Source organism: Xiphias gladius, chromosome 10, assembly GCF_016859285.1.
Source record: "Xiphias gladius isolate SHS-SW01 ecotype Sanya breed wild chromosome 10, ASM1685928v1, whole genome shotgun sequence".
NCBI lineage: Eukaryota > Metazoa > Chordata > Actinopteri > Istiophoriformes > Xiphiidae > Xiphias > Xiphias gladius.
The window spans coordinates 2214585-2286673 of NC_053409.1; the positions used below are offsets into that span (position 1 = coordinate 2214585).

A 72089-nucleotide genomic window follows, 5' to 3' on the forward strand; every position below is an offset into this window, starting at 1 on the left:
TGTTCCAACAGTTCGTAATGTTATCAAGAAGTTTCACAGTCATAAAACTGTTAAGGCGCTTCCAGGACATGGTTCTAAGCAGAAACTCAGTGAGAAAAGTCTGTGAAGGTTGGTGCAGATTTTTGAAAAAAACACCAAGCAAGACATCTAAAGAGCTTCAGGCTGAACTGGAGTGATCTGGTGCAGAGGTTTCAGCCCGTACCAGACGCCGCAAACTAAACCAAGTAGGGCTCCATGGGCGAAGGCCAAGGAGGACACCACTATGAAAGAAGGGCACAAAAATGCAAGACTAATGTTTGTAAAAAACTTCCATAAAAAAGCCACAGTCTTTCTGAGAACCAAAATAGAGCTCTTTGGGAATATAGTGCATCAGTTTGTTTATAGTCAATGTAGTAAATGTTTATAGTCATAAGGAAAAGAACAGCCTACCTACAGTAAAACGTGGTGGAGGTTCTATCATGCTGTAGGGCTGATTTGCTGTCTGTGGTACTGGAGTGACTGAATGTATCAAAGGAATGATGAAATCAGGAGATTACCAAGGCATCTTAGAGCAAAATGAGTACCCCATGTCAGAAAACTAGGTTCGAGACGAAGGTCTTAGATCTTACAGCAGGAAAACAAACCAAAACACACATCCAGCAGCACAAAAGAATGATTGGAAAGGAAAAGATGGAAAGTTTTAAACAGGCCAGCAGTGAATCCTGGCCTAAAATCCTTTTGAAAACCTTAGGAGAAAGCTGAAATCTGCCATCGCAAAAAGGACTCCTGCAAACTTAAAAGAGCTTGAAGGCAGAGCAATGGAAGAGTTGCAGAAACTCCCAGCAGACAGGTGTAAGAAGCTTTTAGATGGCTACAAGAATCATTTAGAGGTTGTCATTGTTGCCAAAGGTTCTACAACCAAATATTAGTAAATGGTGTTTAGTTTTGTTTTTTTTCTATTTTCTTTAGGGTCAGTAACTTTGGACATTTTATTAAATATTTTAATCATACAAAATTGGCTAATTTGCCTTTTTTTCCTGAAGATATTCTAAATTCTGTACTTAAAATCCACGGGTGCCAATAATTTCAACCAGGACTGTACATTACAATATTTGTAGATGTGATGCAGGATGTAATAACTATCCAAGGGGAACAAGATTAGCTATGGCATTGCAGATGGTACTGGTCAGCTACGTATGCCAATGATGGAATGAGGGAAAAAAACTGCTCCTGTGTTTGGTAGTTTGGGTATGAAGGGTTCTGTAGCGCCTGCCAGAGGGGAGGAATCAGGAATTGAAAAAGGCCGTGTCCAGATTGTGAGGAATCTAATGATTTTCCCTGCCCGTTTCTTGTTTCATGAAGGGAACAGGTCCTCGAGGGTGGGCAGTGCAGCTTCACTGATATGTTCTGCTGTCCTTACAGTTAACTGCAGTCTGTTCCTATCCTGTTTAGTAGCTGCTCCCAACCAGATCATGATGGATGTGCACAGGAGAGATTCAATGACTGCGGTGTAGAACAAGCTCAACAGCTCCTGTGGCAGACCATACTTTCTCAGTTGCTGCAGAAAGTACATCCTCTGCTGGAGTTGATGTTGGTCTCCCACTTCAGGTCTTGGGAAATCGTAATTCCAAGAAACGTAAAGGTCTCCACGGTTGACACAGGGCTGTTGGATATTGTGAGTTTCAGCATCTGAGTCATCTCCACAGTCTTCAGCGTGTTCAGCTCCAAATTGTTCTGACTGCAACAGAGCACCAGCTGTTCAACCTCCCAACGATACGCAGACTTGTCGCTGTCTTGGATGAGACCGATGACCGTAGTGTCATCTGCAAATTTCAGGAGTTTAACAGATGGGTCCTTGGAGGTGCAGTTGTTGGTTTAGAGGGAAAGAGCATTAGGGAGAGGACACATTCCTGGGTTGCACCACTGCTGACTTTCAGTATACCAGAGGTGACCTCCCCCAGTGGTGATCCACTGACAAATGGTGGGGGATCTGGGAGAATGTCATTGACAGGATTTCTGGAATGATAGTGTTGAATGCTGAGCTGAAGTCTACAAACAGGATCCTTGCATATATCCCTGGGTAGTCAAGGTGTTGCAGAATGTAGTGCAGTCCCATGTGGACTGTGTCACCCACTGACCTGTGTGCCTGGTAGGTAAACTGCAGGGTGTCTGGCAGATGTTCCTGTGATGTTCTTCAGGTGGGCCAACACCAGGCGGTTAAAGGAAGTAATGACCACAGATGTCAGAGTGAAAAGACCTGTAGTCAGTCCTGTGATGGAGTGTTTCTTGGGGATTGGGATTATAGTGGAGCAAATAAAGCAAGAGGGGACTTCACTACATGAAGATTAGAGCCATTTGGTCAGCACAGGCTTTGAGACCAGAGGGAGAGCCAATGTCTGGTTTTCTGTCTCTGGAAGAGGTGTGATGGGGGCTGTTGTGGTTGGGCTGGAGTGGGTGAGGGGTGTGAATTTTTCATTCTCAAATCCGCAGTAGAAGACATTCAGGTCGTCAGCAAGATCTTTGTTTGCCTCAGCAGGGGGGGATGTTCTCCTGTAGTTTCTGATATTTTGCAGGCCTCTGTCTCAGTCTGGCTGCAAACCATGGCTTGTTTGTTGGTGTTTTGTATTTTGTCACTTGTCAAATAAACAAATGCATGAATGACTATGACAGATAAGGATTAGTTTTACACACTGTATATTTCGAAGCTGGTTAATATTCTTTTAGTGTAAGTATACGCCATTCATACACCGCTCTACCATCACTGTGACTCGGGTGATAGAGCGGGTCATCCACTAACCTGAAGGTTGGTGGTTCTTGTTAGATCTAGCTGTTTTTATTAATCATGTGAATATAACGTTCTTGCTCAATCAGATAGATGCACATTCCCTTTGAAAAACCTGTATAGCGCTAAGTCAGACACCTTTTTCTACGAAGTTGACTACAGCTAACTGCTTGCATACTGTGGTTTTCTGAATAGAAAAAGGTCCATGTACATGTTCAATTTGATTCTCTCCGACACCTTCAGTCCACATGTCAAAGTGACCTTGGGCAAGATACTACCCAAATTGCCCTGATGGCTGTGCCATCAGTATGTGTGAGTGTGTGTGTGTGAATGCGATGTATGAATGTGTGTGCGAATGGATGAGTGTGGATGGTAGTGTAAAGCATTTTGAGTGGTTGATAAGACTAGAAAAGCTCTATATAAGTGCAGATTATTTACATTTTACTATTCAGCCAAAACATTAAAACCAGTTACCAGTGTATGTAGTCTTAACTAAAACAGCTTTAGTGTGAGTATACTACTATAACATTAAGGTACGGTATTTTTACTTGTAATTACTCAACATAAACCATTTAATATCAGCAATTTGCAGTTTAATACAAAACTCTTGCTTTTATCTTCCTCCAAACTCAAACATATCTAGTTCCAAAATCTTATTAAAATGTGTCATTTAAATTTTTTAGCTTATACAGTTGTAGACTTGGGTCATAATTTTCTATATTTTGAGTCAAACTATTTTATCACTGCATTTGGGTAAAGAGAGTTAAATAGATGGAGGCAGTTGCAATTCTACCTTCCCCACATATGGCCACTATTGAGTTATTAGAGTTAGGGTGTTATGGTAGTGGGGGGTTTCACCTTGTCTAAACTGTAATCGGAATGCTGTAATCCTGTCGCATGTACTCTGCAGTATCCACTAGATAATTTACCTACTACATCCTGACTGTCTGGCAGAGGGCTGAAAACTGAGCTGTATGTAATGCAAATGCCCCCAGCAGTCCAGCAGCATCAAGAAGTTAATTTTCCCCATTTTGTGTTACTTAAGTACAGTTTTAGGTCCATGTGCTTTACTTGACTTTTTTTACCATTTTATGCTACATTCTCTTCTCTCCTTAGACTACTTTCTCCGGTGTCATCAGATTTGCCGTTATACATTTTTGAAAATGCTCAGCATTAATGCTGGCATTGAGGTGATTTTCTTTCAAAGCAAAATCTATTAATGCTTCCAAAGCATGTTTGCAGTAGTCCATTATATCTGTCCTGGGACATGCTTCCTTCAGGAAGCATCAGCAGCTGGCAGTGACCCTCCATCTTTCTCACTTATAGCACCTGTTAGTACTGAAAAAGTTTTCCCATCTTGTGCGTTAAGTGTGCCTTTCAACACTGTAGCCATGACTATGATCTTTCCTTAACTTGAACCAAGTGTTCCACAAAAATTGTTAATAAAACATTTTGCAGTTATAAATCAATATCAACACTTTTCATTGGCAGTTAACAGTTGGAGATTTTGTAATTGTTAGTTTTAAAAAAAATTGAATCATTTTCTACAAAACATATTACCTGATACAAATTAGTTGTGAATTACCATAATGTTTGGGAGACAGGGTTGGATATTTTGATGTGCATGTATATCAAACTCTTGCCTCTTTTCTGTCAGCAAGAAAACAAATAAGTCCTAAAATTCCTTAAAATGTTGAAGTATTCCCATATTAAGCTTTGTGGTTTTTGCACCTCTATGTAAAGGATGACTTTAATCATATGATCTTTTACTGATCTGCCCACAGGTCAGATTTTTACTTCTTTCTAGTTAGGGAAAGATCATGGTTTTGGTTAAAAACAACTAGTTTATAAAAGTGGGGTACCTTTGACGTCAGGGTATGTGATTATGGGTAGGGCAGGACTGTGTTCATGGTTGAAAGAAAGAATATCCACTCTTGGTAGGAAACAGAAAATGCACCGCGGTTTCCATTAAGAAAGGTACACTCTTTCTTGGGGTCTTGAAGTTTGACAAATATGTTAAATTCTAAGAGAATTTGGGTCCTGTCATTTTTAGTGACATTTACACAACATATCCAAATTGTTGAACCAGAAATAGAACAAGTTATTTTCACTGGGTAGTGTCAGTAATAGCTCTATAGACTCTCCGTACAGACATAATAGTCCGCATAACCCACAGTCATTGCAGTGGTCACTGAGTACCAGTCACAGAAGATAACCTCCTGACTTAGCAGCAGGAATGGGCTCAGAGTGAAGATCATATCTTTTAATTAAACTTTCCCTTAGTTGCCGGGGGGGAGGGGGTAACCTAAGGTCTTCATTTTGCAACCATCCCTTGTATTTTATATCTTTAGGAATTTTACGGTTTGCCAGACCTGTAGAATTTACATTACTTTGGCAGATTTAGAGCTGCTGGAGTGTTTCATGGTGTCTCATAACATTACCAAGCATTTGCTGAGAAGCCCCAGAGCAAATGAAACTACTTTTACATGACACTTTTTGTCTGTTTATCACCTTTGACAAGTTGTCAGATCAGATAAGTGAAATCCCAGCTACAGGTTTCATGTCTCAATCATCTCTGAAATGTTATTTTCATTGTGTCTGGTAAGGGCTATGTAAGTGTATTGCTTTTGTTTATGGGGTTCATTTTTGCAGCATACGAGAGTGTACTACCTGTGTTTCTGCTATTTCTTACCAGCTTCAGCAGCGTGGCTGTTATTGTTTTCACCTTGTGAGTCTGTGTGTGTGTGTGTGTGTGTGTGTGTGTGTGTGTGTGTGTGTGTGTGTGTGTGTGTGTGTGTGCCTGTGTGTGTGTGTGTCTGTCATCATTGCAAAATGTGGTCCTGGAGACATCTTCTGTAGAGGTAACTACCACAGAGGTGGTTTTGATTACTTTGGCAGGTATTTATACGTCTGTCTATCTGTCTACACACAGATTTTGTCTCCATGATAGTGTCACAACTGTGCAAGATACAGTCACAAAACTTTAAAGGTGTGTAGTTGAGATCAAAATGAAGGCCATGTTTGAAGATAGGTGTAGTCTGAACCATAATTACTGAGTACTCATGTAATAATGTAGTAATGACTACTGAGTACTCATGGGTCGGGACATCACAACGTTGCTGGGCATTTCGGCTGTTGTGATCCCATCGCAAGATGTTCTCTAGTCTATGTTTGTTTTGAGGATTCACAAGTTAATTCCCACAGCATGCATGATATTCAAAATTTAAAGTGCTGCTAATCTCTCAAACCCCCTTTTGTCTTTTGAAGTTCTTCGTTGTAATTCTGTCTGACAGCCAAGAAGACATGTTTTAACAATAATAAAGTGTAAGTACTGCAGAGTGTATCCTCTGGACTGCTCTGCTCTTCATCCTCCACTTGCAGCAACTCCATTAATCATATGAAATTAGACCAGCACATTATTTCCCTTTTTATTCATTTTATCATACAGGAGTACAGCAGTGTTCACCTTCATAAAACAGGCTGGCTAAATTTAATACCTGCATTTCTAGTAAATGTTCATTTTATTATTTGTACTTCCTCTGTGCTCATGTTTCTTTTTTTCTTTTGACTGTTTTTATATCTTTTTGTGAAGCACTTATTATTATTATTAAATGTGTCAGTAAAGACACGTCAATGCTTGGATTTCATGTGTTTCAGAGTAGAAACAATTATTCATAATGCGTCCTACTAGAGCACGAGTTTTCTTGAAAAATATAAAAACTCTTTGCTGGACAGCAAATTTAGCACATCATGCTGAAAGGTTGCTTTTAACAAAAACATAAAAATCAACCTCAACCAAAGTCAGCCAAATGTCAACCTCATGGCGGTACTAGATGAAAAGTGAAGATCACCAAAGCCACTTAAATACCTCGTCAGATCATGGATGTCTTCTTTCTGTGCCAATCCACTGTGTAGAAGTCAAGATATTTAACAGGATAAAGCATGTGAAAAGTTTGAACTGCTGGTAGCACAAGATAAAAGTCGCAAAAGTCAATAGCATTCATCCTCACCCAGTTCAGTCTGGATCACTTATGGCAAGGAAGTGACCATTTATAGTAAATGGTTAAAAACTTAGATTTGGAGAAAAGGTTCAGCTCTTTGAGGGAGCTCTCAATGACGATTCTACTGGGAGGGCAAAACAAAATGATTGTCCCTGCTTAATAAGTATTAGCAGGGAGCGCATAACCCCCCCCCAAAAAAAAAAAAATCTGTGACCCACCATCCTGAAATCCTGAATAAGAAATAAAAAAAAAAGCATGGTGCAATTTTCCCTTAAATGCTAGCAAAGCCCTTCTTATCTGAGAAGCAACTCAGACCACATCCTGGCTGCCCTCAGATAAACCTGTGGCAGGATGGTAACAGTATCCTGATCAAGGGATATATTCTCAACTAAATGTACCTAACCTATGTGAATTCCCCTGTATGCTAGCAAATTCCTTATTAGAGAGGTAGCTCAGACAGAATACCTCAGGTTAACTTTTAGCTACATGCAAACAGTATTCCAATTCAAGGGAAATATTCTCGACTTTAATGAACAGCCATAAGCAAGTTTGAGTAAACTATTCTTCTAATGATCAACTAAATAGCATGCACAAGCTAAAAGGAAACCCCCAAAACAACTTCAATCCATGAGGGGAAAATATGCCGAAGATTGATTCAGCCCATACAATTATCAGTTCAGGTATTGGCAACAAGGCAAATGTGCCAGAAAACAACACAAAAAAATTAGCTCATCTGCTATATGAACGTTACAAATGACTACACAGAGATTCAACGGCATAATAGCAGACAGAGCAGCCAGAAGCACGATGCCACCTGCAAGCATACTGAAGCCATGAATGATTAATGATTAATTCATGCTTATCACAAATTTAATCTGAATAGCAACAGCAGCAGCAAGGCTGAACCGATAAGTATCCAACAACAATGCAGCCATAGGTAGCTTACTGGCATTGCTTAGGAAACACAACCTGCACTGAGAAAAAAAACATGTCATGTCAATAGCAATAAATGAAACAGCAGATACTTAGCTTTTTATAATGGCAAGTTGAAATCTGGTGAATAGGCCCCTGACAGGGTGGATGCAGTCTGACAGCAAACACAGGAAAACTCAACTTCTATCCAGCTGGCATCATGATCCAAAGTCTGGTTGACAACCAGCTAAAAAACCGCAAATGGCAATGGTATATGCGTGACTGTCAGAAGTAACAGTGCGGAAGTGTCAGGTTATAATGTCCGTAAATGTACACCTGAAGGAATATGATTGGATGTCACTAGCCACACAGCTGTGAATGAGCCAATCATTCTAAAGCATGCTGCAAATGGCTTGAGCTAATTAGCCAATTCAAATATGAATTCAGTGCCTGAACTAATGCTATGCTTCATTAGTTAGATATTCTACTCTTGGCCGAAGTGGTGGACCGGATGACTGACTGATCAGTGTTTCCTTTAATTGTATCTTAAAATGAAAGCACATTGCCGCCACACTGCATTATATGACACGCGTCAAGTAACGCCCCTAGCAACAATAGGAAGCATCGCTCTGCAATGAGCCAACAGTTCCAGTACCACACACAGAGTGGAACGACAAAATGCCATGGGTGAGTTGCCTGTTGTAGTTGTCTATTTTTGATTAATAATTTGAAAAATTAAAAATCTGAGATTATGTTTTGAAAGCAGCAGATTAATTTGCATAGCTCTTTATATTTCTCAAACTCACAAGTAGTGTGTCTTCAGTGTACCCATTTTAAACACACGAGAGACAGTAACAAAGTGAGGAGAGGGAAGTTCAGCTGCTATGGGAGCCAGGCAGTAAAAAACAGCTGCTCTGCCATATTTTCAGTCTCAGGTTTTTCAAACTGTAGTCATTGGTATTCCTGACTTGCTCACTGTTTGTGTATTGTGGGAGGCCTGAAATTAGACTGCCCTGTCTTCCAAAGTGTGCTTACTGCAAAGGTCCCAAGAGTCCATTCCACACACAGCATACTGTAATTCACTGGAAGTCAGGGATGTTGTTGGAAAATTTAGTTTTGGATTGACAACTCTGAAAATGTCATTAAAAAAGTCTTTTGTTATTCAAAAGAAATGTGGGAGAGTTAGCAGCTGCTTACCGGCTCACCATCTGGGCAATCCTTAGTAAGAACTGATGTTAACTTTTTTCTGACCAACTTTCATTCTAAGAAACCTATTTGAATGTAAGCAGGCAAGAAGCAGTGAGTTAAAGCGAAGTCGAAAAAGAGGCAACAGAGACAGAGGAAGAGAAGACAGACAATATCACTAAAGACGACACAAGGAGTGTTGTTTATCATTTATTTAAAATCCCAAGTAGTCTTTACCTTAGCTAACCTTGACTGCTCTTCCTGGAGTGCATTGTACGTCTTATTCACTCATTAACACACTCATGGCACAGTTAGGAGCTCAGTGTCTTGCTCAAGGACACTTTGAGACACTCTCTGGAGGAGCCAAGGATCGAACAAGGAGTTTTTCGGTTACCAGGCAACTGCTCTACCTGCTGAGCCAGGCAGCCCAGACTTGTTAATCATTCTACTTGTCCATATTGCCCATGAGGTGATCACTTCCTAATGGGTCTACACTGTAAGAAATGGGGAATAAAATTCACAGCCCTTTGAAATATGTTTTCTAAAGTTCATCTGAAAGTAGTCTGAGGCTTTAGCAGTCTGAGATACTGTACAGAATTTAAGTAGGTATCTTCATAAGTTACTGTATTTTTTGTCAGAAATTCCTTCTTTTTGTTTCCCTGGAGAGTGTTTCCTTGCTGAACAGTTGCCACTGGATACATCCTCGCCTAACTCTATCCAGTCGATCCAGAACAACCTTGGCAGTGGCTATAATCCTGGGGGTGCTTTTTGAGTCTACCCTCAGCTTTGTTAAGTCAGGAAAACTGTACGGTCCTTCTTTCGCCACTTAAGAAACATAGCCAATGTTAGGTCTTTTATCCTCTACTGACCAGAGAAAGTCATCCACACTTTTATCATTACCTGAAATAACCAATCAATGATGGTTTTACTACGTAGACAGGATGATTGTTCGCAGTTTCTTTTTCACAGTGGCAAAGACGAGAGCTGTGTTAGAGAATCAGAAATGCTATTATCCAAAAACATAACAATTCCAAAAGCTATAATGCAATCAGCAAAGATCTTGAAATCCCTGTTTCAACACTTCATAATGTTATCAAGAAGTTTCACAGTCATAAAACTGTTAAGGCGCTTCCAGGACATGGTTCTAAGCAGAAACTCAGTGAGAAAAGTCTGTGAAGGTTGGTGCAGATTTTTGAAAAAAACACCAAGCAAGACATCTAAAGAGCTTCAGGCTGACCTGGGGTGATCTGGTACAGAGGTTTCAGCTCATACCATACGCTGCACACTAAATCAAGAAGGGCTCCACTATGAAAGAAGGGCACAAAAAGGCAAGACTAATGTTTGCAAAAACTTCTATAAAAAAGCCACAGTCTTTCTGGGATAATGTTCTAACCAAAAAAGAGCTCTTTGGGAATGCAGTGCTTCAGTTCGTTTATAGTCCAAGAAAGCCCATAAGGAAAAAAAACACCCTACCTACAGTAAAAAATGGCAGAGGTGTACAGTCACAGTGTACACTGACCATAATTCCCTGGTTTTTTGGCCCAAAATGTACAACCACAACCAACGGCTGATACATTGGGCTTTGTCTGTACAGGGTAACAGTATTGAAATTAAACACAAAAAGGGTGTTGACAATGTGGTGGCTGATGCACTGTCCCATGGGTGAAATACCTGGAATTGTTCATGGTGATTGAATAGTGAGAATTAGATTTTTATTTTGGTTATGCATACTTACCATGTAACCCTATTATTCTTAACTGTAAATGGTAATGATATTGTATTGTTTGTTTCAAAACTATGTAAACCTTGGTATTGAACAAACTGGGGTTTGTTTTTTATGGGAGAGGGTGTTACTGCCCTCATGCCATGGATTGTTTGTTTTTGTGTTGCTCTCCTCTCTCCTGTGCCTCAGGTACCGCCCCTCCTCCTGAGGAGCAGGTTAATCACCCGTAGCTGACTACACTCACTCAGCCACACGTGTACAAACGGGGAGAGAGGGAGACCAGTCCTCCCAAGCTCATTTTCACATGTGTTAAACCCTTTATTCCCTGGACATTATTAGGGAATAACAGATATGATATATGATGATATATATGATGGCAAATTATTGCAAGTTTAAAGAGGGAATAAGTGATTCTGGAGAAATAATTTTTATAAACTAATACACCCATCCCTTCAGTGCTCCTTCAGAAGCTCTACCCCCCAAAGTCATGGACACACATTGCCAAAGCAATGACACTTAACAACTGGACTAGCTCCAGAGCATCTTATATGGCTTGGAAGTGGATACTTAGAAAACATACCGAACAATATACAATGTAATCATACAAACAACATGCACACAAACACAGCATCCTAAACACAACAGAGTAAAAACTTGCGAGAGTTAGTTGTCTAGATTGCTTATAGAAATCTACAGTGACAGAGGAGAGGACCGTAGGTTTGTAGCTAAGCTAACAAGGAAGGTAACGTTACCTGGCATAGCATTTTGATGTTGCATCAATCCAAATGATCCCACTGTGCTAGCAAACTTGCGTTTTTAGGTCTTTTTGGCTATAAAACCCAGGAATAAACAGTTTTTTAAGACCACCTAAACCATGTTCTAAAGAAAACTGTGCGCATTACTAGGGTAAGTATAGTAGGTCAAGGCCTGCAAATAAGGCTTGCAAAAATAATACCCTGTTAAGACCGAGTGTGCATATGGAAACAAAGAGGGGGTGAAATTATTTTCATGTAATTCAGTGTAATTCTCAAGTTCATCAGTGAAGTGTCTGAAACTACACTGCGGACTGGAATCTCTGCTGACAGTGACAAGCAGGGTGACAGCTGTCTCATGAATGGGTCCAATGCAGGTCGAACATACCTTGCTGAAAGTGATATAAGATTGAAGTTGTAATAAACTAGAATCATCCTTTAAATACAACATTAACCATTAAATATTCAATAATAAAGAGAAACTCACTGCAGAAAAGCTGCGAGTGACTGCCTGGTGGATTTTTTTGTCTGTGTAAAAGCCACAGCAGCAGTACACCCGGTTGGCATACAGACTATGCTTCCATCACTCACGGCAAAGATTGATCTTTGTCAGAGCCAAAGAAATTCTCATTGTTTCTGGGAAAGACAGTCCATTTATTTGAAGCCCTGCACATACTTGAGATCACAGAGGGTAGATTTAAAAGGCAACCTATAAACCCACAGAAGACTGAACTGTGTGTGTGTGTGTGTGTGTGTGTGTGTGTGTGTGTGTGTGTGTGTGTGTGTTAGTGTTTGTGGAAACTAGTATGAAACTTTCAATACAAAGTGAGACGGAACTGTGAATAACAGTTGTATTTAGAGCTTACATAAAACATGTATGTACATCTATGTAAATCTGCACAGCAGTACTGAAACTCACACGACAGAACATACTACTGTTCTATTTTCCAGCTTCCACTATCCAGAAACCAGCATTTATTTTGGCTCACTCCCTGGCTTACTATATCTCACCTTCTATTTTTTTTTCTTGCCAGGTGATAACATGTCTTCCTCTGTGGTCCTGTGATTGTTACAGTGGACCTGAAGAAACCTCAAAGTAGAAAAATACCCAGATCCCTACAGTCCACTGTCCGTGTGTTAGAAATAAAACAGATGAGAAATTAAGGGGAATAACACAAAAAAGACCTTTCAGGAAGATCTTAAAGATGTGAAATTTTGACTTGTGGAAGATTGTGATAATGACCAAGAATGAGCTTTTAATCTCAAGTTCTTAAGGGAAATTCCTGTATTTTTCAACTTGGGTCTTATTCACATAATTGTGACCATTCTGACTATGACTCCAGCAAACCAGTGTATATTGGGGCAAGTAGTGTCAACCTTCTTAAACTTTCCAGATAAACTATAATTTTACATAAATCATGTAAAGTTTAAATACAGGAATTTCCCTTTAAAATGCCCAGAGGAATTTTGTGGCATACAAATTAGCAGCAGGTCATTACTTAGAGTCGGTGTCCTACAGAATAATTTCAGTGGTGAGAGAAATCATTACATTTTTAAAAAGGTAAAGTTACAACAAAAATATATTAAAGATTTAAATGCCTTTTGAGGGACTTGAGATTTCAAAAGCCGAAAGCGAAGTTTTTATAATGTTAATATGTGCTCTGGGCCTAAAAAACCTACTGAGCCGAATTTGACCAAAGATCAGGATACACCACAGACTGACACATCTGAGTGTTAATGGACTGATGTTCTCATAGTCATTTACAAAAAATTTAAAATTGTGTGGCTTTTCATTGATTAAACCACATACTAGTGATGGTTTTCCTTAAGAAATGCATTCAAATGTTGTTTTACTTTTAAAATGACTAATTCTCACTTGCAGTATAAAATTTTAAATAAAAGCTGATAAGCTTCAGCAGTTTATTGTTGAGTAGTTGTGAGAGTTGAGTATTGTTGTTTGAACTAACTCTCTCATTACAGTCTCATTAAAACAATTCCAGTTTGGTTAGCAACACTGTGTCAGCATGTCAGCAGCTGGGCTTCAATTTTCATGTTACTACTACAGTGCTCACAATAAGCTAGAGGCAACTCTACTACACAGCCCTGTCAGCAACACTGTGTCTGAGTGTGTGTGTGTGTGTGTGGTCTGCAGGTTGCCAATGATATCCATAGCCTGGAATGACCCTGTGACCTTTCAGTCCTTTCTGGATGTTTTCAATCTTGATTTCACTCGTTCACTTTTTACGAGTGCCTGCCAATACTGTTTACTACTTACTTGTGAATATTTATTTGGTAAAAGGAACAGTGTAAAATTAAAAGAATGTTTGTAGTTTCTCTGAATCACATTTGATAGACCGGCCTTTTTTTGCTTTCCTTCACAGAAATATGGGTTATTTATTCCACAGAAATGAATGGATTATAATGTTAATTATTGAGTGATATTTATTTTTCTGCCAATTGGTGTAATTAATTAATGTAGTGTCACGGTCATAAGGAGAGTTCTTATTTAAATCTCACTGGAAGACAATGATTCAGATTTTCATGACCTAATATTATTCCAAAAACAATATCTGAGGAAAGTACATTGTATTTTTTGTATATATATAAACAGGTCCTATAAATTTGGTTTGATCCTGATTAGTGTCTTCTTTGCAGAGAAAAGGAATCAGGATTTTAGCAAAGGGTTTGTCTCTGTACTGGAACATGCTGAACACCCTCAGTCTGACAGTCACAAGCTCAAATCAAAGCAGTAATTCCAACTTCCTACTGGAGCAGAAACACAGTTACTGTCACTGAATTTTACTGATTTACTGAAGCAAAGACACCAAAAAAAAAGAAAAAAACAGGGACGTGGCAATTTTTAAATGAGTTATTCCTGTCTTCCAGGGGCTCATTGGTTTCAGTTAATTTTAGTGCGCTATCAAAATTAACCTATAGAGACCTCAAACTTGCTCAACATAGCTAATACATCATAATGAAACATATCAGCATGGGTTTTTGTAAAAGTTACTTAATTTTGGAGTTTTAATAGTCTTTAAATCACAGAGTGAATCCTTCCTGGTGGTGCAAGAAGTAACTCTGCAAAGTAGTGACACTTTCAAAAGAAAATGTCAGGCAGCCAATATGATAATTAGTAGCTCAGATGAGAGGATGATTATACTTTCTACAGAAAGTGTATTGTACCACATCAGTTGGAGCCAGAGCATACTGAGAAGGAAATGGTGCTGGAGCGAGCAGATAGCCAGAGGAGACACTGCAGCTACATTATCGGATTAACCAGACTCTGGAAGGAACAGATGGCAGCTAGTGGTGTAGTTGTAACACAAGCCAAACTATGCAATCCACAATGAATGCATTTGCTGCTTTGAATGGGACATTTTGGAGGAGTTGGAGTGAAGCAGTGATGCTGCGAATGAATCGACAGTCCCAAAAAATCTACGGGAATGGGCCCTGATGGTACCCTGTCAGACACAATTAAGTTAGTTACTTTCTTTTCACCATAATAAACCTTTAAATAATGATAGGTAGGGAGGCTTTACGTTAATGTAACCCGACTGTGGCCTATCACATCACCTCCAAGCAGAACGTCATGGGGGGGATCAGAGGAGAGTACTTCCTCCTGTGCTGTCAGAGCAAAATATCCCTCTGTTTCTGACACCTACTCTGGGTTCAAGGATATGGGAGATGCCCAAGCCTTTGTATAATTCACAGAGTTTACTCTTTATTACTATGTTATTTATTATTATTAATTATAATTAATCTAATAATATTATTTATTGTTTATTATTATTTTTATTATTATTAGTCTTCATTGCAAATTAACTCGATATTTATATCAGAAAAGATTATAGAGCTACATGTACTTGTTATTAATGATCTATAGAATTCCCTCTCTGTTATAAAGATTCAGCATAACACTACATTACATTGTGAATGTTCTGCTTTTGGAATAAAAATACACTTTACACTATAAAATGCCATAATTATGTTAAACTGAAACCAAAGATGCAACTTTTTGACTATATTGAAGACGTAGCCTACAATGTTGGGTACACACACACAGAAAAGTGTTTCCTATCAGATGTTACTGACACAAAATCTGATGACTTGAAGTCCACACCATTCAGCCAATTTTTAAGTGCCATTTTTTTTAATAAAGTTGACACACATACAAGCACTCACCAGTGGGCGCTAAGGCAAAAGTTAAATGTGGGCCCATATTCATTCCTGGTTCCTCCCACACTGTTAATAGTGTATTTATTAGTTAGTAATTAGACATTTCTTTGTGGATTCGTCATTAAACATGGTTTTATTTAGCAAAGCACAACTTTTAGGTACTGCAATATTGCAGTTTGGTGGAATGCCATATCCTTTCAGGTTTTCGCATTGCTTTAGTATGTGGATGTGGGAGTTAAACCATGGCCTCCTCTGTTCTATTATCTTCTTTTTTATAGGGGCAATAGAGTTGAGTGTCATTCTCATTGAGCTTGCCACACTATCAACAAGTTAGCATAGGAGTTCTCTGTTATATTGAAACACGGCAGTGAATTAAGTGCTGATGGAATCAATTCATTAAATTTAGCTACAGTACTGTCACTATCCTTTGGCTCAGTAGGTAGAGCAGGTTGCCCACTAACTGGAAGGACAGTGCTTTAATTCCTGGCTCCCGCAGTCCACACGTCCAAGTGTGGACAAGATACTGAACCCCAAAATCCCCCCAATGTATCATCAGTGTGTGAGTGTGTGTACATGTATAGAAAGCGCTGTATTTATAGAAAAGCGCTGTATGAATGTGTATGTGAATGGTTGAATGTGGCATATAGTGTAAAGCGCTATTAGTGGTCGATAAAACTATAAAAGGGCTATATATGTGCAGTCCCTTTACCATCCATTTCCATCTAGTATAGACATTTTTGCCTAATAGTGTGTGGTCCAGTAACAGGAATTCAAAAGTAATTAAAAAGTGGTCCGATAAAAGAGGATTCTGCAGAAGGATTATTAAATGTTCAATTCCGATGCCATAAGCCAGAAAAAGGTCGAGGGTTTGGTTCAAACAGTGAGTGGGTTTATTTACACTCTGAGAGAAGCCAATTGAGTCTAATAATGAGATAAACGCAGTTCTAAGGTTCATTATCAGCATCCATATGAATATTTACATCAGATGCTAGGAATACTTTATCTGTACTAAGGACTAAACTTGATTAACAAAAATGGCTCTAATAATAATAGGCTTTAATGTTTTCCCTGGTTGGGTGTGCAACACTAAGAACCAGGCTTCTGAATGAGTTATAATTGAGTTTAGATCTAGGGTTGGTAAATAGGCTTGTGTTGAAAATGGCTGCAACTCCACCTCCTCAGCTGGTACCCAAAGGAATATGCATGTTAATATGACTGAGGGGGTGGGATTCCTTCACATATTCTTGATGACACAGCGTGGTTTTAGTAAGACAAAATAAATCAATATGATGATTTGATGTTAGACGGTGTATGAATACAGATGAGATTTAGATGAGAGCGATCTAATGTTTAAGAGTCCACATTTAATTCTTCTATTTTGTGGTACTTTTGCAGTGGTGGTTTTTGTGTCAAATTTTTTATTAGGTTTTAGTGTACATCTCCTTTTCTGTTTATTTTTGAGTTAATTAATTTAGGTGGTCGTGGGGCAGACACAGTCTCTATGGGGGTTTGGGTGGGTGACTGCCTTACTGGAAGCACAGAGAAGCGTGTAAGACTGCTACTCTGCCTCCTGTTCTCAACTGTGGGTTGTCATGGTTTTGGTCTACTAATAAACTCAATCAGATTTCTAGATTTGAGAGCTGCTCCATCCAAAGTGGGGTGTATGCTGTCTCTCCTAATCGGACCAGGTCTTCCCCAGAATGTTCACCATTATTTATACTGTACTATATACAACATAAGAGCGGAACTAGTCCAAAACACTATCAGAAAGGATGACCTAGTTCCCAAGGTGCTCAATATGAAAATTGTGGTCAGCTGTATCAAAGGCAGCACTCATATCTAATAGAACTAAATCTGAGAACTTGTTGGCATCAGTGTTGATCATGAGATGACTGACAACTTAAATGAGGGCTGTCTCAGTGCTGTGATTTGCCCTGAACCCAGACTGAAACTTTTCTAAAATATTATTTTTGTTCAGGTAATTGGTAATTTGGCTAAAAACAACTTTCCAGTATCTTCCGTAAAAATGGGAGATTTGATGTAGGCCTGTAGTTACTAGACAAAAGTATCAAGGTTTGGTTTTTTGAACAAGGATTTTACAGCTGCAATTCTGAAGGATTCTGGAAAAAATCCAGTTTTGAGAAACATTTTTCTGACAGAGTGAAGTATACAGTTAAAACAATTCTTAAAAAATGTAGTGGGGACTGGGTCAAGACAGCAGGGAGAAGACCTACTTTCATTCGCAAGCGTATATAATTCCTGATCACAAACAGTGGTGAATGTTGACAATATTTCAGTATTTTTATTAAGCCGATTGGATTGGAGTTGTTATCAGCATTTATAACAATAGGCGCTCTTGAGGAGATGATTCTGTTGTTGAAAAAAATACTGCAAATGACCTCACATCTATTGGAAGGTATTTGGTCAAGGACATCATTGACTGGGGCAGGATTGAGCAACAGGTTTATAGTTGTGACCAGTGTTCTAGAATCATTCTTATTCTCTGCAATCACATTAAAGAAATAAGCTCTTCTTGTGGAGTATGGCAGAGTTAATAGATATTAATTTTTCCTTGTAAATATTACGATCGACTTCCTCCATTTTCTGTCTGCTCGTCTACAAGATCTCTTTATCTCATGAACAGAATCTGTCATCCATGGTGACATTTTATTTTTTTCCCTGAACTGGGCACCTGTATTAAAAGATTAGTCAGGCTTCTTTTGAAAAAATCGACCATTTCATTTCATGAGCTGTTCACGTCAGATAGATTGGATAAAGTAACAAGCTCAGAGAATTTAAGCTGGGTTTCAGTGTCTAGTGACGTTTTGCAAACAGTATTTTTTTTTTTTATGTGTGTGTGGTTCCAGTAAAAATGAATCAAAGAATACACAGAACTGATCAGAGAATGTGAAGTCGAACATAGAAACATTCGCAATGCAAAATCGTTTTGACATCACTAGATCAAGTGTATTCCCAAGATGGTGAGGGTACTCAATAACATGCTGGAGGAAGTAGAGGTTCTCAAGTAAGTTTTTGAATTCAAGTGTCAACGAGGTGCTGTGTTTGAGATCATTAACATATATATTAAAATTGCCAGTAATGACAATCCTGTTGTGGCTCATTATGATGGAGGATAAAAATTCTGAGAAATCAGGTAAGATACATGGTTTAGCTGAATACATTTATACTGCTTTTATACACAACAGCAAGCCCCCAAAGCCACTGGGTCTGGGCACGCTAAAACTTTAATCTTCTGAAGGACATAGTTCAGCAACATTTGGCTTCAACTGTCTCACTTAAAAACATAAAATCAAGGTCTCTGGAAAAATAGATAGAATCATTTAGGATCAAAGTTTTATTGTTGAGTGATCTCACATTAAAAGGCACAGCTTAAATAATGGAGGTGTTTGACTGGGATGGTTGATTTTATGGTAAACAGCTATACAGCAACAGCTATTGATTTGTATTTTGTACGTGATATCCTATGGTAACAATGATTTGCATTGCAGTCTGGGCAGGCCTGGTTCCCTTAGTCAAAATACCCTTTACATTAGATATTGGAGGGATAGACAGCTCATAGTCTACATATGAATTTGCACTGGATACATTACTAAAAGGATACTGTGATGGAGGTAGTTGTGAGTTTGTCAGTACCAAGCCTGCTGTTTCTCAGTAAGATGAAGACTGATGTGATGAGCCTTTGGACAAGAGCAGGGTCAGCTTGATGTTGAAGGAAAGTACATAGGAGCCAGTATAATTCAGGTGGAGACTATCACGCTTAAAAAGCTTGGGTCGGTTCAGAAATGAAGTAAAATTATCCACAAAGGGAGTGTTCCTGCTGCTACAGAATCTTTCCATCAATTTCACTGGTGCAGAAAATGGGATTGGGATGTTTTAAAAAGATGTCACGGTTTATTACAGCGAAGATGACATGTCCCTTGCAGACTGGCTGTTGGGTAGAGCCAGTAATTTGCAACAGCATGACTAATCCTATGTAATTAGAATGCATCACAACCACAAGTATGTAATTTGACTGTTTCAAATGTGAATGTTTAGGAGCAGCTTTTGTACAGCATCTAAAATTACATTTAAAAGAAGTGTGTAGTGATGTCAAGAAAACGGCCAACAGAAGAGTTAATCTCAAATTTTAGGAGTTGCAGGAGTTACGTAGAGACTGTAAAGGACAAATATTATGATGGTTTTTTTGTTTTGTTTTGTTTTTTGCTGTTAAAGACCCAGGCCACCCAGGAGAGACCAGCTACTGAACTAAATAAGAAGTGCAGGTAAAGCTTTTTTTTTTTGCCTTAATATAGGAAGTTCAAGTGATTGACAGTTTGTAGGACTCTCTGGTTTTCTTTTCAGATGATGAGACAATAAAACTATTGGCTGGAATTTACCACTGGCAACAACCCAGGGGCAGGAGAGAGAAGACCCACCTAGCTCACTAGTTGCTCCCAGCAGCAGGATCAGCACTGTGGACAACACCATGGGACACAGTCCTGGTGGCCTCATTATTTGGTTTTACTGTATCCCCTTTGAGATCCATTTCAAATTACATTTGATTAAGATGTCAGACTTTGCAATGCAGTGTGCACAGTGTGATCCAAATTTTGTTTATTGCACAGTAATGTAATGTCACAATAACAAATTCCTTTGATTTAATGCTCCCTTTTTTATTTAATGTATCATGGAATGTCCTGTAAAGCTCAACAGTTCGAGTGATGATGAGACTGATTCAGAGCAAAGAAAAAACACAATGATTGATGAATAAAAGCAAAATGTTTGTATGGGGTTGACATTACTTACACAGTCAAACCTGAATAGCACTTTACACTTACAATGTGGTGTGACAGCCATCGTTGCTGACACACAACATAATTGCTGGGTCAGTAGATTTTTATTACAATACATGTTCTTAATTATGTTTCATAAGATGGATTCAACTTAAAGGGAATGCTTCACAGGAATGCTCATTCAATCTCCTGGCACTTTTATTCAGTTTGTAATCAGGAGGCCTTTGTCTGCTGAACTGAAAGGATCAGTCCAATTATAAGTGTTCCTGGTATGGCCACTTAAATGTCTATTCACACATGTTGGAATATAATTTTGTGTTGATATGGTTGGATATTATGTGGTTTACTCTAATCTATCTAAAGTCATCTTCTTATTACCAGTTTGTATGAAGTGCTGCTACTAATGGGGTCACGGGGTGCAAAGAGTGCCATTGGGGGCCCCTTCAGCCTAGGCCTAGGTACAGGTTTAAAATTTTCACACCTATGCAGCTGTAAAAAGGGCAGCTACATGAATGTAATTGTTCATTGATTTAATGCACCCCCTTAGCAGACTTAGCAGACTAAGTGAATCAAAACCGTGTTTTTGAATCATGTAGAATGTCTTCTGGTTTTTTACATCAGAAATGACTCTTCCAAAGAGAGTCAACTGCTCTGTGTGCTGCAAAGTGTACCAAAGTGTACCATGTACCATGTCCAATCAGCAAATTTGTAGCAGTGGACGCTCCTCCTCAACCTAGCCACCGAGAGGGTAAATGCAAGGGATCTGGCCTATGTAGTCTTGGGACGTACATATAAAAGTTCGTCAAACCCACCATGACTCCAGACTCCATAACGGCTGTGTTGCCTCTCCCAGGCCTAGCTAACCAGGGTGATCAGTGCAGTAAGAGCAGTCCTGTCCCATATCACCAAAAAGGTCGTGCTTCATCAATTAAAGATGAAGACAATCAAAATGTCCACAGTGTTGTCCAAGGAAACCATCAAGAGGTGCCGGGAGCCAGCCAAGGCCAAGATCCCACAATTTCTGGGTGTGTGTATAATGGACAGTTGAGGTTCTCTGTCGCTGTCTCTGTTTGTGTGTTTCTCTCTCTCTCTTTCTCTCTGTATGTATGTCTGTGTGTGTGTGTGTGTGTGTGTGTGTGTGTGTGTGTGTGTGTGTGTGTGTGTGTGTGTGTGTGTGTGTGTGTGTGTGTGTGTGTGTGTCTCTCCAAGGTGCTGAAACAATTTTTGTATTCTTTCTTTTGCCATGTCCTCATCTCAGATGAAATGAAGAATGATAACACCCAGCAGCTGCATTACCATTTTTATGGTATTTTGTGGCGTTTGTTGCCAGCATTTATGGACACCCTCCAGAATGCTGAAAAATATGAAGGTGACTGAAGTCCAAGCAGCCAAGACTGGCAGCCAGTCCTGTGATGGTTTTGTTGTCTCTGTAAGTGTGAGAATTTTTACTGATGTGTGGTTATAACATCTGATTTTGGGCATACTCTAATATTTTTACATTTTGCATACTTTTGAATGGGGTGGTCTGGATCCCCATTTGGAAAGCCCACCGTGTCAAAAATGTTCCTGTTTGTCACTTTGACATCTGGAAACCCTGACAGCCCCCTTCAAAAGTGTGCCAAATGTCAGAATATAATGAACTGACCCTTAAATTCTGACAGTTGGAAACACTTTTGAATGGGAGAGTCAGGGTTCCCAAATAGACAATTGCAAATGGCAGAATGTTCCCATTTGTCAGAATGAGAGTTGGTGATGTGTGGATATAATTTGAGTTTTACTGGAAATGTCTGATCCGTAAAGGGCTGTGTGTACCGCAGGTGAGAAAAAAACAAAACCAATAAAGGCTTTAGGGCAGCACAGACTTCTTTTGAGCCTGAAAAATACCAGTGGCTGGAGACCTGGCTTGACCTGATGATGTTCTTCATGGCAGGAAAAGGTCGAGCAAAAAAACATGGTCTACTGCATGCAGGCGGCTTGTGAGGAGATGGGCTTGCCAGGAAAGCCCAACTTGATCGATATTCGTACAGCTGTGTCAGCACATGAGTTCTCTTTAGTCACTCGATCTTTTTGTGTCCGCTCTCTTCTACTGTCTCCAAGCAAAGAACGTCCACTCTGGTGATGTCAGAAAGAAATTTTTCACTTTAATTTGCTACAACATGTAGGGGCAGGTGTGTGTGGATCCAAGTGCAAGAGAGAGAGAGTCAGGCAGAAGTGCAATGTCCAAAATCCAAATCTTTAATCCGAGAGACATAGCAGAGGTCAAAATACCAGGAGTCAGTTAAACCAGGCAACAACGCAGATCAGGAACAGGCAGAATTGAGGGTCACAAAAATACCGGAAAAACAGATCACAGATCACAGGGAATCAATCAGGACTAAATGCGAGAGAGCTTGAACACAAGGGTAACAAAGACAATCTGGCAAGGCATGAGAAATGAGGCGGGGTTTAAATACACAGGAAACAAGACACAGGTGAAAGACATTAACGTGGAGACAGTAATCAAAACAGGCGGGAAAAACCAGGAAGTAAAACAAACAGTAACACAACAGAACCAAGACTTCAAAATAAAACAGGAAATGAATACAGATCCTGACACAACAGGGCTATAGTGGACCGTTTTTATTACATGAATCTCAAAATCCTGGAGATGTGGTGGCATTTCAAGGAGGCTATGTCAGATTCCACCATCCGTGCCTCCACCTCAACCTCTGGAGCTGCCTCATCCTCCAGCAAGACTCCCAAGACTCCCTCCAGGAAGAGGAGCCACCACACTGAAACTTCAGATTCTAGCACTGACTAATAGAGGGACGTGAAATACCAGGAGTCTGGGGATTCCAGCCTGGAGGAGGAGCTTCGGGAGATGCGGGAGGATCAAGAAGAAAATGAGGAGGAAGAATGCCCCCCAAAGTTGACTGAAAGTGTAAGTAAAGACCTTCCATTCTCTTTTAACCCCAGGGAAAGAAAATAAATCTTATTTCGTCCTGTTTAATGTTGAGGCCTGTAAAGAATTCCAATCAGGACACCTGGTGTGTTTTTTGTGTTGCCTCACCAGATGCCCGGAAAGACCAGCACCTATGAACGGTATAAAAAAGTCATGATCAGCCTCAGCCTGCCGGGGGACAAATTTAAAGATGCCCTTAAGGCAACTGGGAAGGCCAAGTAAGCAGCCTCCACGGCTCAGAGGAGGAATGAAGAGAAGAAGCAAAAAGAGGGTGAACAATAGCCCTCTTCATATGGACACACACAGATTTTTTAGAAATAGTTGAATTATTATAATTTTAGTGTTTTATATTTGTATTTTTAAATATTTTTGTAAATAGTTTAAAATGTATTTAATAGTTAAATATGTTTAAAGTGTTTAATATTTTTGTATTTTTTTGAATTTCTGCCATGATTTCTCTCTCTTTATGTGTATATGTGTGTGTGTGTGTGTGTGTGTGTGTATATATATATATATATATATATATATATTCACACACATACCATTCATAATACTATAAATATTTCTTTTTATAGTAGTTTTAATGATTAATATTTACAAAATGCTGTTTGCTGTGTGGTTCTCTGACTAAATCAATTTTTATTGTTTTATTCAGTTGTCTCCTGTTTATTCGCTTATACTGACCCTCATAATTTACAGAAACAACATTGAATGTATACATATGACTATATCAACTTATTCTTATGAAACTGAAATACATTCCATAATAGGGGAGCCCCTTGAATGCTTTCAAAAGGTATTGAAAATGTCAGATTGGAGTCCTTCCCTAATATTTTGACATTTAGCAAACTGTCGAATGGGTAACCAGGATTTCCATTTGGACAGCCAACCATGTCAAAAATGTTGCTGTATGTCACTGTGATATTTAAGAATGTTGAACACTCCACTCAAAAGTGTTCCAAATGTCAAAATATGAGGAAAGGCATACCAATTGCCATAATGTAAGGGTTTACATTATGGCAATTGGTATGCCTTTAGATGGAGTGCTACCATTTGAACAGCCCCCATGTCAAAAATGTTCTTATTTGTCACTGTGACATTTGGTAACCCCGGATGCCCCATTCAAAGTTATTTCAACTGTCTAAATATAAGGGTGAGTTCCTTAAACTCTGACATTTGGCACACCTTTGGGGTAGTCAGTGTTTTAGAGAAATGGCAGAAATTAGAAATGGTGGAAATGTTCTCATTTGTCAGAATGAAACTTTTTGGTCCAGGTACTCCGAGCTGTCATTTCGTGGTCCTGTTACTCTGGAGGACCATGAAGTCCCATGCTAACATTTGGGAACATTTTTGCGATTTGCAGTTGTCCATTTGGAAATACTGATCACCCCATTCAAAGTATATAAGGCATTAACCCTTAAATTTTGACATTTGGCATACCCTTGAAAGGGGTGTTCAGGGTTCCCAAATGTCAAAGACCAAATAATGACTTGATGTTGATTCATCAATGTTAAACGGACATATGTTTTATAATACAGGCTGAACTTTATCCATGACAGTATATGTGTATTCAGGATCAGTCCAAGTGTGACTGAGCCTGCCTGGCCTCTAAGTGAGCGATGCCATCATTACCGGTGTCCTCGCTCCTACCCTCTTTCACTTCAGGTTGAGCAGAGGCTGAGCCTATCACAGCCGTGTTAAAAATTTCTGACACAGGGTTTGACAAATGGGAATATTCTTTGACACAGTGTCTGACAAAAGGGAATGTTTTTGATGTTCCAGATGAGCCTCGGAGGTGTGTTGTGTCAACTGTCAAAAATGTTACTGTTTGTCATATCCCATTTATCAAAAATGTTCCCAAATTGGAGGAAAAAAGCAACCGCTGGTGGCTGTTCCAGGGTACTATAACAAATGGGAACGCCGTCTCAGAACTTTGAAAAATCTTAGCTCAGGACCTGTGGGTCAGATCGGGACACCATTGGTCACCTGGGGTCCCATGAGATATTAATGTGGATCACATGCTTCCTAGATTTTTAGGCCCCCTCCTGTGGATGAGAAGGAAAGGCTGATTTCTGGCCGAAAACCCGCTAACGTGTGAATGGGCAAGGTTGCTAATTGTTGGGGAGCTCCTAAGAGGGATAATTACTGGGAGGACTTATTGGGTAACTGAGAACAGGTGAAGAATAAAACTTGTGGGAAATTGGAGAATGGCAGGAAGTAAAACAAACTGGAATGTGTTAAGGCAAGTAAATACAAAATAAAACAGCAAGTGAAGTTGACTAAAATTCATATTAGCGTCCATGCAAGTCGTCACAGTACCCCCTCCTCTAAAGAAGGCATTGGAAAACGGACTTTCCCCGCACTAGGCTTGACTCTGGTCACAAGAAAGATGGAGTGAATCCTCATGGTCCAAAAAAGGTTGAGGTGGACAACTGCAGGACCTACCACTTTGGAGATGGGAAAGGGACTTATGAATCTGGGAAACAATTTGTGTGACTCCACACCGAGGGCCAGGTCCTTGCTGGAGAGCCAGACCTTTTGTCCGTTCTGATAGTGGGGCATGTGTCAGGTACTGCTTGAAGGCCAAAGCAGGGCAGTACGAGCCTTCCTCCATATGAGGTGACACCTCCGGATGAGGGCCTGAGGGGAGGGAACTGAGACCTCCCCTTACAAGTCAGGGAAAAGCGGGGGATGGTAGCTGTAGACACATTGTAAGGGTGATAAAACTGTTGCATCAACAGGTAGTGAGTTATGTGCATACTCAATCCACAAAAGCTGCTTACTCCATGTGGTTGGGCTCTGAGAAGCCAGGCAGAATAGTCCAGTTTTCACCTCCTGGTTATATTTCTCAGTCTGTCCATGGGATTGGGGATGGTAATCAGATAACAGGCTGACCGTGGCCCCAGTGAACAAGCAGAACTCTTTCCAGAAACAGGACGTGAACTGTGGACCATGGTCTTAAACTATGTCCTGGGGAAGACCATGGAGCTGAAACATGTTAAGCAAAAGAACCTCCACCATCTCTTTGGCGGATGGCAACTTGGACAGGGAAATGAAATGAGCCATCTTGGAAAGACGATCAATGACCAAGAGAATTACCGGGTTCCCTTCAGAGACAGGGAGGCCGGTAACAAGGTCCAGAGAGGTGAGACCAGAGTTGCAGGGGAATGGGCAGAAGATGGAGCATTCCAGCAGGAAGGTGACAAGAGGGTTTGCTCTGGAACCAGACAGGACAAGCAGTAATGTATTCTGTCACCTCCTAACTGGCTGACAGAAGTGTTGATGGATGAAACTCAGAGTCTGACAACACCTGGATGACAGGTGGGCCTCTAGAATGTGCCCACTGGATGATTGGGGAATGGACTGGCTCAGGCACCTGCACCCGTTCGAGTGCGTGCCTCACCCTGCTCTTGAACCCCCACATGACCATTTCAACGATGCAGGTGGGAGGCAGGATGTTAGATGGATTTCTGGGAGGTGCATCGGGGTAAAGCCACCGGGAAAGAGCATTTTTTAAAGCCCGGGCAATGAGAGGGAGAAGTTGAATCGATTAAGGAAAAGTTGATTCTTTTTGCAGAGTGAACGTTATCTAGGTTCTTGTGATCAGTCCAGACCAAAAACAACTGTTCCAACCTCTCTAGCCAGCATCTCCATTCCTCCAAGAAAGTTTGAGGGCCAATAATTCACAATTTCCTATGTCATAGTTCCTCTCTGTCAGAGAAAGTTTTCCGGAAAACAAAGCAAAGGGGTGAAACTTACATAGAGCACTGGGACAGCACTGCCCCACCCCAATATCCAAAGCGTCTACCTCAATAATGAACTGCTGTTTGGTGGTCCAGCAGAGTGAGGATAGGAGCAGAAAACACAAACAAAAAAAAAAAAAAGTTGTTTAAGGGTCTGAAAGGCATGTTCTGCAGCTGGGGTCCACTGGAAAGTGATTCTTGAAGACACGAGAGCATGGAGAGGAGCAGCAATGAAGCTGTAGTTGCAGTTAGCAAATACCAAGAAATGCTGCAACTGTTTGCAACAACTGGGCTGCAGCCACTCAGACTTTACTGACCTTAGAGGGATACATCTTAATACTCCACCCTGCCACAATGAAGCCGAGGCACGGCACTTTATGTACATGGAATTCACACTAATTAACTTTAACAAACAACTGATTCTCCAAGAGCGTCTGGAGAACCCAGCAGACATGTTGGATGTGTCCCTGCTCAGATATTGGGGGAGTAAAAAAAAAAAAAAAATTTTTTTAAATTTAAAAAAAAGACAGACAACATACACAAACACAAACTGGTTGAGTGCATCATTGACGAGGGCTTGAAAAACTGATGTGGTGCTGGTGAGACCAAAAGGCATTACAAGATTCTCACAGTGACCACTGGGTGTGTTGAAAGAGTTTTCCCCTCATCCCTCTTCCTAATCCTAACCAGATGGCACTCATTTCTGAGGTCAAGAGGGTTGCTGCTTGTAAAAGTTCAAATGCAGATGTGATCAAAGTGAGGGGATACCTTTTTTTTTTTTTTTTTTTTAAATGGTGACCTCACTGAGTCCTTGGTAGTTAATGCAGGGATGAACTGGCTTGTCCTTCATTTCCACAAAGAAGACACCTGCTTCAGCTGAGGAGGAGGATGGCCAGATAATCCCTGCAGAAAGAGAGCTCTGGATGTAATTCTCCATGGTCTCTCTCTCTGGAGCCAAGAGGGAGTATAGACGCCCTTTGGGTTGTAAAGATCCACAGGCTTAGTGTGATAAGTGACACGTTACTGCAGTGTGCCATCTAGAGTTTTGGCCACCAGGGGTGAGAAATAGTCAAGCAGCAGTTGTTTGTCAGGTTGTAGTCCATAAAACTGGCGTCAGCCCCAGAATCTATGAAAACTGAAGGTTCTAAGGATTGGGTTGAGGTGAACAACTGCCTGGGTCAAGGGTCAGGAGGCTGGAGGATCAGAAAGGGCTTGGCTCACCAGTAACCTCCCACTTACTGATTAGTCCTGTCTTTTAGTGGACAGAGGACCTTTAGGTGAGTTGGCCACAGTAGATGCACCTCTCATCTCTGACAGGATGTTGGCGCTCCTCTGGTGAGAGGCAAGTGTGTCCCAGCTGCATTGGCTCCTCCAGACCAGTAGGGACATTATTAGCTGATGAGGACTCCCAGGCTCTTCCAGACTCTGGTCAGTGCTGCCATCTGTAGACTAGAGGATGAATCAATCTCTGTGAGCACTCTCTCCTTCTCTCCAACAGCCGATGATCTATTTTAACAGCTGGGGCAATCAGGGAATCATGGTTGGTGGGGAGATTTAGAGGGGCAAGTCGGTCTACAGTGTCCTCTGTTAAACAATGAAGAAAAGCATAAGCAAAAAAGTGATTATTCCGCTGGCTATTGTCTGCCAGGGTGCAGAATTCTATGGCATAGTCTGTATCTAGCTCTGCCTTGATGGAGGTTCAGGAGACCTTTAGCCATATCTCTGCCTGGTGTACCGTGGTCAAACACCCGCTGGAGAGAGGCAGAAAAGTCTGTGTCTGACAAATAGCAGACTGTCTAGCCTATTCAGCTGTGGCCTACTCTCATGCTCTTCCAGTCAGGTGAGTAATAACAGAAGCCACTTTAGCTCTCTCAGTAGTATAGGAAGATGGATTGAGTTCAAACAAAAGAGAGCAGTTTACCAGGAATTAGTAGCAGGTGGCTGAGTGTCTGTTGTACTTTTCAATTTGGATCCCTCTAGGCTCATGAACAGGTGCATGGGGCTCAGGTAACACCTCCTCCAGTGAAGGCTGAGCCAGAGTAGTGAAAGTTTCTGGAATGGGAGTGGCAGCAATGATATCATGTATCTGCTGTTTCTGGTTGAAGAGGGAGCCCACCCTGGTCTCCAGAGAAGATTTGAAACTCCCTGGATGGGCCTGCAGTTGCTGCATGGTGGCTGAGGTCATACACTGTCAAAAAACTGGGACACAATAATGGCTTGGAAGCTACTATGCATGGAGAACTAAGACAATCTGGCAAACAGGTAGTGAATATCTAGGAGTATAAGTACTGGGAGGATTGATTGGATAACTGAGAACAGGTGATGAATATAACTGGTGGGAAACTGAACTATGGCAGGAAGTGAAGCAAACTGAAATGCATGAAAGAAAGTAAACATTACCATTGCTGTTTTAGAAACAACATTTAGTTATATTTAAAATGAATTCTAATCCTGTTATGAGTTTATTCTTTTCTAAAATAATTTACTTTCTAAAAAGGAGTTCTTTATTAATGAAAAAGAACTGGAGTATTGATAATAGTATTGATAATATAATATATAAGAGCAGGCTTTTTTTTTTTTAAAGGTTTTGAAATTTTGTTAGACGTAACTATTAACCACCATTTTCACACAGGATATATTGATAAAATCACATTGCTTAAAAGATGATCTGTCTTGAGGATGCAGATGTGTATCGATATGCTCTAACACACCTACAGTGTTAACAATTATATAATTTTTACTTGAATGTAGAAATTCGTGAGGAAATGTTTTTACAGTGCAGGGAAATGTAGTACATAAATGTCGTTTAGACATAATTTTTTTATTTTATGTTTACTGCTATCTGTTAAAACTCTGTTTTTTTCACCCAAAGGTACTCAACTTGAATGAAACAAAAAAAACAGCAAAACCTTATTTTCACAAGCTGATATCAAAGGATGTTTGGCATGTGCAATTTACTAATGACTTAAAATTTATGTTTGTTAATTTTCTGCCTATTGAGTAATTATTTTATTTATTTTAATTCTTTTAATACATTCAACTTTGGTATTGAGAGTTTTAATTTTAAATTCCCAAATTACAAGGCAATCTTAATTATTGTTAATGAATTATGGTTCACAAAATTACATTTACTATGCATAGCCTACATCCTTTGAGAAAAAAAAAAATGAAGCATTAATATTACATTGTCCATTGTTAAGGCAGCTGATTAAATCACAGGTGTTAAGAACTCCATATATATTTTTTTTACAGTTTTCCTGTACATGACCATGATGCAGCAAGACTGAACCAGTGGGAGGTGAACAAGAGGCGGAAGGACTGGAAACCTGCACAATGCCTTCAACAAGAACTCAAAGGTAAAAAATCATCATCATTGCTGTTAACACCATGTAAGTAGACATGTCAAAGTCGTTTTAGTAACAAAATCAATATCCTTTCTTCTTCATAGAAGACTGAGAACCGGCTTTAATGACGTCCAGAGTAGGATACTGCAAAAAAAAAAAAAAAATTATATTAAATTTTTTCTTTCATTCTTTCTGTCTTTCTTTCTCTCTTTAATAAAATTGTTGCTTTAAGAGCACAACAATCCCAACCATTTTCTCATTTCCAAGTCATCGGGTGAGATCCTCTGTGAAAGGATTAAGATGTAAGATTGTGGTAACTAATGGCACAGAAGTAAGTGGCACCTAACTTTTATCTTGCAAAGTGTCAGGGGACAAAGGAAGAGGATTCACAAGCTGACAAATGCCACCTTAGTGTGACATCTGCTGCCGATTACAGCAACGCCATCTTGACTGAAAATGCCAATGGGAACATCTCACGTAGCAATGACATCTGTGAGGCTGACACTGCTGTAACAGTGGATATCAATAATGAGGATCATAGTTATGCAGCATCAACAGCTACATATGCAAACCTGAGCTGCATTCTAGAGGATCAGGAGTCTTTGATGTCTCTAAAATGGCAAAATTAGGCCACAGAGGAGATCCTAAAAAAACTACAAGAAAAAGCTGAAAAGGCAATGCCAAAACTCCAGGCATTTAAAGAAAGAAGTCTGAAACTTAAAGGATGTTGCCAAAGAATTCAACAAGAAGCTGTTTATATCAAGTCAATGTGCCTCTTTGCTTGAGTCGATTGATGAAGTGCCAAAACACATCTTGCCTAAGATACAGCAGGGGAAAATGTAATCTAAGTACTCTGTTTGCCACCACACTGCTCTTTTACACCCAAAAGGGGAGGAACAGTTTGATCTTCCTGGATTTGTTTACACCTGCGAATCCTGTGCCTCTTGCAGGGGGCTGGTCTCACGATTCTCTATAGTGAAAAGTTGAAACTTTCTACTGTAACTCTGCCTGTGCATGTTTCATTTGAGTCCATTGCCTTACAAATCAAAAGGCCAACTCCTACTATATTAGTCACTGTTTGTCGACCACCCAAGCCCGATGGCGTTTTCTTAAATCAATTTTCTGTTTCCTTGAAGTCCTTGTGTTGTTTGTCCCCTAATATACTCTTGCTGGGCAATTTTAATATACACATGGATAATAGCAACACTACTCTTACAAGGGACTTTATATCATGATTATCTTTGATAGTTTTGGAGCAATAGCTATATATTGATTTTCCTACACACTCTAAAGTTCACATTCATGACTGCTCTGGTGTTAATCCTCTCAATTATACTGTATTTGACTTGGCCATTTCTGATCATAAGATAGTATCTTTCAGTGTCCATTTAACTTTATCCAAAACAAATCTGCTTTGTCCCATCTCATTCCTAAATATTCAGAATATTGATTTATCTGCTCTTTCTAGTAGAATTGATCATCCCTCCAGCAAAGACAACTTATCCATCCCAGACAAACTGGTATCTCTTTACAGTGATGGACTTCATGGTCTTTTAAAGGCTCTTGCTCCTTTACAAACTCTACCCCTTGGTTTACACCTGAAATACGCCACCTTAAAGCTAAAGGCCATCACCTGGAATGCTTTTTCATGCAAAAACTGACTTTGTTCTTCATAAAAATCTATGTGACAACCATATACTTCATTATAAGGATGCTTGAGTAAGTTGGACTGGTGTATAGGTGGGACCTTGGCGCCACTGCGGCTCCATTCCCCAGTTGCTACTTTGCAGACTATGGGCTCCAGCTGCAGTCACCAGTGCAAGATGGCAACACCCATTTCCAAGATATTTTGGCTTCAGTTTTGTACAGTGGGAGGAAGTGGAGATGCATCATCCTTCTTTTTATACAGTCATTGATCATGTCCCAGTAAACGGCACTGAGACAATTCTTCGCCATTCTAATGTTTGATGTAAACAGTGACTGAAGCTCCTGACCTGTATTTGCATGATTTTGTGTATTGCACTGCTGCCACATGATTGGCTGATTGGATAATTTCGTGAATAAGCAGGTGATCCTAAGAAAGTGCTCAGTGAGTGTATACTGTACTGCTTGCAATATGAAGGGAGGGAGAGATGGCCGCATCTTTGTTCCTGCATTACTCAGAGTTTTACAGCCACTGTTACATTTTTTTCAGAAAAAAATAATTTATGTTCTGATGACAAATGTAAGCAGTGGCTGGATTATGATCATATCATGTAATTTTTTAATCTGTGATGCGATACATTTATTAATGGCAACAAATTTGCCAGGTTGTGGGGGATGGTTGGTGTACAAAGCCCAGGAATGTCACACCCGAGACTGGGGTTCGCATCTATAGTACCCCTGTGATTAGCCATAGACAGTAAGAGCACTTTGGTTAGGGTTAGGTAAAGATCCTGAACATGTTGTATGTCAAGTCACTGTGAACTTTTTCTGTATTAAACCAGACCACAAGCTTTCCCTAAACATAACCAAAGTGCTGCACATAACCATAAAAACGTTTAATAAAGTTTAATAATGCTGTAGTCACAAAATTGGATGTTTTGGCAGATAACAAATAGATTATAAGTGGACATTTGACCAATTTTACCATTTTACTGTTTTTCACTGTATTGTCCGTAATATTACTTTGCTTTGGCATTTCTCACATTGGTGGGTGGCCGTGCCCGACTGTGATTGACTGCTTTGTAGTTTTAAATATTCTAAATATAGCCTATACTATACTCAGCAACCCTTAATCTATTTTTTAAAAAAGGGAAATATTTGACATTGTTTATTCATGCTAAAAAACACAACGGAGCAAAAGAGACATCCATTCACACCTGTAGGCTCTTTTGTCTTGGAAATGTTACCTGCTGCAGAAATGGTCAGGGGTTGCGATTGGAGAAATTATTTAACATTATCCAGAGTTTAAACCTTCTTTTTCACAGTGTGGATCCAGCTTTCCTCTGGTGTGAGCTGATGCGCCATGACAACCACTCAACTTCTCTGTGAGGTTTCCTGTGATCACACAGTGCAGCTGTTGTCTTTAAGCTTTGTTTATTCATTGCTTGTTTTCTCAGACGACTTGATGATTAGAAAATAGAGATTTGACAGATGTCTCAGTAAGTAATGTGGATTTAAGGTCTTGTCAGAAATGACCTGAAAACGTTGTTTTTATACATATAGTAAGCAGACTTTCTTTAGTTTTAACCAGTTTATGTGGACAAAGAGGCAGTAGTGTCCAAACCCTCAAAGGCAGCGGGAGGCTGGCAGAAGCACTTGTGGATGAAATTACTGAAATTGCAACACAGCAAAACACATTAAGCATTTTATTATTTAGTATATTATATTTTTTCTATATTCATAAGAAGTGAATCCAATTTTTTGTAAAACATTTCAACTATCTGTAACATACACCAATCAGCCACAGCGTTAAAACCAGTAACTGGTTTTAATGTTGTGGCTGATCGGTGTATAACCTACACTAGATGTGAGGTTAAAAAATAAAAATAAAAATCTCCATAAAAATGTAAACGTCTGCCTGGACAGAATTTCTAAGGCATCTCAGATTCACCTCCACAGTTTGTTAAAGCCTGATTGACTCTGTGCAGCTGTAAATCATTTTTTTATAATCCCGATGTTGTCAGACAAAATCTGCATAAAAGGTTCATGATAACAGCTGTGTTATCGACATTTACAGTGATTGAGTACAGACAGACTAATCACAGATATCTTATAGATGTGTGTTAAAGGACTTGATATTGGCTGCCTTTTTGCACTCGTTTTATTTATTAGACTTATTTATTGGAATTGTTTTTCAAACATGCAGAGGAGGATCAAAACATCAGAGTTACATTTTATTATTATATCTATAGTTTTGTTGCTCAAATAGCACAGTGACTTTTGAAAGGTCTGTTTTTGTGTAACAGGGCAGGGGCGGAGGGTTATTATCAGATCAGCCTCTAAAACCAAACATTACAACGAAGAATAAAAAACCCATCATTTTGTCACAGTGAAAACTTTAGGGCATGTTTCTAGTTTCATTACAAATTTGAGAATACTTATCTTTAATGCACTACAGAACTGAACTGAAAGCTCTCACAAGATCAGTCAGGTAATTCTTGTATCATTGCAGCATTAGAAATGCTAGAGGTTATTTATCAGTTTTTGAGGCTTTTGGGGAAGCTCAGGTATGTTTTGGGTGAGTTAAGCCCTCTTGCTCCTCCTGGTTCAGATCACTCTAATTCTGTAAATGATTGGCTAATTTAATAGCCTAAATGACATTATACATTTTAGTGTTCTTACACTTTCTGTTAAGATGCAATGGTGGGAGCTACTGTAGCCAATTAAAAAATAATGTACTCCGTGGAGAGATAATGTTTAACCATAAAGACTCACATATATTCTGTTTCTAAAAAGTGACACACCTTTCTCACAAGAGAAAGCTTAAATGAAATATAAATCCAAAATAAGGAAAATTTTAAAAGATTCCCTGGCTGATTTTCTAAATAAGTCTGCAGAGACAGCCTGGTACACTAACAAGTGTAAGCCTGTTAAACCTCTGCTTTACCCCTCTTATGTCCTGACTGGTCATCTATACTATATTTTAATACACCCAGAAATCTGTCTGATTCTGTTGTCAGACTACTGAACAAGGAAGAAATAGCTTAGTGATGTAAATAACGTTCAAATGTCAAAATGTAATTCCCAAACTGTTGCATTGCGGTGGTACACAGCTGTTAAACCACTATGCTGTGTTTTAATGCAGCCTAACTGATGATATAGTTGTGCTCATTTATGTTTTTTCTTTTTTGGGTTTTAGACTATATGGCAGTTAAAAAATACGTGGAAATGGATTCTGTCTCAGCATACTTTTGTTAACCAGAAATTCTTGCAAACTGGTTGCTGATGGAATCTATGGGCTTTTTAATGATCGCAACATTATCTGACAAAGTCAACATACACCGATCAGCCACGACATTAGTACAGAGTTACCGGTTTTAATGTTGTAGCTTAATGGTGTATATATACTGTATATATACACTATATATACAGTGTATACATACACACACACACACACATATATATATATATATATATATATATATATATATATATATATATTAGCTCTTTGTATAAGGGGGGCATGCTAGTTTGAGAACCAATGCATTAGACACAGCGGCAATGTCTCTGGTAGAGTTAGCTCTTTGTCCAGCAGGACAATATTTCGTAATAAAAATCAATTAACCTTGCAGCCCTAAAAATAGGTACAGACATTTAATGAGAGAGCTTAAAAATATAAAAAAAACTAAAGTGGTTGAGCTGTTGCTTTCAGAAAACTTGAAAAGGACATGCTTGTCTTACAAAGATAGATCACATTATATTGCTGAAGAGCCTGTAAAATCAATACTCCAGTTAATCACTATGAGGCCCTCTTTTACCATTATCCACAGTCTAATGATGATGCAAACAGCATAACAGACAATATAGCATTTCTCGGATTCTCAGATCCTATGAGACAAATAAAAAACACCAACATTGCAAATTTTGTACTTGACAAAATAACATGGTGGACCCCTTTGGTGGCTGGGGCAGTAATTTTACTTTAACTATTCCGGCCTGTCCCTAAGAAAACTTAGCAGTAGCTACAGAGCTGCCACACTTCAAGGCATTGTTTTTCCGAGCACTCAGCAGCTCTCTGTATCAGCTTTTCACTCCTCTGGGTGCTGCAGGAAGTTTGCCCCCTCAGTTTTTTTAATGAACTTCAGCGGTGCTGTTTGCACAGTTGTATACAGATACTTTGGAAGTGTGGAGGAAGTTAAGGGCAGACTGATGGGACAGCACCAAGGAAGGAGATGGAAGTGGTTGCAGAGGAGGTCAGAAAAACCAGCAAGCGGGAAAAGTTTATTTTTCTTAAGGAGAAGTGGTCATTGTTGTTTCAAAAATACCACCAATTCTTAAATAAAGGTTGGAATTCTAATAATAGTGGGGGTCAGACATGAGCAAATAAAGGTTGATTGCTAAAAATGTCCTTTAATGGGCATATGAATTATGAGTTTTGACTATCCAGGAGACTGTCCTCCTGTAAAAAAGAGCCCATAGGTCATCCATGCAAGCAGGTTATTACAACCTATAAATTCCGCTGTTCTTTTGCCATGTGAAATGGATAGTCAGAGTAGTTTCTTTTATCCATGACTGTTCCAAAACCTAACCGGTGTGTTTGTTATCATCATCTCATGGTGCTGCATACATGGTTATTTCTGCTAACTGCTGTGATAGCAGCTGGAACAAAGGATTGCTTAAATCTTGTGGTTTGAATCTTACATTGCAATATTGGGCAGTACTTTGTTTAGGATTTACAGGGTAATTTTGGCATAGGAATAAGTTACTTATAATATGCTGACCAAATGTATGCATAGTGGAAAAAAACAAGACTATAGGCAACAAGCTAGTAATAATTTGGCATTTTAGCAGAAAAGAGAAATAAACTATACCATAAATAATTCTGTAAATACTGGGTACCTCCAAGGTACAAAAGTGAAGTTTCGGAAAAATTATGTTAACAACCTTTTTTTTTTATTGTGTAATTAAAAAGGAAAAGGGGAGAACAGCCACAAATTATATCACAGCCCACATACCTTACTCTTACTGTTAATATAAAATGCATTGTGTTTCAGTTTCACTCTTAAACAAACATTATTGTGATGTGTAAGAGAAAATAGAATATAAAAAAGTGGAGCTCAATTACACCCATACTACAGGAATTTATTATTGTGTCTTCTGCTTCACTGTATGATTTGGAATAAGGACAAGGCAAGAAATGGGACTATATTTTTGAAAGTTTGCTTCTTGCAGGCAAGCTCATCCAGCACTACAGCACCTCATAACAGGTATGATGGAGTAGAAAACAAACAAACCTTTCTGCGGATGAAAAGCTATAACATAATAAAGTCATGTAATAAAATAACAAATATATAGGTGGATCAAACATGGCTAATCTTTCATTTTTAATGAGCAACCAAGTAGTTATCATTTTAACTCTTTTAATTACACAGTAAGAAATAGGAATGTGGGCTGTAATATAATGATTATGATGGCTTAATTACAAAATAGGAAAAAGGTTGTTAACTCCATATTCTGCTATCTTCTGTGTTGTTTCCTAGTACTGTACCCTGTAGTTACCTAGTTTTTACAAAAATAATTTATTTCCCCTGGACTATAAAATGCCCAGTTCTTACTCTCTTGTTTCCCATAGTCTTGTTTTCTTCCACTTCCATATTGTTTCATATTTAAAAGGGCTCAGAGATTTACTAACATAACAGGTCTCTGTAATTTTGATTACAGAGATAAATGTTACTCAAATAGGAGGAAACTGTACATTTGTTGGGGACAATTTTCAACGGCAGATTAATACATTTGGTGTAATGATATTAATTTGGAGTATTTCTTACAGCAGAATAGTGTGTGTTTGGGATTGATTCAAGATAAACTACAAGTGTGTATGTTCATGGTAATTGATGAACATGTCACCCAGTGTAACAATGTGGCTCATTGATTGATTTTTAATAGTTTTTAGACAATAATGGCGCTCTAAAGTAACTTAGAGGAATGTGTTATGTCAGGATTTGGATATACATACAACTCAACCGTGTGTATTAGTAAAAAAGTCAGATGGACTATCAGTTTTCTCATTAACAGAACTCAGACAGTAGTTGTAAACGGTTTATTATCTGAATAAAATTGTGCTTCCAATGACTCACTGTTAAAATGTTTCATTTCTCACAATTATACATTTGACTGTTGTAATTAATATAAAAATCATCATATTGTAAAATCTTCTGACAACAATTTTATTATGTCTCTGTCAACAAAATCAATCACATGGAACTATAATGCAAGAAATTGTGGACTGATGCGACAGATCTTTTTCAGATTTAAAATATCGAAATCTAAAGAAATAGCCTCACCAATAAACATAAACTGTTGTAGTAAGGACACCCCTCCCCTCTTTCTGTTTAATTCCACTAAGAGGTAACACAGTGGATTTTGAATAAAACAGACACTCTCAGGACACTCTCAGGACTTCCCAAAGGCTCTTCTCACCTCTATAAAAGTTTCAGAATTAACATTGGGTAGACATGGAACCACCCTTCTCCGACCCGAGGAGACTGATGTTACATCATGACAGTAAAATTAACAGCAGGACTGGAAACTGCTGTGTGACCTTCTGGGGTCACGCTGCCAGGAAAGTACCAGATAAAGGAATCACGCTCATCGAACAGAGAAAAAAAACGTAATTCAACAAACTGGAAATAATCAGAATCAAAAACATAATTGTCCCTCTGTCCCCCTATTTCTCTGTCTATCATAAACACCTGAACACACATACACACTCAAACACCACATTCTCCCCCTTTCTGTCTCTTAAACCCTGTTCAGATAAAAGACGGCCAGGCTCCTGTAATAAATTGCAGCTGCATTCTTTAAGTGACATAACATTTGATACGTCCTTGATTAATTACATGTTTGAATTAGAATGAATATAGCTGTCCAAATATTAAGTAATCCTGTTAATATTACTCAGTAAGTGTTTTTATGAAAATTACATCAAGTCCCATACCAAGTGGTATGATATGGCCAAGTTATGAAATGCAACATTTAATATATCGTTTGGCTTGTGGTCATATTGCCACCCGGTGACCACGCAAAGGTATATCTCTGTGAGCCCTTTGTAAATCTTAAGGTACAGTAGGTCATTGTAATTTTTGGTGATTTGGAATATATAGTTCTTAGACTACACCGTAGGACTGTGTTATATTATATTTTTATTCAAATTAGTTGTTGTTTGTTGTTGTCTGTTTATCTATCAATAGATAGTAACTTGACAGTTAATCAGTCCTGTATACAATTCTGAATGATTTCTTGATGTGCTGCACTGTGATTATTGTCAAACCATATGCTTCTTAATATTCTATGTAATATCCTCTATAAAACAACAATAGCATAGCATAGTATACAACCTCAATTATGTTAATCTCCCTGAGTAAATACAATCATTATAATACATGTTTGATAAAAAAGAGCTGATGGCTTTTTGTTCCCTCTCTTACTCTCTTACTTCTTACTTCTTCTCGGCACTCTTGGCACTTTTTATTTTTTTGCAGTTCTGCCTCTTCTTTTTTAACTTTTGCTTCTTCTTTTTTTTTCTTTTTCTGATTGGCTTGCCTTAAATTGCCCCTGAGAGACAAATATGCATTTTAAATTAAATTAAGTTGAACTGAATTGAACAATATTTATTAGTAGTGTTAGGGAATTTTCTATTGGGTTATGCAGATCAAGACGGTCTCAGGAAAAACAGTAAATCTTTTTGAAAGGCACAGTCTTCTCTCCTTGAGACATTGGGCAGCTGTCTCAGGTTATTTAGGGAAAACCGAGCCATTCTGATAAAAGTGAAGCAACGTTGCTGTAGCAGCCAAGTCTAAAGGAGATGACTGTTTTTGCCTCTCTAGACGCAAGACATTGATTTCTACAATCCATGGGCATAGCCAGATAACAGTGGCTCCAGACCAGGATGCACTGACGTTATACTGAAGGCTGCATGCAATGTGATCTGAACTAACATGGGTAAAAACATTTCCCAGTTTACTGAATACCGAACAAATAGACTAACTCCACATACTATAGAGGCATTGAGTTTGACCATTTCTGGGCGTAAAGTATTTACGACATAATCTGTAGAGGGTAAAAGACTGAGCACAGGGGACCAGGCTTCAGAATGGAGACGGCATCATGCACATAAACTTGTATCATTTCTCCATTCTCCTTCGCCAAGCTTCAATAAATATTCTCAGCATAAGACATCCTGGGCTCCTGAACACTTTCTTCACTGACAAGTTGACCAATAATCAAAAAAACCTCCACAACAAGTAGGATACAGTAACTGTTGGTTTGAGTCTGCACATGGGATTTGTTGACATTATAAATATATATCACCAGAATGAGTCATTTTTGTGCCTAAACCTAACCAAACTTTCACCATAGTTGCGGCAGATTAGGAGAATGGACTGGAAATGGACTGCAAATGGACTGCACTTATATAGCACTTTTGTAGTCTTATTGACCACTCAAAGCTCTTTACACTACATGCCACATTCACCCATTCACACACACATTCTATATAGCACTTTTCTATACAAACAGCGCCTTTTATACACACACAAATTCACACACTGATGAAACATCAGAGGCAATTTGGGGTTCAGTATCTTGCCCAAGGACACTTCGACATGCAGACTGGAGGAGCTGGTGATTGAACCACTGAACTTCCAGTTAGTGGACAACTTGTTCTACTTACCTCTACCTCCTGAGCCACAGCTGCCCAAAAGATCATATGAATCAGTTTTGGAAGGCAATGATAAACTAGCCTTTCTGCTGATAGGAGTGGCAGATTCAACAATGCTCATATGGGTTGTTTTTAAAGACAATGTGAAATGACACACAGTATTTTGTCATTTAGAAGACTTTTTGGCACAAGGTGGTGTTAGTTTTGCATCTTGAACTGGATTCAGCAAAAAATAGCACAAATTAGTTTAGATTATTCATTCATGTTTATTTTCTGCTATATTGATTGATAAAAAATAGGTATATTTTGACACTTTGGCTATGTGAAAGTATATCAATCAACATTAAAACATTAAAACCAGCTACCAGTTCTAATGGCAGTTACCAAATGTAGCTGAATTGTGTATATATACAGCATATATCTACATACAGCAATACTGTACTGTCTGTACTGTTTTTTTTTTTATTCCGGTGATGCTGTTTTTCCACATAATCTGTTAAAATGACAGTATAACTTGTTTCCACTGCATTTGTTTTTATAACTCATCTGTTCATCTTTCAAAAGTTTCCTGAGAGCAAAAAATTAACACTAATATAAAAGAATAAATGTGGACGAAAAGAGACAAGAACTGCGGTGACACATTTTCCAAGGCTGTGCTGTTTACCTCAGGGGGCCTACACTGGGCCTTAGTGATAGACAGTCAGTATCTCTCATCCTTATTCTGTTTTTTGGCAGGGGCAGGACTGCTGAGTTATGGCTACTGTGTCCACAGGGGCCAATGGGCAAGGCAGCAGTAATGAACAGCACAGCTTCTCGTCTCTCCACTCCAAATTACCCTGCCGAGGCTGGGAGAGGGGATGGGCAGGAGGAGGAAGACACCCCCAAGCAAAGTTATGCTAGTTGAACCACTCAATCACCTCAAATTAACATCTTAAAACTCAGTGCTGGCCTCCGGAGAGCTTTGCAAAAATTCTGCTAGTCTACAAAAAAAAACATGCTAGTGGAGAGCTGACAAACTACTGCCTCTTCTGATTTATTCCTTTATTTTTCTTGGAGTCCTACTTGACATCTTTTGCTCTGATTCCCATGCCAATCATTCTTACTCACTCTCATCAACATTGCTAGATAGGGCATTTTCCGCCTTGGTCTAGTTCAGACATGCTATAGACCTGTTAAATTGCCACCAGATTGTAGGCTTTAACAACAACAGTTGGTGTGGAGTGGTTTAGTGTTGTGTTTATGTGCCACTAACCATGGCAAAACATAATGTTTACACTGTTCATCTCACTACTATTTTAGTAACGCAAAGATTTTACATGAATTTACTCAGTGATGTAGGTGACTGGCAACCAGGCATTCCCATCCTGCCCAGTCCTGACATTACTTTTCCTGTCCTATAACCACTTGCTGCACCTGCAGTGATCAGATGATTGGCACTTTTTGTTGGTGAAACATGAAACATTGGCTGCATCAAATATTATATTTTCTTAAAGTTTGTGCAATTTGCAATTTATTAAACAACATTGCTTACTTGACAGATGGATGATAATGCAATGATGTGGTGAAATCTTTTTCTGGCCATATTTGTAATGTACTGCAACAGTTTCAGTGTGACTCAAAATAGAACTTCAGTTCAGATCAAACTGAGAAATACAGTATTTTTTCAGCCCTCTGAGAGTAAAGCATGTACAAGAAAAGACATTTGAAAATGATTACCCCAATGTTGAAAAATGCTCATTGAAGATTCTCATAAATCTCTCACCAGTTCTCACTTTACAAGATACAGTAAATGCCTTTTAATAGTCTTATCCTGCGTTGTAGCAGGAAAAGGTCAGGAGTAAAATTCTGCCTGACAACAGGGGTTTTTGTGGGGTAATTTAAAGACATGTCAAAAAAGACCTTTTGCCTGGTGAGAGGAGAAACGTTCCATATTTATGACACCTCTGTTCGAAGGTTATTGAAGGAATAAGTGAGAGAGTGCTCTCTGAGTTGTAAAAGAAAAGATTTGCTTATACCTTAGTTGCTCAGGAGAAGCTCAAGATCACTAAACCAGAGAGGATCCTGAATCACAAACTGGAGGGAGTTCAATATTCAAGACAAGACATAGATATGAATCCATATGGCATTATGCCCTCTTGATAAGAGCAAAAACTTACTGTATACTGTTTAGTAATTTCTGCTGTCAATGAATTTGAGTTTGACTCTGAAGACATTGGAGCGTTGGAGCTCTGATATGTTACTGAGCTCTCCTGTCTTAAATGAGAAACTGTGTTTAAGGTTTCAGAAGCTGAAGAGTTGGTAGACTTGGGGGAACCCTCACTCATCTCCAGCAGAGGTCTCTGAGGTAGTTAAGAAGCTCCTCAGTGGCAAGGCACCAGGAGTATGGCTGTTGTATGGCTGTATTGGCTGACGCAACTTTTCAACGTGCATGGAGGTCATGAACAGTGCCTGTAGACTGGCAGACTGGGGTGGTGGTTCCCATTTTTAAAAAGGGGGACCTGAGGTTGTGCTCATATTATTGGGATATCATACCGCTCAGCCTTCTGGGTAAAGCTCATGCCAGGGTGCTGGAAAGGAGGCTCCGACCGATCGCCAAACCTCAGATTCAGGAGGAGCAATGCAGATTCCGTCCTGGCCGTTTAACAGTGGACCAACTCTTTACCCTTGCAAAGCATGTCATGGGAGTTTTTCCATCCAGTCTACATGTGCTTTGTGTACTCGGAGAAGGCCTACAACTGGGTGCCTCTTGTGATCTTCTGGGGGTACTGCAAGAATATGGGGTTAAAGGGCTGTTGCTATGAGCCATTTGGTCCCTATACAAACAGCGGGATAGTTGTGTCCATATTCTCTGCAGGAAGTCAAACACATTTTCGGTGAGTGTTGGATTTCAAGGCTTAGGGGAGGAAAATGTCTGGTTCTGGGGCCTCACAACTACGTCTCTGCTAACTGCAGATGATGTAGTTCTGTTGGCTTCATCAGATCGGGACCTTCAGCATCCACTTGGGCAGTTTGCAGCTGAGTTTGAAGCGGCTGGGATGAGGGTCACCACCTCCAAGAGGCCATGGTTTTCTGAAGGAAAATGGAGTTTCTGCCCCAAATGAGGGAGTTTAAGTATCTTGGGGTCTTGCTCACGAGTGATGGTAGGATGGAACGGGAGATTGACAGGTGGGTCGGTGTGGCATCAGCAGTAAATCAAGCAGTGACTGTTATCGTGAAGACGGAGCTAAGCCGAAAGGCAAACCTCTGACCTCAGGGGGCCTACACTGGGCCTTAGTGATAGAGTTAATATCTCTCATCCTTATTCTGTTTTTTGGTAGGGGCAGGACTGCTGAGTTATGGCTACTATGCCCGCAGGGGCCAACGGTCAAGGCAGCAGTAATGAACAGCCCAGCCTCTCCTCTCTCCACTCGAAATTACCCTGACCTCACCTATGATTATGAGCTTTGATTAATGACTGAAAGAATGAGATTGCAGATACAAGAGGCTGAAATGAGTTTCCTCTGCAGGGTGGCCGGGCTCATCCTTAGAGATAGGAGAGAGGATAAGGAGCTCTGACATCTGTTGGAAGCTCAGGTCAGAGCCATTGTTCCTTTGCGTCGAAAGGAGCCAGTTGAGGTGATACGAGCATCTGATAAGGATGCCTCCTGGGTGCCTTCCATCGGAGGTCTTCCGGGCACGTCTAACTGGTGGGAGACTGAGGGCAGACCCAGAACATGCTGGAGAGATTATATATCTCTTCTGGCCTGGGAACACCTTGGGATCCCCCAGGAGGAGTGGGAAAACGTTTTTAGGGAGGGGGACATCTGGACTGCCTTGCTTAACCTGCTGCCACTGTCACCCGACTTTGGGAAAGTGGCAGAAAATGGATGGGTTGATGGATGGATGGATGGATGGATGGATGAATGGATGAAACATCCCCATTCGATTTCTAGCACTCAGGTAGACTGGTATGTTCTAAAATCCATACTAACCTGCCAAAGAATAATTGAAAGAAAATAAAAAATGTCTGTTTTGGGGCTTTGCTTTTTGGATGAGTCTTAATCATACTCTCTAAAAAATAAAATTTTCATTGCCTGTACATTAGCTTTTGTACAGTTGAGATACTTGTAGAAGATGTGGATAGTCCATCAGTGAAACCTTTAAGGGCATTATGGCAGTAATGGTCGCTCTTTTGTCCCAAAATGATGCAAACTTCTCAGCATTTCATAGTATAACTGACAGTCTTCAATTACTACTCAACTTGGTTTTGTCATGTCAATAGATTATGTTTACCTATATTCTCCTACTCACAACACAAAGTAATTTTCATGCCTTGTTGGACGAGATGCAAACTTAGACCTCTCCAAAATTGCCAAGAACTGTACACAGTTCTTTTTCTATTAAGTACCTGTAGCCTTCAGCTTCAGGAATACTGTATAAACCGATCAGCCATGGCATTAAAACAATAACTGGTTTTAATAGTAATATATATATATATATACACTCTATGTACATTTGGGATGCTGTATATTAATGTTTGCAGTCTCACTATAAAAATCTTCAAAATATTAAAACGCTGTATACTGTATTATTCTTTGCCTCCAGGAGGCAAACAGTTTCCTCCATAAAAAACATCCAGTTCCCTCTTGCAGGCTCATAAACTGTATGCTAATTTTAAAGGGTTAAAGATAATGAGAGGAAATGATGTGATTGATTATTAGGCTAGTAACAAAGTTCACTCCAACTCTGCAATTATTATCATGAGTAATATTGCAAACCATTGGAGGGGGTCATATGTCACCGAGGGCACCACATTGACTAAAACTGGCACTGCCAAGGCGCTAACCAAAACACATTTTCAGAGCAAGGAAAGTCGAAGTAGAACACATTACTGTTACAATACAATCCTTGTCATATTCTGATACTATTATACACAGTATTATTAAATATTGAATATGTTTTGCATCACTCTCCTTCTTGACCTCTTGTGGTTACGTCTAATGAGTTGAAGGTTGGATGCTATTGTTGGCTGATTGAGATTGCTGAGATGATTCCTGGTCAGTGACTGGTTCCCTCAGAGCAGCTTTTGAGGACAAAACCGTGCCTGGCACAATTTTAGTAAGCTCTCCTCTTGCTGCTTTTATTGAGACATTGCTTCTTGTATGAAGTCCCGTTTGTATAACATTGTAAATACATTATTTGTCATTATTCTTCATGTCCATCTGCCAATCAGTTAAGAGAGTAATTGTTCCAGAACTAGTTGTGCAGAATCATTTATCTAAAAGAACTGAATAATGATTAAGATGACCCTGAATTATCCTAACTTTTTGAAATGGACCTTTCCTTGTTAAAGAGTTAAGAATTGACCTCTCACATGGGAGAAAACTATGGGAGTAACTTTCAAACTGTCCACACGACAAATCAGGATTTTATGACTTATGACTTACATTTCCAAATCTCTCCCTGTGGGCTCCTTAATATTGTAGACTGATTAAAGCCTCAGTTTGTTTCATGCATGTTTAATAGTTTTGCAGTCAATAAACATCGACAGAATTGAGTGAGTATCTGCTCAGGCAAATTTCTGCTTTTTTGCTCACAGCTCATTTTTGCCTTTTAACTGACAATGTCACACTCAATGTGACAATGCAGAATCCTATATTTTCTGGCCTCAATATGTGATTTCAAACTTTTCAAACTTCCTGCAGATCTTACACAGAGGACCCCACACCTTGATTAACATAAAGGAAAGATAGTTATATGATAACTACAAAGCAGAACAGAATTAAAAAGTTTGGATATTATATTACATGGTTAACTGTAACAATGTAAATTGTATAAATATGTCTGTGAAAGCTTCTCTTGCAAAAGGAATCATTAAAAGCTGCTCCACAATACACCCTAACTCCTCGTCATCAGACATAGACCAAGGTGATATGTAAGACAACTTATACCGATTTGAGATAATAAATCACAGAGTAATTTGTTCGATTCCTTGCGCTGCTATCTCTTAGAGAGAAAAGACTGTTGAAATAATTTTCTAATGTGTACAGTTTCCACGCACATCTGTACATGTGTATAATAATATCTGCAATATCATGACTGATCTCAGAACGGTGGAAGCTCAGTAAAGGGCAGCTTGACAAGCAAAATTGTCTGTAGCTAGCTATAGCTAGTCACCCATCAAAGATCCCAGGATTATCTTCAATGCGCATGTGTACATGTCCAAAAAAGGCTGCTCCCCCTACTGCGACAGAAATGATAGATGCAACCGCAGGTGGTCAACCTAGCTTCCAGAGACAATAGCCTACAATGGCCACAAGTGGGCAGTAAATTAAAGGATGAATGAAAACAGGCAATATCAGATCGTTTTTGGGAGAGAACACTGTTCTGAAATGTAAGCAGAGATATCGCTTCCGCTTCGGTATCGTTCTAATTGATGTCTATTTTTAGCTTTAGCTGGTCAAGCACCAATTGCCTTGCTTGTCTTCACAGCATGCCACTGCTTTCAAGTAATACAATTTTAATGCTCTCTTATAAGGCAGTAATGGGTGAGTATTTTGTAGTTTTATTTTGTCATATTGAGTATATTAATTTTCTTAGATCCATAATTGTAGTCTATTTTTAGTGTGCCTTTTTAACATATCTGGCCAGGGATAATAATAAACCCTCTGACTTTGACTGCCTTTGGCTCATTTAAAGTTCCTTTCTGTTGATTAATGATCATTATCCCTGTCAAACAGACTAATAAAATAGAAATAAACAAATATGATTATCGTGCATATAACATATATTAAACAAGTTGTCAAATTAAAAGAGGTTGCTTTCTCAAAAGTCAACTCAGTATTACATTTATGAAACATGTTGCAGGTAATTTTTAAAATGTAAAGCAAGGACTAATCCCAAACTGTCTTTTTGACTGACTGCTTCAGGGTGTTGTAATGCTCTCTGACAGCATTTGCCAGCCCCCAACCCCCACCTCCGCAGAGCCTCCCTGCCTCCTGTGTGATGGAATCATCCTGACAGGCCTCGGTGCTTTGCCGCAGCACAGCTGACCCTTCTGCAAATGCCGCTTCTTTGTTGCAAGGATGTGCTGTCCACCGCCTGACGATAACACATCCGCTCCCTGTGCCTCGTCTTCACACATCTGAAGGAAAAAGCCATTTGATTTATGCTCAGCTCTGTTCACTGCTCTTCCAGCTTTTATTTTTAGATGTAAAATTTTTTTTACACCAACTCTGGAGTGCTTCTGCCCACATATTGATTGGCTGCTCAGCAAACAATGGGGGAGTTGCACCAAGTAGAAGAGTTGAGTTATGAAAAGATCTGTGATTGTAGATGGAGATGTAGTCATAGGCAGCATAGACAGCTGTATGTCAGGAGTTGGAGAAGTGTTTTTTAAGATAATGTCTGAATCCTTGAGGTTTTGTGTAAAAACTGGCTTTACAACTACTCTTTTAAAAAAAGTAGATTTGTGAAAAGTGGTATTTGATCATGTAATGCAAATAGATACTTGCCCTGTCAAGTATTGAACCTTGGTAAATCTGACTTTAAGATTCAAACCCTTGTATACAATTTTAAAGTTGTATAATGTGAATTTTATCAAACTGATTTTGATAAAATTGATGATTGTATTCCATATTTTGAATAAATATGAGTAAGGTTTTGAGAATGAAATGAGTTGTGGTGTCACAACACAATTCAAATTCCTCTAAGAGATTACATGGAAGCAGCTGAATCAATGAAATGTGTTTTTGTGGCCTTGTCATCTGGCTCATATAGCAGAATATCCAGTTAAAGAACTAAACTTTCACATCATGTGAACTTTCACATCATTCTGAACATTGATTTCAGAAAATTATTGTTGAAAATGATGAGAAAGCTTTTTTTTAATGTGACCAATATCCCACTCAATCCCTTGCAAATGACCTCAAGATAAGAGATACGGATTCTGGTAGATTAAACCATGTGCAAAATTGCCACGGGGGGAAATTTGCTACCCCCAAAAAATTGTCATCGATCAGTACAAGTTCAAGCTCATTTTCTGTGTACACTCAGTTGGGTGGAGGCAGCATTTATTGTACTAGGCATAGTGGCATACCACAAAAGAAACAAATGAAGAAGATATTCAGGATGGTATATGTGCATGCACACCTTCCGCTAAAGAAAGACAACGTAGGCAAAAGAGGCAGACAGAAATTGGACTGATAAAATGCGGGTTTGAGGTGAGCACCAAGACATTGTATTACTCAAACAACACGCATAACAATATTGTTGGCAGCAAGTCACATGTTGTATTGAAGTTCATTATTTCAGAGCTTGTCTGGGGCGAGAAAAAAAGTTTGTAGAACATGGCTAGAAACCAAAGTCCATATCCCTAGCTGTTGTCCTGAGGTCTCTGTATCTCCTCTGGTTACTTGATTCACTAAAAGTAACTTTGGTGGTCTGGATATTAGAATCATGAATAAAGTATTGAATTGAGATAAAACGTTATTCAGTAGTGATTAAATCTCAAAATTTGGTATTCAGTTGCTGATAATTTTTTTATTTTTATTATTGCAATGATTTGCATCCATACACAACCGGATGCATTATCATGACCCCCAGCCCTCCATACACACACACACACACACACACACACACACACACACACACACACACACACACACACACACACACACACACAAACACACACACTCCCCACTCGGTCCCGCACCGTAAATCAGAGTGGGGATTTTGCCCTTGGATTAAACCCAATCTCAAAATGTGTTGTAAAATATCACCTTCTGAAATACAAATTCAGGTTTACCAAATTAAGTATATACTTATAAGGTAATAGGGTACCTTCTTCACCATCCAAGCAGTTACAGTCCAGGAACTATTTTAGGACCATAGGAACCTTACCCATGTTTTAACTGGAGGAAGCAGGGCCTAAACTAAGTTCCTCAGCCAGAGTTAGTAACACCTGCATAAGTATCTGCTGTAACGGTAGTATTGTTTGATGGCCCAGGAACTTTGTATAAGGAAAACCATTTATTATAGCGACTCAAATATAGAGTCATCATAGTTTTTTTAATTGTTCGTATGACTAATTTGTCAAATAGAACTTTACAATTATTAAATATACTGTGATAAAACAAAAAAGAGCATAAAGGTGATATATGGCACATACAAAACCGACAAAGACAGAAAGAAAAAAAAAATGTAAAAAAACATAACAGTTCAAGTTGGGTATTGAGGGTTATAGGCTGATCTTAGTGAGTTTTTTGTCAATGTAATGTTCTCTTATATACTGTATACAACGTGTGTGTGCGTGTACACAGCACAGATTCAGAAAGTATTCAGACCCCTTCACTTTTTGTACCTTATTGTTCTGTAGATTTAATTGCGACTGTGGCTCAGGAGGTAGAGCGCGTTATCCACTAAGTGGAAGATTGGTAGTTCGATCCCCGGCTCCTCCAGTCTGCATGTCAAAGTGTCCTTGGGCAAGACACTGAACCCCAAATTGCCCGATGTATCATCGGTGAGTTGGTGTGTGTGTGTGTGTGTATGTAGAAAGTGCTGTTTGTACAGAAAATTGCTGTGTGAATGGATGAATGTGGCATGTAGTGTAACTGCTTTGGTGGTTTATAAGACTAGATAAGTGCTATAGAAGCGCAGTCCATTTACAATCCATTTAATTGTAAATGCATAAAACTGCCATTTAACAAAACGATCTACACTCAGAAACCCATATTGACAAAGGGTAAACCGGTTTTTAGAACTTTTTGGAAATGTATTAAAAATCAAAAACTGAAAACACTGATTTAGAAAAGTATTCAGGCCCTTAATTCAGTATTCCGTAGAAGCCCCTTTGGCAGAAAATAACAGCTTCGAGTCTTCTTGGGTAGGCTTCTACAAGCTTTGCACACCTGGATTTGGCAGTTTATCCCATTCTTCCTGGCAGATCCTCTCAAGATCCATCAAATTGGATGGTAAGCATCTGTGAACTGCCATCTTCAGGTCTCTCCACAGATAATCTATGGGGTTTAAGTCTGGGCATTGGCTGGGCCACTCAAAGACAGTCAGAGGCTTTATTATTATCTTGGCTGTATACTTTGGTTCATCGTAGTGCTGAAAGGTGAACCGTTGCCCCAGTCTCAGTTCACGTGGACTCTTGAGCAGGTTTTCTTCAAGGACTTATCAGTATTAGGCTACATTCATCCTACCCTCAATTCTGACCAGTCTCCCTGTCCCTGCTGCTGAGAAGCACAACCATGGCATGAAGCTGCCACCACCATCTTTGCAGCAAGATCCAAGCTTGACATGGTCTTCACCCTTTGACAGCTACAGGAGAAATGATGGGAGCAGCAGACCCCTGTATCTCACCTTTGTCGAACTGCCAAAGGCCTTCGACCTCATCAGCAGAGATGGTCTCTTAAAGCTACTTGTAAAAGTTGGCTGGCCCCTAAAACTCCTTATTATCATACAATTATTCCACAACGACATGGAGGACTCAGTCAGCTGTGTAGGAGAAACATCAGAGGCCTTCCAAATACACAGCGAAGCGAAGCAGGGCTGTGTTCTTGCACCAACTGGAATTTTTTTTCTTTCTCCTGCTGGCATTTGCATTCAGCTCATCTCCTGAAGGTATCTACTTACTCACCAGAGCTGATGGCAAACTCCTCAACCTTGCCCACTTGCAGTCCAAGACCAAAGTGACCAGTGTGCTCCTGAAAAAAATGCCATTTGCAGACGATGCAGCGCTTTCATCCTACGCCAAGTCAGGGCTCCAGAGGCTGATGGAAGTCAAAACCCCACTGTCAATCTCCATTAACAACAGAACTCAACTGTGTCGACTCAAATACTTATTTTGATTCCACAGTCTCCAGGGACCTGTCACTTGAAGCAGAACTGAGCACACATCTTGCGAGGGCCACCGAAATGATGGCCATGCTGTCATCCTGGGCATCACGTGGTAAGAGAAAGTACCCAACACGGAAGTCCTGAAACGAGCTCACTCTCCCCGCCTGTTTGTCATGCTGAGTCAGCGCTGCCTCAGATGGCTTGGCCACATCCACAGGACGAACCCCCAGTTGGCTCCCCAGAGCCATCCTTTATGGTGAGCTGTCAACCGTTACAGGGCCTATTGGTTGCCGTACCTGCGCTTCAAGGATGTTTGCAAGCATGACATGAAGCAGGCAGGCAATGACCCCGGCAGCTGGGAGGAAGCTGCAAATGACAGCAGCGTTTGCAGAGAGACTATTGCTGCCTGTGGCAGGGAGAGGCGCACATCCTTACTGCAAGAGAAGAGAGAGAGGAGAGCAGAAGCCCCCTCTTCTGTACCAGTACAGCCACAATCGCAGCTGCAACAAAAACTGATGGCCCTTCAGACGCAATCCATTGTCAACCCTGATGGACGGATACCTACAACTTCCACCTGGAAAAAAATGTGCTATATAAACAAAGTTTTGCTTTGCTTTGCTTATATATCTACTGCAATATTGTTGATCTTAAGATCTTAATACTAGTTGCTGCACATTCTCATCTTATCTCTCCTCTCTTTAGAGTTATTTTCTTTTCTTACGGCTATTTGCATCTTCCTGCTTCTTAAATGTGGTTTTCTTTTTTTTTTGTCGTTATTATTTCTGTCTGTTTTCAAGAGGGTCAGGGGGTAGAGGGGAGTCAGTGCATCTAACCTGTGAGTTGAAGCTGCAGGAAAACTGCAGGAAAACATGGGCCCTCTTGTTTTTTCTTTTGGATTGCTCACTGTCAGAACACTGTGTTTAAGTGCATGTTACTGCAAGGTTTTGACATCGGAGTCCCTACCAACAAGTGAGTTGTGTGTAACGGTTGCATTGGCTCAAGATGGAATAGACCATTAATCTGTAGTACACAGGAGCATGACACATTGACAATAATAAAAGAAGCTTGTTTGTAAGTTATTTCTGGGTATATATATATATATAGTGGTATATATATATATATATATATATATATATATATATATATAAAAGTACAAATAATAACATGATTTCGTATGTTTTATATTAAAACATATCATATCATAACACTTAGTAGGCAGTGGCCTACCTTGCCAAACAGTAAAGTCTGTTCCTGCAACATACTCTTTTTGGAATGATATACTTTCTAATATTCTTAAATATCTTTGAACTTATTTGTCTATATAAAGAACTTTCAATTGTGTTTGTGTTTAACAGGTGAAATACGAATACATTTGTCTTGCATGTAATTTTTCTGTAAATAATTGTTGTGTGAATTCATCATTTACAACCTTTTTCGCTTGTGACTACTTAAAAAAAAGGTATGATTACTTGCGACCTATCATCACAGGTTCCATATATCTAAAAGTTGTTACCAGTTTAACCCTAGAGTTAAATGTGGTTATGGTTGCGAACACTTATAATCTACTGTAGCTCTGTTTAAACACCGATCAGGCACAACATTAAAACTGGCAACAGGTTTAATGTTGTGGCTGATTGGTGTACATATCGCTATTTGTTACTGATTGATAATAATATGTATATCCTTTGCAGTTTTGAATGTCATATGAACATAGTTTTGGTGTACTAACAATGAATTTGTCACAGTTATAAGATAAAAGTTCAGCTCATTGACACTGGGCAAAAATAACCCAGTCTCGGAGTGTACAACAGACACAAGCAACGCTGCCCTGCCTCTGGTGTCACGTTGCCCTCCATTTCCAACACCCATCTCTGCACCCATCAATGGTTCAGTAATTTTGAGACAAGACTCATTTTGTGTATTCTACAGCCTGCCACACTGTTGCTCCTGCATTGGTCTGTGTACAATGATGCAGCCAAAAAAAAAACAATGACAGTGCATTGTTTAGACTGACAAATGCCAAGTTGACTCGGGGTCTTGACTCAATGTGATCGACTGATGTGGACAAGCCCCAATTACTGTTAGTGACAATGCTCTCTATGCATTGTGCACTGTTAACCTTCCACATTATGTCTGCATTTACCATACATTACTCCTGCTACACAACATTACAAAAGATGGACATTTAAGCTGTACATGAGGTTGAAAGTGAACATTTTGATATAGCTGCAGATGCATGATGAACTTTTTTTGCTTCTCTTCAGCATATCTGGGAGATTTTTGATTGTAGTAATATTCTTTCATAACATTATCCAGCTGTAACACAGAACCTGAGGCAATGGTGAAAGAACATGTTGGAAAATGAATCTGCTCTGTTGCTTTTCTGTCCTATTTATCCTCAGACATGGAGAGAAAAACAACAGCATCGCACAGCAGGAGACAGCAGACATGATAAGGGAAATGTTAGCCACTCAGCGTACAAACATCTGATTTACAGCTTGACCTGTCTGTGCTGCACCTTGATCAAGTGCTATTGATTGAGTCATGAATGAAGCTGAATCAAAGAGTACAGACCTTCAGCAGGACTTGATGTTAATAAATGTGCTGGAACAGTGGGCGGCTGTGGTTCAGCTCTCTGCCGGTCATGTCCTTTCTCTCTCAACTCTTTGTGCTCCTGCTTTTCATTCTACTTAACCTTCTCCCACCCTTGATCCATGTATATGAGAGTATGTAGGCAGCAGGAGAAAAGTAAAGCTGTGGGTGTTCACAGTGTCACAGTGTGGGTGTTTTTGCCGTAACCCAGAGTGAAAGAAATAGAGGAAGAATAAACAGTCAGAATCAGAAGACCTGTAATGTCAACAATCGCATCTGCCCTGGCAGCAATTTTGGTATAGTAGACGTAATTGCAGGTCACATGATTTTTTCTCATTCACGCTTACTATAATAAAGACAATTTCAAGCCTCAAGACTCAGTTGTTACAGCAAGTGTCACAAAAAGTCATGTGTTTACTTCCAAGAAACAAAGGTCTCTAGGGGGCTTATTACTATGACAGGTCTAAAGGAGGAAGTCAGGTGATGTTTTTATAGACTGACAAAATCCATAGAGGGAAGGGATCAGGTTGGATGGATGGGTCAACAAAACATCTGACTTCTACGTGGGAGACCGCTGTTTCATATGTTCAACAGACAGGCAATGTTGCGTTGTTTTATTTTAAAAGCATGACCACAGTCATTTGCTAATCTTAACCACGTGTTTATTATTGTAACCATGTTGGTGAAGGTCCTCTAACTATAATAACGTAGTCATTTTAAAACCACTATCGATACCCAAACCATTATCTTTCTAACCTAACTATGTCGTTTTGTGCCTAAAAAGTTTTGGAAGGCACAGACATTTCATCATCCTGCTGATAGGGGCGTAAGATCAGAATGTGTCGTTCTAGAGGGCGTAAACAAACAATGTATTTTGTGGTTTATTTTGGAGGACTAGCTGCAATTTGTGCAATTCAGAAAAAAAATTTAAAAGTCATGAAGAACTATATCAGCAAATCATTTTTGTACCATTCATGTGTGCAGAGAGTTTGTCAAGGCCTTCTGAAATGATTCACATGACTGCTATAAAAATGATATAACTGAACCTTTTCTGATCTTCCAGCTCTATGGTTTGGTTAAATGTGGGAGGCTAAAACTACTTTTTTAAATCTGCTCTAATCGGTATTTATATAGTACTGCAACAATGGATTAAATAACTGTAATATAAATAAAACCACAGAGAATTATCAGCAACTCTGTAGTTCCCTCACCTGGGGCAGCTGTGGCTCAGGAGGTAGAGTGGGTCGTCCGCTAATCGGAAGGTTGGTCGGCTCCTCCAGTCTGCAAGACACTGAACCCTAAATTGCCCCTGATGTATCATTGGTGTGTAAAAGTGTGTGTGTATGGAAAGTTCTGTTTGTATAGAAAAGCATATGAATGAGTGTGTGAATAGGCGAATGTGGCAGTAGTGTAAAGTGCTTTGAGTTGTCAATGAGACTAGAAAAGCGCTATATAAGTGCAGTACATTTACCATTTACCTGTATAGAGCAATTTAGTATCTTTCAGCTCCTTGTTTTGTTTTTAAAGTCTACAACTTTTCTCTTTGGTTCAGTTTCACAGCTTTCATCAACCTTGTTTCCAGCAGCTGAACGTAGCTGTTTTTATTGAAAAATCTCTGATAAACCCATAGTATACTACCTGCCCAGCCACACAGCAGACTCATTGTATCTTATTGTATCAGGTCCCTAAAACAGTGAAAAAATTTTTTTAAAATGTTGATTGAAAATGCAGACAAACTGATTCCAAAAAACATTGAAAATATTGAATATATCTATTCATGTTGGCAACTGTTGTATGACGATTTGATAAGAATAACAAATTTGAATTTTGTTGAAGGTTTGCCATTGTTTTTATGTGATGATTCATTGTTACCTGTAAATAAAAACAATTTGTTGATTATTGACGATTTAATGATTGACGCCAGTAACAATATTGAGGTGCAAAATGTATTTACGAAGTATGTGTATTATAGAAATTTCAGCTGTTTGTATTTAGTTCAAAATCTATTTTTTCAAGGAAAAGTCAGCAGGACAATTTATCTAAACACAAATGATCTTGTTTTGTTTAGAAACCCCAGAGAAAAATACCAAGTCATGCTAACTGCTAGACAGATGTTTCCAGGGAATTTTTTATTGAATTTTTTGAGGGTGCTACAAGTGTTCCTTATGGATATGTGCTGATTGATTATAAAGCCAGAACACCCAGTCACTTCCACCTCATATCTGACTTGCTTTCTTATGTACTGAAGATCAAATAAAACTCCAACACTCCAAACATGCATTTGGAGTTTAACTAAATAGTGATTCTACTAGAAAACACATCACATTATTAATGTTCAAGTTGTTTTCTGCTTAACATCAAAACACACAAATCTATACTAAAAGCACAGAAACAAACCACATGACCCTTGTGGTTTTCATTATCCTTCAAAGGAAAACAATTTACAACATCAAAAAGAGTAGATTTTACATCTGTATATTTATCAGCAAACCATTTGTACCATAGCATGCAAAGCCACTTGTGTAACACATTCTGTATAATTTTTAAATCTAGGGCAACAATGTGTTCTCTTGGTGTCATGTATTGCATTATCAACCGCATCACAGGGCAAACTTCTCAGTTAATACATAACATATGGAGTTTTGACATAATTTAGAAAATTGATGTGTTTCCCATCATTCTGAAGTGTTTCTTTTCCTACTCCAAATGTTCAGAGATTCTTGAACTATAGTCTTCAGTCTTTTGTTTCCACAGGTTATCTGTTTTAGTTTTGTAGTGAGAAATGGTGTAGTCAGCCACTTCTGCAAAATAGAGTCTGGAATGTCTCGTATGTTTTGTGGAGAAGATGGTACACCCCCAAGACAATCCAGTACATCTATTTGTATAATTTTCATTAAAAATTATCTTGCTCAATTTCTTCCAGATGTCCTGGAAGACATTGTCTTCTGAACAGTTCATCCAAATAAATACAGTATACATAGGTTCTTTTAGCTCTTTGCTTGAACAGTGGGGTGAGATGGAGTATCACATTCAAGAAAATTTGCATTCATCGGTTTCTTTTCAGAAGAAAGAAATGTCAAGTTTCTTTCCCCCAACTCCACACCAAAATTATCCACCCATGAAATGTTGTTACCATCTTCCTGAAAGTTGTAAAGCAATGAGATATGTCTATATTCAGCAACATGTCACAGCATGCATAAGGCCACACACCTGTACAAACATAGGCTACATATTAGAGCAGACATAGCACATGTGGTCAAATTGTAAGACAGGGATAGAGATACAGGGAACCTATTTTCTTTATTATTCTCGTAAAAAAGACCTTTATTTTGAGAGCTTCGTAGTGCTTGTAGATCTTAGTCACGTTTCAAATGTGACTGTTCCTTCCATTTAGAATGTTGGTCATTTATGACACTTAAATTCAAACTCTTACTACAAAGACATACTTTACACCAAACGTTTTGTTTACATCATCTTCCGACCTTTTCAGAATGGCAGAACATGCTCAGTTCAGTGACCTTCTCAAAATGGTGTGGCAAGCCATGTTTTGATAAAAGATACAGCTTAATCCTGGTACCGGAACCACTTTCGTGGAAAGGGATAATATCTGTTCAGTCACAAATGAAGATTCACCATTTTCATTTGGATTTGCGTTGCCAGCCACTGTTAACTGTCTACCTAGGGCCAGAGCTTCAGACATGCAGTAGAGGCTAATCTTAGGGTGCTGGCATTACATAAGGAGAAACAGGAAGCCCAGACACACAGCACCACTAGCTTTAGCAACATTGTACTCCTTGTTGGCAACAATAACATCAGGATGAAGTAGTCAGACATCACAAAAGAAAGCCTGGCCAGGGTGTTTGAGTTTGCCAGAGAGATGAATCGGCATCAATTAATACTCTCTGGTCCCTTACACTTGGTGGGAAATGATGAGATGTATAGTAGGCTTGCTTCATTGAACCGCTGGCTGGCTTGTCACTTTAGTGAAAAGGGATTTGGTTTTGTGGATTACTGGCCGTCTTTCTGGGGCCGCTGAGAGCGGGAAGCCTTCATCCTACTGGAATAGGTGCTGCTATTTGTAAGTCAGGTTCGGCATTAGGGACCAGTGTTTGGCAGGTCATGGGTGATTAGGGAGCCTGCTAAGTTTACAGGTAGTATGGTTTTGGACTCCACTCGCCTAGCTAATATGTCCACCCAGAGAAATCTCAAGGAATGTAGGCTGCTCAGATTGATAGCTTGGTCTGTAACATTGACACTTTCTCCCTTTCTCCCTCTCTTTGTGATTCAGTTGCACCTCTTACTACCAAAATTACAAGTTCAAATAGGTTTACACTCTGGTTTATTGAAGAAACACATGCTCTTAAACAGAACTGCAGGAGATTGGAGCGCAAATGGTGAAAAATCTAAACTGGAAGCTTTCTACCTTCAATGGCAAGAGTGTGTACTGAATTCCAAGCATGCTCTATGTCTACTGCTAATACAGCATATTTCTCTTGTTTCATCAGTGACAATAAACACAATCCTGGATTTCTTTCTGATACTAGCCAAACATACTTGAAAGCAGCCATCTCTTAGCTGCTTGCCCTTTATGGTTCATTATTTTTTAGACTTTTTCTGCAGCAAAACAGATGAGATTAGATTTAAAAAAAACAGTCCCTCATCTACAGCTTCTTCTAAAGAACTAGTTGAGTTTCATGTTGAATCCCAGATAGTCTCTGTTTTAACAAATTTTGAGACTATATCTCTAGAATCATTGTCTAAGCTGGTGTTGGATTCAAAACCTACTACCTGCCACCTCAACACTCTACCAGCAAAACTTTCCAAAGATCTCCGACTGGTTTTGGTATCTACAGTGCTAAATATTGTTGTATCGCTTACTACTGGCCCAAGAGTCCAAGTACAAGAAAAAGTTGTGTCTCAGCAGCTTTTAGCCTGCATACAGTACCTAACAGTAGTCTTTTTAAAACTTTTTAATATGCACTGTCACTCCACAAACTACAGGCAGAAGTGGTAACTGCAAGTGATAAATGATCTTCTGCTTACTATGGATTCCACATCTGTGGCAGTGGCTTTTGAAGGACTTTTACTTCATAAGCTAAGATCTATAGCATGGTTGTCTATCCTGGTAGCAGAATCTCTCCTCAGTTGTTCTTCCTGACTTTTCTTCCCCTTTTCTTTCCTATTAAAGGTTCTTTTTGGGAACCTTATCCTTATCCCATCTGAGGCTCCAAGGACAGAGGGTGTCGTATGCTGTACAGATTGTTAAAACTTGAACCACATTTTCGATTTATTCTATTTGGCTATATCAATAACATTTGACTTGACTTGATCTTGATTGGAATCAGCTGCTCTATCTTTGTACCCAATTTATGTATTTCCCTCCAAAAAGTCTCAAAGACAATCATAACAATGATCCACATTATACTGTGTTTTCTGGCCATTTCAAGAATGATCTATGACCTCAAGGAGAGCCTTACAGCACATCTCAGAAGAACAGAAACTACAGGGAATATTTCTATTTCCTTTTTCACATCTGAGAGTGTACAGTGTTGTAGTTATTAAATGATTCTCCTGTTTGGAATCATGGACACTGCACTAAGCGACCAGGAAGTCTACTATGATCATCAATCAAATTAAACCTTTCATATCCAACCCTTTTTACAAGATCAGATAGTGTGTATAATTTAAATTCAAGACATATGTTTATGTCATCATGGAGTGTCGCAATGTACTATACACAAGCTTTACCCCCTTAGAACTTTAATAAATATCTCCACGTTTATTTACACCCATGTCCAATACAACTTCATATTTTCAGAGATTTGTAAAGTGGTCAAAACAGTGTTCTTTACAAAAATATCAACACCACTGGAGGCTTTGACAGCTCTCTTATGCACAATGCAGTTATGCCCTAACCAAATAAATCCACTGAATTAAATTGAATCTCAATAAGTCTGGAAATTTAAGTCTCATTCAGAAGACTAAAATCTGGCTCAAGAGAATGAAGCAATAGTGTTCTGACTTTACAGTTTGTTGACGGCCATCTGTTAACACTCCAATGAAGTAACAGAATGGGCTTGTTCTCCATTCCCATCTAATTAAAAGTCCCTCCCAGTTGGTGTTTCTCTAAACAGAGTCCTGACATTAAATTCCAACAGCCGTGGAGTTCATAATGCCACAATAAGCTCAGTTCTCTGAGATCAACTTCACCAATCCATGCAGACCGATTTTGTTGTTAACTTGCTTTTCCATTGTGTTTTCCATTCAGTCTATTTTTTCATTGAGCAACTTCATTTCTTTCATTGATGCAGAATTTCCACTGTTCCCACTGAGTGTTTTGACTTACATTTAAGTGTTGCAGTTGAGTTCTGTTTGACTACACTCTTGTTTCCATCCATGCTCATTTTACAAAAAGAAAACAAGTAAAACGAACCTGAATCTTTGCCAGGCAACAATGAAGTTACTGCTGTGATCAATCCAACCATCCTCACATATCCCTCTTCACAACTTTTTGACAGCCCTCCATTGTTTTTTGTTCTATTTTTATTTATTTTTATTAAAATCTGCTTTGAAAGACCTTGAAAGGAAATAAAAGAACAGTCAAAGCCAAACTCAAATTCACTCAATTCAAATTTAATTAATTTAAAACTACATAAAAGATGTATTTGTTCATATAGTATAAGGAAGAGGAGTCTAAATTCCCAAACAGATTTTAGCAGACAGTAATCTTGAGATGCACTTTATCAGTCAGGGCATTATTCCAAAGAGCTGATGCTACAGTATTGTTTCCCGACTGTGTCTCAAGACAGAGTTTTTGCATGTTTTAACATTAATGAGATTACTGGAAGGATACAGATCCTCAAAAGTGTCACTTAAGGCAAAAAGAAAAAAAAAAAAAAGCTGATTTACTTACTCCCGCTTACTCATAATGCCTGTGCTGCAGCACATTTGACAATTGAGGAAATGGGATTGGGGGTACAATAGGTAGCAACAGACAAAGGAAGGTGATTAAAGCTCATATTTCCCCTCACTGCTGTGAAATGAACACAAATGAATAGGGCATTCTCAACAAAACACAAAAGGTTGTTTTAAAACATGCAGACATATTGAACTCCTGATCTGAGAGAGCCTTTTTATTGGGGGGCTCTGCTCCAGTCAGCCAGCAGTCACATTCATGAACAAGGCCATAAAACTAGAACCACCATCCAAGCTACTTTATGACCCCAATAAAACTTGTATTTATTATAGCAGAAGTACAAATGTGACGGCCTGCTACAATCTTAGCTGCTGAACTCTAATGATGTGCCCTTTAATTTGTGCCTCATTAAACATACAGCCGAGTGTCATGGCCATGAACTGTGATATTACGGGACTGAGAGTTTACACAAGGAGTACGCAAACAGTGATGTATGCTTTATGCATTTTTAGAATTAAATTAGTCAATGGTGCAATTAAACATACAAATGCCTTTGTTAATTTTTCTGTGAGAGTATCATAGGTTGTAAGTCAGACATGAACTTTTGTTTTCTTGACCACTGAGTCTGAATCACTCCAGGAGTAGGTTCCATCAACAAATGCTTTGAGAATTCCCTCCAAGATTTATAAAAATGATGCTGGAGTCCCTGGAAAGATTTAGGGAAGTTATCAATACAAATCTGAGTGAGGAATGGACAAGAAATAGAGCAAAACCTGCAAGCTGGTCCAGTTGGACGGCTTTTGTTTCCGCTTAGTTGTGCTGCTTTTACACATATTCTGTATTCACATACTGTACATCCAACCCTGTCTCCTACCTTCATATACTACTAATTTGTATAGCAAATACATTTTGAAGGAAAGGTAATGCTGAATATGTTTTCTATTAAAATGAAATGCTGTAAATTAACATATCTGAAAAGTCACAAAAATGTTGATACTGAATATTATCAGTTAACTGACAACAAATTTCATTAGGGTTTTTCCACCAAAATATCCGATCTTACAGTGCAATATCCTCTCGTGACTGCAAGATTTAAAAAAAAAGTTTATGTTTGGACACTCACAGCACTGGGTTAAAGTTTGGGAAAGACTGCGGTCTGTTTAATACAATACCTAATCTTAAATAAAAATGCTTTTGTAGCCTAAACCTAACCACAGATGGGACTCAGGATGCAAATCCTGACCACTGGTGTCAATTTAGCACTGTTGATGTTTCCTTTGAACATAATCCACGCAGTTTTTCCACCACAGCGTAATTGGGAAAGCAATTTAGTAATATATAAATGTAATGGAGGTGTGGTTCATTTCACTTTTAGGTATGGTCCTCATTACATGCTGCTCATTGATATATAACAAAAAATCTCAGTAGACCTTTTTTCAGTCAGCAAAGTTATAGTGCAGGTGTTTACGCTTTCCATGGGTCCTAGAACTTCTGGAATATCATGAAAACGGTATTGTATGCATACAATACAATCTCAATATTATAATATATAAACTTTTCCAGATGATAAAAATAAAAAAAGTAATTGTCTTGGGCACTCAGGAATATTATAAATATTTACAAATGTTCACGATACAAGAAAAAAAAACAAAAAAACTTCTTTGTTTTCTCACATTATTAACACTATTTTTTTGCAATTTAGTTTGAGGGAAACATCTGAAATTCTCAGTTTTACAAGAGAAAGAAATGTATCTGTGTTTGTAAATTTATTTAATATATTTTTAACTCATTGTTTATCTGTTTTTCCTTTTCCTTTTACTTTCATATTTCTGAAACAAAAACAAACTGATTGTTGGATGACACTTGTTTTACAAGAATCTTTAAATCAAAATCCCGTTTGAGAAAGAAAAGTTAAATCACTACACTGATTCTTCTCTCCTACACTGCTCTGTATAAATGTTCTGTGTATGCAGTGGTTACCTGTTGTACGTGGTTCAGTTAGGGCTGCATGATGTGTAAAGTCTTTATGTTTTGGAAATAAATTGATTACAAAACCATTATTTTAAGTTAAAAATTAACACAGGTGATAGCTGATATATCAGCCTCATTGAGTCACTACAGTCGCAAACTGTAATATGAATAATTACTGTCAATGTGGACTTATGTGACTCAGGATGGTTAGCTGACTAGCAGCAAATATAGAGATCACATCTACGAGAGGAATAGACTGAAAAAATACTCTGCAGGCTGATCTGAGCTTGGTTTCTGTTTGTTTAAGAGATACTATCTCTGGCTACAAGATGTGAGGCTGTGTAAGATTTTATTAGGGACCCTGGAACGTGTCCTTTGGATTATAGGAACTGCACTAGGCTGGTCATATTTATCAGATAGATTCCGGGTTGTTCATGGTGACAAGGACTCTTCCACACACACAAAAGTTAGTCATGGAGTTCCACACGGTTCTGTGCTAGGACCAATACTTTTCATATGCTTCCTTTAGGCAATATAATCAGCAGGTACTACTCTCTCTGACAGATGCATTGATCTTATGTATTTGTTTTTTCTACAAGGTCCTTATTGGGTAGATGCCATCTTATATCACTTATATGCTACTCTTGTGCTCTGGACCATATCAAACTTGGTCTAATGACTGGCTTTAACTACAAGTCCCTTAAGTCTGTACTGAGCTTGGAAGATATGCTTTTAGGTTCTATGCTCCAGTCACCTGGAATGCTTTACATTGCACCCTAAAAATGAATTCTTTGGTAACCCTTGGTCAGTTTAAAGACATGATCACAGACCTGAACCATCCCTTATTTATGCAGGTGTTCTACTAATTTACAAATATTTATTTGAATGGAAGAAGTCAGATGTTGCAACTGACCCCAACCCTGGGGACAGATGCAACATGGATCAAATATGACAAATTAACTTTTGCTTTTGTCTCAATAAGCATAGTATTCTGAAAATATGCACTGTTTTACAATAATATTATAGTATTATTTATTTATTTATTAATATTTATCAAGTAATAGTTATTGAGTTTAGTTTGTTTATCGTTAGAACATAGGCCTACATTGAGTCAATGTGCAGATTTGCAATTCAACAAACTTTTATTAAACATGCATTTATTGCAGAAAACTGCATGTTTGAAAAAAGGGATTTTTTTCACACTCAAGTGAATGTGATACCCCCCCTCCAACCATCTCAGAGGTTGATGGTCTCAAGGGAGAATGAAGGTAGCCCTGTTGGTGGAGGCAGAGCGGAAGGTAGTTCTGTTGGAGGAAGCACAGCAGGGGGTGGCCCTGTTGGGGGAGGCAAAGCAGAAGGGGTTTGGTGCTCCCAAGTCGTGGGTATGAACATCGGTAGTATGATTTTCCCAATTGCCTTGATTACACAGGCTGGTGTGACAAGTGTGCCTCTTCCTACCAAGGTGGCTGCACCAACTTTCCTTTCACCATGTCTTGCCACCTTACAGGAGTTTGGACCATCGTTACCCTGTTTCTTCTATGTTCCACACATTTTGTGGTTCAAATTTGTTTTTTTCCAAAACCTTGCTCAAATTGTTGAAGAAGTTGGCAACATTTGTTCAGTTAAAGCTGGATATCCTCAAAAGGCTCGTGGCTTGGGGACGCTTTATCAAGAGAGTGGTGTGCCTCTCTAGAAAGCCAGTGAACCAGTCAAAACCAGCCATACTGGTCTCACTCCATTTGGGGGAAGGTTGCAATTATAGTGGAAGGCTAGTTAAAAGGCAAACTTCTGAACCTGAAATAAAATTAAATAAAATGTCAATTGTAAATATTGTTGGTCTCTCTTTCTTCCTGCTTTACCCTACTATTAGCTCTCTGTCTCTCTTATATACATAATTCCTTTGTTAAAATTGGTTTTAATTGTATATTTATCTTACCTCTTTGGGACCCATAGTATAAATCAGCTGCCCTTTTTAAATACTCTCTGAGGCTCCTCTCTTGGTCATCTGAGAACACTTCTCTGATGGTCCCATACCCTGCACTGGGTAACTTATCTGATCCCTCGCTGTTATTTTCATAAGGTGGTATGACAGATGTCCTTGGCCACTGCCATGACTGTCCTGCCCTCATCCCAGGTTATGTCTTAGGCTTATTCCAAAATATTGAGAGGTACCCCTCTGTTAGTAAACCTCTTCTTCACTCTTGACATACTTGATATGAATGGAATATTAAGTAATTATTGAAATTATTTAATGCTTGTCACATTTTGTTTGTGGACCACACAAAATAACACTGATAAAACAAAGCTTATAGTGAATAGATTTGAATTGCAGTTTTCTCATCTTCCCATAGCCATTTGACAATGTAACAGCATTTGGCTGCTTACCAAAATTTCTGTTCAGATAGACATCTGTTGGCAGGTCACTTTCTCAGTGATGGGAGCCACTATCCAGCTGACTGAGTTACTGTAGCAAGTCGATTCTTCTCTCTCTCTCATTCCTCTCTCAGAATCATTTTCTCTGACAGTTAACGTTTTTCAGACTGTCTTTTTGAGTATATCATCTGAGACAGCTGTTATTCTTGATTGTTTGACAGATTTCCTTTTTGGTTAATTTTTTTCAGTAAAGACATTGGGAGACGCTATGTATTCCTTTTTAGTCGTCATGAATTAATTTCCTCTGTGGCAGCAGAATACATTACGCCAGCCTTCAGAAACTCCTGCAGGTTGAACTGAACTAACAAAACAATTTTAAGGCTGATTAACTCCAAAAGACTTAGTATAAAAAGACTCAAAAATAATCTCTAGCCTAGCAATTTAATAAAACTATAAATAACTTATAATGCAACACTCTGTAACTCTGTAGTCTAGGGTTTGAGCTGCTTATGCCTATCAATATTAAAAAGGACAACCTCTGGATGAACTTAAAGATATGACTTAGTTTCTCAGGGTAGCTCAAATGGAGAGCATAAACAGGGCTAAACAAAATCACCAGTGCATCTAAGATCTGTGAGACATTAAAACCCGATAGTCAAGGGTGATTGACATGGTGAGTTTCAAAGGGAATTTCTGCAAGCACTTCGTCCACATCGATCACCTTCCTGGAAAGCCCCCAAGTGATTCTGAAAAGGAAATACATGTTCGTGTGGATATAATTGTAGAAAACATCAAGATTTTAAAAGCTAATGATGAACAAAGACCCATTTTGATCACTCCTTTGCTCCCAGAAATGGTACAAATTGTAATTTCAATCAAAGACAGCAAACGTTCATATTATGGTTTATGGTTTCCTTAAATAATGGTATGGTGACCAAATTCTTACATGGAGATACAGTGGTCCATGGCCCTCTCCAGAGAACTGGGGCTGAATCCTAGTCTAAGTTTGCAGGGAATGGTTTTGGTGGAGTGTTAATCGATGCACACTGCACTACTTCACAAAACTTCCAGCCAACTCTGATTGGGTGAAGAAAGTAACAGCCTGTCTCATTTCTAAGCCCCACCCCAGTATAGCATTGTAGATAATGATGGGTTTTCCTGGTACTAGTGCTGCAGCAGAGAGGGTGTTCTCCAGTGGTAGAGAAGTCAGTAACCATGTGTAGACCACCTACTGTTTCTACATATTCCAGCCAGTGGGGTGGTCAACAAAAAAGACTCATTATTTTAATTGGTGCAAGACTGTATCGTGTTTCCAAATTATTGCAGTTAACTTTTTCAAATAAAAAATCTTCATAATCCCACACCCTTTTCTCTGCTTTTTTAGTTTGTTCAGATCTTGATCTCTATCAAGAGGAGTAAGCTTAAACAAGTTATGCTTCATATTACAAGTTAGTGAACTAAAAACCACAAGTGAATCCTGAATTAAGAGCCTGAATATAATTAACCCTTTACTCTTTATCAACAATCAATTCTGAATCAAAATGTGACAAGAAACAAATCACATCAAATTATGAGAATCCCTAGTTCCCGAGTGTAAAGACAAAGACTGAATAGCGAAAGGAGCAATCTAAACTTGAATAGCTAAATATGATCATACATGCTCGTATTATTTATATTTTGCAACTGTGATCTCAGGTTGTACTATGAAATGTTTTTCTGAAGTCATTCTTCAGTTGCTAGAATTCTTCGTAGTTGTTGGGGACGTGTGTCTTGTGTTTAATTTATTGTTTGGCCTGTCTCAACTAAGAGTATGCCAGTCCTCCTTTCTCCCGAGGACAGGAGGACTCAACTGTTCTTTTGGAACAGCAGCATTCGTGAAAACACCAGCAGCTCAGCTCGGCACTGGTGATTCAACTTCAACACAACTATACCTGACTGTACTGTGAAAAAATCTTAACTCAAAGGTCCATACACAGACTTTTTTGAGAAAATAAATCTAATTGACAGTGAGTGTAGTAAAAGATACACTAGTTATCCATTCCATAATTTATGGTGGAATGAAAATGTTTGGGCATCCCTGGTCAGAATTTCTGTTACACTGAATAATGAAGTGAGCAGAAGATGAACTGATTTCCAAAAGACGTGAAGTTAAAAATGAAACATTCCTTTCAAAATTCTAAGCAAGGGTATTGTATTATTTTTGCTTTGTACAAGTTTACCATGAAAAAAAGGAAAGGAGCACCATACAAAAGTTTGGGCACCCCAGGAGATTTGAGCTCTTAGATAACTTTTACCAAGGTCTCAGACAGCTTGTTAGGGCTGTGGCTCTTTCACAATCATCGTTAGGAAAGGCCAGGTGATGTAAATTTCAAAGCCATAAATACTCTGACTCTTCAAACCGTTTACCAACAATCAGCACCCATGGGCTCCTCTAGGCAGCTGTCTAGCACTCTGTAAAATTATTTTTAAAATAATTGATGCCTACAAAGCAGGAGCCAGCAAAGTGTTTTCAAGTAGCTAATTCCTCAGTTCGTAATATAACTAAGAAATGAAAGTTAAAATGAATGGTGGTGGTGGTGGTGAAGTCACGGTCTCGAAGACCAAGAAAACTTAGAGAAAACTGCTGGTAGGATTGCTGAATGGCAAATCAAACCCCCGTTTGACTGCAAAAGACTTTAAGATTTAGCAGACTCTGGAGCGATTGTGCACTATTACTGTGTAGCGACATCTGCGCAAATACGACTTTCATGGAAGAGTCATCAGAAGCAAAACCTTTCCTTCATCTTCACCACAAAGATTACTATCAGAAGTTTGCCAAGGAACATCTAAACAAGCCTGACGTGTTTCGGAATAAGTCCTTTGGACTGATGAAGTTAAAATAGAACTTTTTGGTCACAATGAGAAAAGGTATGTTTCGAATAAAAAGGGTGCAGAATTTCATGAAGTGAACACCTCTTCAACTGTTAAGCATTGGAGTGGATCGATCATGCTTTGGGCTTGTGTTGCAGCCAGTGGTACAGGGAAAATTTCACTGGTAGAGGGAAGAATGGATTCAATTAAATACCAGCAAATTCTGGAAGCAAACATCAAACCATCTGTAAAAAAAGCTGCAGACAAATAGAGGTTGGCTTCTACAACAGGATAGTAATCTTAAAACACACCTCAAAATCCACAATGGACTATCGAGGCAGAATAATGCAGACTGAGAAAAGGCTGCTGTTTATTCAGTGAGACTCAATTGTTTCTTATTATAGTTTTATAATTTAGCAACAAAGGATACAGCCTATACATGCAGCATATCGCTGCATGCCTGTGAATTAAAAAGTATTGATGAACAGTGGTGAAACCTGAGACAAGTACAACTCACAAAAAGGACAGACAGACACACACACACACACACACACACACACACACACACACACACACACACACACACACAGAGTAAAGCTGTAAATATCTCTCATTGATACCTTTGTCTGTAAAAGGACAGGTGTGTGGATCCAAGTGCAAGAGAGAGAGAGTCAGGCCGAAGTACAATGTCCAAAATCCAAATCTTTAATCCAAGAGACGTAGCAGGAGGTCAAAATACCAGGAGTCAGTTAAACCAGGCAACAAGGCAGATCAGGAACAGGCAGAATCGAGGGTCACAAAAATACCGGAAAAACAGATCATACACAGAGAATCAAAATCGGGACTAAATGCGAGAGAGCTTGAACACAATGGTAACAAAGACAATCTGGCAAGGTATGAGAAAGGAGGCGGGGTTTAAATACATAGAAAACAAGACACAGGTGAAAGACATTAAGGTGGAGACAGTAATCAAAACAGGCGGGAAAAACCAGGAAGTAAAACAAACAGTAACAACAGAACCAAGACTTCAAAATAAAACAGGAAATTAATACAGATCCTGACAGTACCCCCCCCAGGAATGCCCGGGTTCAGTCTATGAAAGTCCCGTATCAGTGTTTTATCAAGAATGACCCGAGCAGGAACCCAGGACCTTTCCTCTGGACCGTACCCCTCCCAATCAACGAGGTACTGACGGCCCCGGCCCCTACGACGAACAGCCAACAGTTTCTTTACCGAATAGACAGGACCACCATCAATGAACCTGGGTGAGCTGAAGGAACAGAGACCTCCCCCTCAAGGTCCTGGAAAAGTAGAGGCTGGTACCCATAGACACACTGGAATGGAGATAGACCAGTAGAAGCCACGGGAAGGGAGTTATGGGCATACTCCACCCAAAGGAGCTGCTGCGACCAACTGGATGGACTTTGGGAGGCGATGCACCGGAGGGCCGTCTCCATCTCCTGATTGTACCTCTCCGTTTGGCCATTGGTTTGGGGATGGAAGCCAGGGGAGAGGCTGAGATGCCCCAAGCAGCCTGCAGAACTCCTTCCAGAAACGTGAGGCGAACTGGGGACCCCGGTCAGACAACATCCTGAGGAAGACCATGGAGCCGAAACACATGAAACAGGACTGCCTCCACTGTATCCTTGGCGGAGGGCAGCCTAGGCAGGGCAATAAAGTGAGCCATCTTGGAGAACTGGTCAACGACAGTGAGGATGACCGTCTTGCCCTCTGAGGGAGGCAACCCAGTGACAAAGTCCATGGACACATGAGACCAGGGGCGGTGTGGAACCGGCAAAGGCCTGGAGTAGACCAGTAGGGGCGTCAGGAGACCTTGCTGCGGGCACAAACAGAACAGGCAGAGACAAAATCCCGGGTATCCTCCCTGAGGGAGGGCCACCAAAAGCGTTTAGTTATAAAACTCAATGTTCTACTCACCCCAGGATGACAGCTAAGAGGAGAGGAGTGCCCCCATTGCAGGACTTGGGAACGGAGCGCGTCTGGAACAAAGAGCCGACCAGGAGGACAGCCATCAGGAACCTGGGCCTCCGAAAAGGGCGTGCTGGACCTCCTGCTCAATGTCCCAGGTCACCGCTGCGACCACAGTCAAGGGGCAAAATGGGAGCTGCATCCTGAGGGCGGTCTCCTGCCTCGAACTGCCTTGAAAGGGCATCTGGTTTGACATTACGAGTTCCAGGGCGATAAGACAGGTCTGGAAACTCAGAAGAGGAATCAGCAGGCGGAGAAACCGACAGAAGACTGACAAGTAGGACTCCACTGTAACACTCTCCCAGTAGACCAATTCACGAGAGGGTTGTGTTTACACAGCCAGGGATAACCCAGGATAAGGGGGTATTGAGGAGACTCAATAAAAAATGAAATGGTCTCTGAGTACCTGACAACAGAGACAGGAGGGGTCTGGTCTGTGACCCAGTTGAGCAGGTGACCAGAGCGCTGGCCCGGCGTGGCTTGGACAAAGGGTGGAGTTGTAGATTCAGCAGGTTGGCCAGGTTCAGATCCATGAAGTTTTCGTCTGCCCCAGAGTCAATGAAGGCTGTAAGGGCCAGGGAGTTCTGGGGAGAAGTGATGAGCTGAACAGGGGTCAAGGAGCGTGCTGGTCTAGAGGCAGTCACGGTGTGGCTCACCAGTAGGTCTCCGGTTACTGGTGAGCCAGGCCCTTTTACTGAGCCAGGAAGTGCCCCATTTCCCCACAGTAGAGGCACAGTCCTTCACGTTGGCGGCGCTGGCGTTCCTGTTGGCTCAGACGGGTACGACCAAGCTGCATAGGTTCCTCCTGGGGACTAAAAGGCGCAGATCCAGGGCCTGTAGCTCCTCTGAGCCACTCTCGTTCCTGCATCTTGTTGTCAATTTTAATAGCAAGTTCCACAAGACCCTCAAAACTTGTAGGAAGATCAACCATGGTAAGTTTGTCCTTTATATCTTCAGAGAGACTCAGGAAAAAAAAGTGTCTGCAAGTGCTTCGTCATTCCACTGACTCTCCGCAGCCAGAGTGCGAAATCTGATGGCATGATCAAATACACGGCTTCTACCTTGCTTGAGATTATCAAGTGCACGGGCTGCCTCACGGCTCGAGACAGGTTGACCAAAAACCCGACCCAAAGCAGCAGAAAAAGTAGCTACAGAGTCACAGGTAGATGAATGTCTCTGCCACTCAGCCGTGGCCCACTCACGTGCTCGCCCCGTGAGATTAGTGATCATAAAGGCTACTTTAGAACGCTCAGTGGCAAAGGTAAGAGGCTGCAGTTCAAAAGTTAGCGAGCAAAGAGTCAAAAATGAGCGGCACGTTTCAGGAATGAGCTCCCAGAGCATGACAAAAATTATCTCCCTCCGCTGGGTCCGACATGGCCAGATTGTACTGTAAGGACAGGTGTGTGTGGATCCAAGTGCAAGAGAGAGAGAGTCAGGCCGAAGTAAAATGTCCAAAATCCAAATCTTTAATCCAAGAGACGTAGCAGAGGTCAAAATACCAGGAGTCAGTTAAACCAGGCAACAAGGCAGATCAGGAACAGGCAGAATCGAGGGTCACAAAAATACCGGAAAAACAGATCATACACAGAGAATCAAAATCGGGACTAAATGCGAGAGAGCTTGAACACAATGGTAACAAAGACAATCTGGCAAGGTATGAGAAAGGAGGCGGGGTTTAAATACATAGAAAACAAGACACAGGTGAAAGACATTAAGGTGGAGACAGTAATCAAAACAGGCGGGAAAAACCAGGAAGTAAAACAAACAGTAACAACAGAACCAAGACTTCAAAATAAAACAGGAAATTAATACAGATCCTGACATTGTCTAATAACACTTTTGAAGGCCAATTCATAAAAAAGCACAGAGTCAGTCTGCCAAGT

The 72089-nt window shown here is 39.5% G+C and overlaps 2 long non-coding RNA genes across 3 annotated transcripts; one reads left to right on the plus strand and one right to left on the minus strand.

The window, feature by feature from the left end:
• Positions 1 to 27756: 27756 nt before the first annotated feature.
• Positions 27757 to 29232, minus strand: LOC120794919. The gene is made up of 2 exons (XR_005708180.1): positions 28909 to 29232; positions 27757 to 28571 (listed from the first exon to the last, which is right to left on the minus strand). It is a non-coding gene; the product is annotated as an uncharacterized LOC120794919 (long non-coding RNA).
• Positions 28436 to 42206, plus strand: LOC120794920. Of its 2 annotated transcripts, none has more exons than XR_005708182.1 (4): positions 28436 to 28827; positions 28968 to 29249; positions 30240 to 30343; positions 41430 to 42206. It is a non-coding gene; the product is annotated as an uncharacterized LOC120794920 (long non-coding RNA). The 2 variants fall into 2 exon arrangements; XR_005708181.1 differs by lacking the exon at positions 41430 to 42206 and adding an exon at positions 30436 to 30479.
• Positions 42207 to 72089: the final 29883 nt, after the last annotated feature.